The following is a 72,089-nucleotide window of genomic DNA, read 5'->3' as shown; positions in this document are numbered from 1 at the left end:
AAAAATCAAGGCAACCGTCAACGAGAGACCCATGATAGTCTCAACTCAGCCAAAGAACAAATTATCCTGATTTCCAATGTTCACTTCCTCATGTGTGCAAAAGAATATCAATAAAGTGAAGGGGAGGGAAGATAGAGAACAAGAGATTGAAAAGAAGGAGAATGAAGGAAGAGGAACTGGTTGAGGGGTAGAAGAGAGAGCAGAGGGACAGGAGGATTGCAAAATCAGCTGAGGAGAGAGGTGAGAAAAAGGAGAGAAGGTGTGAGCAGTGAAATGAAAAGTGATTAGAAATAAGGAATGAGTGGGATAACGGAAGACAAACAGGGACAGATAGAAATCAAAATTTGCCTCGGACAACAGCTGAGATTTATCCGAATGACGAATTTTCGGCTGGGGGAAGAGATTTAATCTAAAGGCGAGAGGTTGGGGGGGTCTGAGTTGGTCTTCAGTGAGAGGCGTTTTGTCCAGATGAAGCTCTGGGCCTGAATTCTCCAATCTCACCCGTGTCTGGGATTCTCCAGTCCCGCTGCTGTGAATGGAGATTTGGCCAAGCACCAAATTCTCCATTCTCATTGACAGTGGTGAAGTGTATGATCTTGAAAAATTTTGACTTTTGATTGCTTTCTTAATATTGACAAAGGATCTCTGTAGAATGCTGCAATTAACTTGGATGTATCTTTGGTCCCAGTGGGGTGAATTAAAATGATTTATCCTGTTGTGGTGTTTCGTGGGTTTCAGCCTGATTGAGGTGTATTTGCTTTTTGTTTTCTGTCAGTGGTGATTCCGACTCAAAGCTTTCCTTGGCTGCTGCCAGACCTCCAATGTGCAAATCCAGTAATCCAGTCTGCACTTGTGAACATATCTACATGTTTTCAAACCAAATGAATAAATCAGCCCAATCGGCTCGAGAGATGGATGCGTTCAGGGTGATCATTTGGGCCCTGGGAGATTGGCTGAGGCCAAGATGCTCAAATCCTGACAATATTGTTTCAGTCTTCTCTTACCTCATTCCAATTTGAATTAGATTCATCCTTCACATCAGGTAAAGCTCAATAAAGCTGATTTGTCTTCGCTTGTTTTCTATTTATCAGTTCCATCCAGTAGCAACCAGGAACAGAAATCTTAAATAACTTGTTGAAACTGCATTCAGATAAAGCCTGAACTTTCTCTTGAAACAAGTAAGAAAGTTGAGAACCATTTTCAGAACTCACCATCCATGAATATCCACTGACAGCAGCTGACTCTTCATTTGATATGACTCCTTCATAAGGTCCAAAGTGAACTCCTTTGGGAATAATCTTTCCTTCATTCCATACACCAAGACCCGCTTTTCGAATTTTTGAAGTTGCGATGCTCAGACCCTCTGGAAGGGTTAAGCGTGCTCTGTCTGGTTGGCTGAATTCAACAACCATGTCCTTGATGAATATTGGAGGACCATGCACAGGACATTCTTCAATGAAGAATGTCTCACAATCTTCACAAACTATCAGAAAACAAATTAATTAAAGATCAATCAGGATTTAAGTTCATTATTCAGGGTTTATAAATGTGATGGGGCTTTTTCTGAGAAGGGGAAGATGACCTATCATCGGTCTTTATTGTATAATTGCAATTCAGTTTGCAAATAGAAGCAGGATCTTTCTGTGATTGATCAGATGGTGAAAGTGGCTGGGTACCTTCCCTTACTGAAAATAACATCCAGTGCCAGTCAGATCTTCCCCATTCTGTTGTACAAAGGGGTTTGTTGTGGGAAAGGTGTTCAGTCCTTCACTCCAAGAGGCAACACTGATATCGGGAACAATAACAATGCAAACTCTGGCAAAAGTATCTCCAACTAAGCTCCGCCTGAAAAGATGTGCATGGACAGCACTGGAACTTTGAAAGTGGAGACTGAATTTCAAGGAAGGCTGAATATCATGCGTGCAATAACAAGCTACAATTACAGAGACAATTACAAATTGTCACTACCCACATACCATCCCATACTGAGGGACTCCAAACTTGATTCTTAAAGTATATTGAATAAATGTAATGAAATGTATTGCCGAAAATAGACAAAGGCTGTTATTCCTGTAACCAGAGGATTTGAGTTTACAAAAGCAAGAAGTCATATTCTATTTTATTGCACAATTTCAGAATTATAACCAGCAGTTTGGGATTATTTTTGTGATTATATTAAGTTAGTGAAGAAGAATTAGTGCCAGGCAAACACAGGCCTTCACTCCTCCCCTGCCACTACGCTGTGCTGTATTGCTGTCGCAATGCCCTGGCTTACCAAGGCCTTATGTCATCAGACTAACCCTCCCAATAAATTCTTCCTGATACAAAGATTGGATACTTTGTACATACACAAGTAGTCATCATCACAAAGTTCTCTTTCTTCGGTGTAAACTTTTCCCTCTCTATTTCTTAAATTGTATCTTCTACTTTCAATCTCTTTGGTCGCCTGTTGATTTGAAGATCCCACACTATTTCCAGCACAAGCAACTGCGGAATAAATCAAAAACATCATGGACAGAACTTGAACAAATCAACTGTAATTCTTCGTACACAAAACGTTGTCTGTTTGAACAGCAGACATTGAAGATATTTACATAGTACAGATGGACAGGCAGTTGGTACAACTTCAATCACTCCTGCACTGGTCACATTAACACAAGAACATAAGAACTAGGAGCAGGAGTAGGTCACCTGGCCCCTCAAGCCTGCTCCGCCATTCAATAAGATCATGGCTGATTTTTTTGTGGACTCAGCTCCACTTACCCGCCCACTCACCATAACCCTTAATTCCTTTACTGTTCAAAAATGTATCTATCCTTGCCTTCAAAACATTCAATGAGGTAGCCTGAACTACTTCACTGGGCAGGGAATTCCACAGATTCACAACCCTTTCTCTGAAGAAGTTCCTCCTCAACTCAGTCCTAAATCTGCTCCCCCTTATTTTGAGCCTATGCCCCCCTAGTTCTAGATTCACCTGCCAGTGGAAACAACTTCCCTGCTTCTATCTTATGTATTCTCTTCATAATCTTATATGTTTCTATCAGATCTCCCCTCATTCTTCTGAATTCCAAAGAGTACAGCCCCGGTCCACTCAGTCTCTCCTCATAGGCCCACCCCCTCAACTTCGAAATCAACCTCGTGAATCAACTCTGCACCCCCTCCAGTGCCAGTGTATCACTTCTCAAGTAAGGAGACCAAAACTGTACACAGCACTCCAGGTGTGGCCTCACCAGCACCTTATACAGGTGCAACATAACCTCGCTGTTTTTAAACTCCAGCCCTCTCGTAATGCGTGACAAAATTCCATTTGCCTTCTTAATTACCTACTGCACCTGCAAACCATATGATACATGCACAAGGACACCCAGGTCCCTCTGCACAGCAGCATGCTGCAATTTCATACCATTTAAAAATTGGTCCATTTTGCTGTTACTCCTACCAAAATGGATGACCTCACATTTACCAACATTGCACTCCATTTGCCAGACCCTTGCCCACTCACTTAGACTATCTATATCCCTTTGCAGACAATCAACATCCTCTGCACACTTTGCTCTGCCACTCATCTTAGCGTCATCTGCAAATTTGGACACATTACACTTGGTCACCAACTCCAAATCGTAAACAATTGCAGTCTCAACACTGATCCTTGAGGTACACCATTCGTCACTGGTCGCCAAGCAGAAAAACACCCATTTACCCCCACTCTTTGCTTTCTGTTAGTGAACCAATCCTCTATCCATGCATTCCCCGCAACACCTGCACGTTTATCTAATGCAGGCACCTTGTCGAATGTCTTCTGGAAATCCAGATACACCACATTCACAGGTTCCCCATTGTCCACTGCGCATGTAAAGTTCTCAAAGAATTCCACCAAATTAGTCAAACATGACCTGACCTTCATGAACCCACACTGCTTCTTTCCAATGAGACAATTTATATCCAGATGTCTCGCTATTTTTTCCTTGATGATAGATTCAAGCATTTTCCCTACTACATATTCGACATAGAGAAATTCATCCTTGAAATTTCCCCAAGTATTTAAAATCAGTCTACATTACTGAAATCCTTTATTCCAGGACAAAAACCTATATTGGATTCACTACGAGCATCACTTTCCCAAACTAATGTACCTGTTTCTTTGTTGATATTTTTAACGGAAACTGTCTCTTCCATAGCTGAGACAGTGTCATTCGGGAAGCCCCCAAAGCCATCATTTTTATCCTCTTCTGAAGGGGATGCAATCGATGATGGATCTTTTTGGTTCTAAATGGAGAAAATGTGGATTTTTCATTTTTTGTATTTGTATTTATCGATAATCCACTCCGTTATTTATGATATATTTCCTAATCAAAGGTGTCCCACAACCCATCTGAGAAAACCAGTCGCTCACCAGTGTAGCATCAAGCTTAACATTTCAGAAAGTTCCCAGGTTTGATACAATCCTCCTGTGTTCTGTTCGCTGATATCAGCAATTGGAGCAAACTCATGCACAATCGCTGGAAGAGAAGTAGTTTTGTCCAACAAACAACATAGAATTCTACCTGAGGTACACAAGCAACTGGAAATTTCTCACACATGGCACTATCTATTTGAATTTAAGCACATCCACATGTCTACAAGGCAATTACAGAAAGAAAATCCACAATTGAGGAATTATCTGTGTGAGTAAATAATAATCAGATACTATACTCGGTTTTCTTTCATTCGCTCAGCTTTTCTGACGAAATTAAAGTATGCTCTATCGGTGTTAATTATTATCCATTCTCTTGTTCAAATCACTACACAGCAAATATTAACAAGAAAATCAAGACTCAGAGATCATGAAATGAGAGCTTGATCATGATGCCTTCCAACACCACACACAAACTGATTTTTCCAGTGGAGCTCAAGACGTCAAAACTGCAGTGACCCTGATTCAGCCCAGCTGTAGCTTTCAGTGACTTATCAGTGATCACTGAGGTTTATCTTTGTGAACCATACTCTGGAGCCTCATGGTTACAAATAAAGTTAATGTCCACCATCTAAGAAATTTGGAACAATTTATTCATCAACAACATTACGAAAAGTTAATTTTCCGAATCCCCAAGTCATGAAATTCAAACAGGACAAACTGCAGTTACAGAATGTAAGTACAAGTACAATTAAGTTACCAGGGACACTGAGCAGGCATGTCACATTGATAAAAGGAAACATTAAGTGTTGGAAAAGGGTGGGTTAAAATCCTGGAACTCTATCATACAAACCATAGAAATCATAGAAACCCTACAGTACAGAAAGAGGCCATTCGGCCCATCGACACTGCACCGACCACAATCCCACCCAGGTCCTACCCCCATATCCCTACATATTTTACCCGCTAATCCCTCGAATCTACGCATCCCAGGACACAAAGGGGCAATTTTAGCATGGCCAATCAACCTAACCCGCACATCTTTGGACTGTGGGAGGAAACCGGAGCACCCGGAGGAAACCCACGCAGGCATGAGGAGAATGTGCAAACTCCACACAGACAGTGACCCAAGCCGGGAATCGATCCCTACAAGCACTGAGGGTGTACCTACACCATGTGGATGGCAGCAGCTCAAGAAGGTACCTCATCACCACCATCTCAAGGGCAATTAGGGATGGACTAGCTGGTCACGCCCAATGAGCTGATATTAAATAAATGAAGACAGAAAATGCTGAAAGTGTGGAGAGGTCAATTTCAGTCTGAAGGCGAACAGCTGGTTAAAGTTAGAGATGGGATCCTGCAGCTCGATATCTTTCCGATGCTGACAGGCCTGCAGTGAATATCGAACAGCTTGTTTCCATCTGGATATAATTGTCTCGATAGAATTTCTGTCCATTGAATTACCTTTCTGATGGAAACATTCTCAGTCTTCTTGCTATCTTCATTCTTGAAAGGAAGCTTCAAGCTTCTCACCTCTTTGAAAGAATAATAATGATAGTTTAGATTTCTGTTTTCACATGTTTCTGCTTTTTATGTTAGCAGAGCGGCAATTCCAGAAATATGTAACATTCTGTATCTAAAGTCAGATCAAAACATAAATAAACTTAAAAATTAGACAAAGAAAGCTTACATTAATTTCCTATGTCCATATACAGGTACACGCAAAATGTTTCCAGTTCTCAGAGACTGGTGGAAGCCTCTGGGGCTGGGCTGAATCATCACCCAAGGAAATTATATTTCTGTTCAGTTAGTTCAATTTCCTTTGAATTTTTGGCTCAGTTACATTGTCCCATCACAGACTGTCATCCATTTAATGATTTTTAGTTCATTTTGTCTTATCAAATGAATATACACAAAAGTTAGCATCACACATTTAATCTGATTGGTCCTCGGGTTCCAGTCCCACTCTGGCAAAAGATGTTCAACTCCTTTGAAAACACAGAAGGCGAACAATTTACGCTGAATTCTGCTCCCTCAATGAAAGTGAGAGTTATACACAAAACTAAAGAAAAATGTCATTCAATTTATTTTATCTTCCGGCTGTCTAAAACTCACAGTAAAGTAACTGTCCTTGACGAGCTCAAGGCAAGACTGATTATAATCAGGGTGAACAAAAAGTGCTTTGAATATTTTCATGAAGAAAACATTTTCAATTTACGTGGTGGGTTTTTCACAAGACGTTGAGGTGTCCAATCTTCATCTGAATTACTAGATTCATACACAGGAGGTTGACGCCCCCTGCCATGTCTTGACATGAATGCTGGCTTTGGTGCATTCAATCCTGCAAAAATTAAAATATTCCAATTACCTGCAGTATTTAATTTGACTTCGCTTACTGACATTAGGTACATGCTGAATTAATCCAACCATTTTAGAATATCAGGAAAGGGTAGTACAGAGAGTTTCTTTCCACCTTTGGCAACTGAATTTAAATTCTGCCCAACCTCCTCAGATGAAAAGGGGATTTCATCTCATGCTAGAGTGCTGGAAACATAGCACTCAGACCCATGACATCGAAGAGTCTTCTCAAAGTTGTTATTTCTGGTACCTCACTGATCCCTATTCCACCAATTGCAGAGTTGAAAGAAAGGAGCTTTACATTTGTGACAGCTGATGATCACTCTCTGATCCTGAGGAGTAAATAAACCTGTTGGACTTTAACCTGGTGTTGTGAGACTTCTTACTGCTCGGAAAGGCAGGGCAATAATTACATCTGAGATGCACCGTTAGCCTCCATTATACCTGTGCTAGAATCTATATAGAGAAGGAGTGAGGGAGGAAACTTCAATTTTTCACCCAGTTCCATTCATTTCTCCATCAAGTGAAACAGAATAGTACTCTTCACTTTACTTTTTTTTTCATGAGATTTGGGCATCACTGGTTGGGCCAACATTTATTGCCCATCCCTAATTGAACTGAGTGGCTTGCTCGGTCATTTCAGAGGGCAGTTAAGAATGAACCACAATGCTGTAGGGTTGGAGTCACATGTAGGCAGATGAGAGATTTCCCTCCCTAAAGGATTAGTGAACCAGATGGGAGAGTTTTACAACAATGGTTTCATGGTCATCGTTAAATTGTTATTTCCAGATTTTATCGAATTCAAATTGCACCCTCTGCCATGGAGGGATAAAACTCGGATCCCCAGAGCATTGCCCTGGATTACGAGTCCAGTGACAATACCACTGCACACCGCCTCTCCACTGCTTTCAAACAGTCTCTGTCTTCTTCCGAACTGCAATATTCCTCCTTATATCAACCAGGGTAATCTTTACCTTTATGAATGTGGATATTGAGTTGTTCGCTCATTTACCGTTCATGGTAATTTCTACACAAATCTGTGGTTACAAACCAATCATGACAAGAGGTCACAATTTTACCTTTCTGTGAAGGCCATTAGCTCTCTGATATAAATCATTATATTTCATTATGGTGTAAAATGGCCAATATCGATTGGAAATCAATTGTTGGAGACACTGGTGCATCATCGGTTTGGAAGCTGTCCTCTCAAGGAAGGGAGGATGTGAGGGAAAAGTGTACATACCCTCACGCATCTTTCAAAACTGCAATGACAGGTGCTGAGGAAGGCTGCTACCAAACACACTTTCAGCTACATTCAGTAGTTTGCTTGATAGAGATTAGTGGGGCTGGAAAGAATCTCATAACATGAAAGCTGTCAGCTTCTTAAAGTCGATTATTTGTGAAAATGTTCTGCACAATAATAGTTTAGAACATAGAACAGTACAGCACAGCACAGGCCCTTCAGCCCTCTATGTTATGCCGAGCTTTGTCCGAAACCAAGATCAAGCTATCCCACTCCCTATCATTCTGGTGTGCTCCATGTGCCTATCTAATAACCGCTTGAAAGTTCCAAAAGTGTCTGACTCCACTATCACAGCAGGCAGTCCATTCCATCCCCAACCACTCTCTGAGTAAAGCACCTACCTCGGACATCCCTCCTATATAAACGCTAACACACTATAGGCCTTCTGCACGGCTCTATCCACTTGAGTGCAACCTTCAGAGATCTGTGGATATGAACCCCAAGATCTCTCTGTTCCTCCACATTCCTCAGAGTCCTGCCGTTGACCCTGTAATCCGCATTCAAATTTGTCCTACCAAATGAATCACCTCGCACTTCTCACGGTTAAACTCCATCTGCCATTTTTCGGCCCAGCTCTGCATCCTATCAATGTCTGAATTTGTTTTAAATTCACAAAGATCACAAACTCCGACATGCAATGTGGGTTGGGCAGTTCGCTCATTTCCAGCACAGTGACATAGCATTGGGAGTAATGATCTGACTTTAGCTTGGGAAGGAGTAAAAATATCGATCGAGAGATTAACATTTCTTGACAATACAGTTTTCCTGCTGGAAAGTACACATGAGCTGGTCCGGTGAGCAAGGATCAGCTTTCCCATCTCCCACATCACATTGCCGCTAACACTCAGACAGGATTTTTCACTGCAGCATTCCTGATGCACAGAAGAAAGAACATTTGGAAATTCAGCTGGTTATTTCACAGCCGTTAGTTTAATATTCAGAGGCTCACAGCCTGATGCTGGGGAATTTCTCAATATTCATTCCTGAAGTCTCAGCACTGATGAAATGGAAATTCCCAGACAAAATGTCTGTCCTCTTCAGAGATTGTCCACTTGTGTGTAACATCGGAAGAATGCTGTGCCTGTGTGTGTCAAAGTTTTCAGAAGGGGGAGTGAGAAATGTAGAAAGGAAAACATCACTGATTTTGTACAGACCTATAGCGAGCATGGCCTCATAGTTCCGCTTCACATTCTTATACCGGACCTTTTCCCATTCACTTAGCTCTGCCCATTCATCTTTGGAAAAGTGAGCGGAAATGTCTTTAAACTGGTCTGTAATCTGGAAATGCAAAACAATTGTGATTCCTCACTCATCACTGAATCAGTAATATTCACCAACATAAGCTCTATAAATGTAGGGTTAGCCTCCCTGTCAGCTCTGCCATCCTGTATAAGAGTGACATCCACTAGAAAGCAAGGCCTCCATAATCACCGGTAGAAAACTGACATAAAGAACAGTTTCTCGACAAAACAATTCAATGAAGTGATGGTGAGATTGTTATTCATGTGATCTTGGGGTTGTGACTCATTAAAAACAGAACTGGACAAGGCCAAGAGGCACCACCTCGATCAGATCACCCCTCATATCCAGGGAAGTTCACTCCATATTTGATGGGAGCTAAGATGGAATGGAATGAAAAAGGCAAATTCAAAAACATGCTTTCAATTAAATTGGAACAACAGGACTGGGATCAACCTGGAAAAAGAAAGCTCAGAATTAATGTCACAGGGAAAATTATCAAGAACTGAAAGTCACCAGGTCAGATAGCAGGAAAAAAATAATTTAAACTTATATTTTGAGAAGGACTTTGTATATTTCCACAGGAAGGATCAATTAGATGGACTGAATTGTCTCTGATCAATATTGATATTTTTAATCCCATTGACACACTGGGGAACTCCCTCACTCCCGACTGACAGTATTAATGTGACTGACCAGCTGAATCTACCCCATCACAAGCTGCAATAAATATCTAACTGACCAGCTGAATTTTATTTATTTATTCGTCACAAATAAGTACATTAACACTGCAATGAAGTTACTGTGAAATTCACCGAGTCACCTCAGTCCGTCGCCTGGTCAGGTCAATGCACCCTAACCAGCACGTCTTTCAAACTGTGGGAGGAAACCGGAGCACCCGGAGGAAACCCACGCAGACACGGGGAGAATGTGCAAATGCCACACAGACGGTGACCCAAGCACGGGAATTGAACCCGGATGCATGGAGCTGTGCGGCAGCAGTGCTCACCACTGTGCTCCATCTCAATCTGCAATAAATACCCAGACCCAGCATTTTCTATCTGGTTTCCATTTCAAGTCTCCCAGGATCTTACCTCGGATTTCCTCTGCTCAGACAGGGTCTTTCCCTCTCCACTATCAGCTCTGTCACTCTTACTTTTACCCATCGCCTTCCTGAGAACTGGGCACCTGATTCACTCGACTTTTCCCGAGAATGTTTTCTGTGCTAATCTACCCCACAGGCCTTTGAATAGTTATGTCCCAGGTCTGTTATTTCTTCCTTTTCTTGTTCCCTCACAATCTGAAATGAAGTCCAATCTCAGTTAAATACTTTCCCATCAGCAGCAGTGTCGAATGTTTATGGTACTAATGTCTGAAGCTGTCTTTTTTACTGACTTTCCCTCAGCCTAACACCACCACAATCTCTCTCTCACTAAAATTAAACACACCAGCTCCTGTCTCCCCTCAGGAAATTCAAATATTATCTAAAAAGCATCTGAAATATTAAATACAATTTATAAATTGAATTTGCCGAATAATAATCTAAATGCAAATAAATCCTTACAATACAAAACTATTCCAAACTAATTTTCCTATTTCATAAACTGGGAATAAAATTTCTAAACTGAATTATTATTTTTCTCACCAATTTATCAAATATAAAATTCAAATCAAAATAATGAAATTTAAATTTAAATTCTTTCAGGAAAAGATTCCTTGAATTTAGATCTAATGATTTGATGAAATAATCTGCAGTAATTTAATCTCTGCTCTTGTTTCTCTCTCAGGCAGTTTAAATAATTTCTCTGAATGATTGAAGTTTAAATTGTAGCTGTCGCTCTCCTCAGTTATTTCTTTCAGCTCCAGTCCCTCAGTGTGTGAAAGGGTGAAATGAATTGAGAATGATTTGCTCCCTCTGCCACACTCTGTTGACTATCTCCGTCCGCCCAGCCTCACTCCTCCCTCTCCCTCCTTCAGCCTCCCGCAAACTCAGCACCGTGCGGCCCCGCCGCCTCTATTTATATCCCCGACCCCTCCCTGAAGGACGACTTCAGCCTCGAGCTTCTCCTGCTCCTTGCCGCCTTTTTTCGAAGCCCTCGCGCTCCGTCTCCCCGGGCCGGCACGTGCTGGCGCGCAGGCGCACTCTCTTCGCACCGCCAGAGCTCGCGCCGCCGCCCAACCGGGAAAGATTCTGCTCCAATTGTGACCTCTGCAGTGATCATTGCAGTCAGATTAATGCAATGTGCCTCACAAAATCACCTCAATAGCTTCACCTGCCACTGAAACAAGAACGAACCTTTCAATGAATAAAACTCATTATTCTGATTTACTCCACCTTTGCTTTCACTGGAAAGAATTTGGGATCAGCAAATTGAAGAAAGGAACAAAAAGTCTGAAAGTTTGAAATACAGTTTTGTAAAACAGAGAAATGTTTCGACTGAGGAAAGGGAACTTTGCAAAGATGATTCGTTGTGTGTGTGCAAAGTAACCAATCCATTTCGTTAGGGCAGGAAGAATTAATTAGGAGGGTTGGGTTGGTGAGGTGACACAATGCCTGGGTAGAGCAGGGCATTTACAGAGCAATACAGCGTGTGACAGGAGAGGAATCCAGACCTGTGTTTACACACAACCTGGTGCTGATCGTGCTCCATGAATAAAAACACACACTCTCCCCCAAACATTTGATCATTTTGAAATTGTGTAATAAAATAGATCGCTGCTTTCAGTAATTGTAAGCAAATGATCCCCATTATGGAGAATAACATTGCCTTGTTTATTTAAGACAATCCTTTCAATTGCGGTCATTCGATTCCTGAAAGCCAGTGGTTCTTCTCATGGGCGACTCGCACGATTACTGGACGGTGTATTTATCTGTTTTCATCCTGAAAATAATATCCAACAGATGGTAGAACTGTTCACTGAGAAACTATAAGATATCGCAGTGAGAGGTTTGGGATATTTAGTCTTCCCGTGTGGATGACAGAGGTTTCACCAAAGCTGATTCATGCTCCAGAAGCATCTGAGTTTTGTGACAGGCAGTCAGGACTCTAAATGAAGCCCAAGGGTATTTACCAAACAGAATTTCATTCAGATGTGGCTCCTTTTACTGAAGGGGTCAAACAGGGACATCACAGAGCAAGCCTCACCCTCACAATGAGTCTCACCGTCAGATCAAACATCACAACAGGTTGATAACTGAGTATATTGGAGGCATGAGGCTAAACAATCAGTTTCAGTGAAGGAAATGCAGTTGGACAGAGTGCATTTTCGGACGTGGGAATCTGTTTCTACTTTCCAGATCATTCTGTCATTGTGAACTGAATGAAAGCCCCGGGAGTGTTTGATCAACTCTTTCATCAAGGTGAAGTCCACCTTAGCTGGTTCAGTGAAACCGTGAGATCACAGAGCAAGTCCCATCCTCACTCTGAGCATCACAATGAGTTCAGACATCACAATAGCTTCAAAAACACAACAACTTTGAGTGAAAGAAATGGAACTGCACAGATTGGTACTAACTGCCCATCTATCTCGAAGTCAAGGGGGGTCGCCTGGAAGATCTGGACAAATTTACTTTGTGAACTGAGTGTGAGGAACAGCAACACCATCAAGCGATAGATTAGAGAGAAGGCTGAGGACATTGATAGCTTGTCTTTATATTATTATTCTTTCACGGGAGGTGGGCATTGCTGGCAAGACCAGAATTTGTTGCCCTTGAATAAAGTGTTTTGCTCGGCCGTTTACAAGCCAGTTAAGAATCAACATGCGTACTGTGTAGCTTCTGACCATCATGATGAGCAATATAATCAGTATAACAGACCCAGTGATACTGAAGCGCAATCGGGTGGATTAATTGAAGTTGTTGTTGCGGGTTACTCTTCGATATTGTTATTCATGGGAAATCTGTGTCATGGATGCTCGCACTGATGGTTACACAAACCCCACTGTCAAATAATTCCTTATTGTCCCTCACCAACCGACTACAACCTGTTCTTGAATTTGTTTCTCACTCTTCTGTATCTCAACAAAACAGAATCTGCTTCTTGTCAATTCAGCTCAGCTTTGTGAAGTTTGAATCGAATGAAATTCAGAAATATTGAAAATAAACGCTATGATCAATTTTGCTCGAGTGATGTTACTAATTGTAAATATTTGAGCGCTGTGATTTGAGTCAATTAATGATGTTGATGTCAGATACAGTGCCTCTAATTTTAGTCCATAGCTAAATGATTAGTTTTGAATATAAGTGATGTAAAATGACAGCTAAATGATTGCTTTGGAGGGAAATTGATATTGAGTGCAAATGAAAGCCGTTGAACATAAATAAGGTCAAACTTTTCAGGTCGGGTCTGATGCCTCTTGTATTCCAGTATGCTGAAAGCTCATAGAAAGGTACCAATGTGGTGGATGGATTACTGAGCTTGAACATTGGAAGTTTGTTGGCAGCCAAGGAACTACTTGAGGTGGAATAATCAACAACGGGAAGAAAGAAAGATGCAGTTGCCTCAGGGTTAAAAATGAGAATAAAAGTTCATTTGAACTTAGCAGGGCTGGATTGAACCCCACCAGCTTCTAATATATAATGAGATGTCAAGTTTGTCTTTCTCTTTCCCATTGAGCCCTCATGTTGTCCCCTCCCCCCATGGGTGGCTGAAGTGGGTTTTGGCGCCTTTTTTCAAGGCCCTCGCGCTCCGGCTCGCTGGGCACGTGAGGCGCGCGCTAACCTCACGCCGGGGCAACGCGCTGATTGGCGGAGTTCGAATCACGTGTCACCTGTCCCAACGGTCCAGGGGGGGGGTCGCTGCTATAAATAGAGGGGGCGTCGAGGATCGAGCGGGAGAAAACTGGAGGCTGAGCTGGAGGAGGAGGGAGTGAGGCTGGGCAGGAGGGAGTGAGGCTGGGCAGGAGAGAGTGAGGGTGGGCAGGAGGAGGGAGTGAGGCTGGGTAAGAAGGAGTGAGGGTGGGCAGGAGAGAGTGAGGCTGGGCAGGAGGGAGAGGCTGGGCAGGAGCCTCCTCTATTTATAACCTCGACCCCTCCCTGAAAGACGCCGACAGCCTCGAGCGTTTCCTGCTCCTTGCCGCCTTTTTTCCGAAGCCCTCGCGCTCCGCCACCACGGGCCGGCACGTGCTGGCGCGCACGCGCACTCCTTTCGCATCGCCGGCGCTCGCGCCACCGCCCGTCAGAGGCAGCTGGAGGGCGGATCACGTGTCTCCATTCCAGGCGCCGGCCACAGGGAGGTCCGAGGCTATCAATAGAGGCGGTGCCGCTGTGCGGTGGGCGGGGCTGCAGGAGGGGGCGGGGCTGCAGGAGGGGGCGGGGCACTGAGCTGCCTGTGTTTCGTCTTTCGACAAAGTTAATTCAGGAGTGTTCTCATCATAAACCTCAGCAAGAGTCTTTATTGATTCAACCCTGGTTAACAGTTCAACTTACACATGGGAATAATTTAAATACAATACAGAATAGTACAAATCACGGTTTATTTCAGTGTATCCAACTTGTGTCAAATAAATTACAACAAATACAATTTTCAAATTCAAATTCTGCTTCAAATTTTTTCAACTATTTCTTCAACTTTCAAAACAAAAACAAGAGAATTTTATTCATCATCCTCTGATTAAACAGTGAGAAGTTCATGTGGGAGGAGGTGTTTGAACAAAGTAACTGGAGCACTGAGCCCACAGCACAGAACAGTTTCCAACAATCACAACAATAAAAGTCATTAAAATTATAAATTATTTACCATTCTCTTCATTAGGTTTCAAAACATTTCCTGATGTGAATTTTGAAAGTTGCTGAATCTTTGAAGACTTCCCCACAATGAGGGCAGGTTTGAAAACAAGTGTGAGCTTTCAACTGACAGTTATAAACAAAGCTCTCTCCACAGTCTATACATTTATAGGGTCTCTCTCCCGTGTGGATCCGCTGGTGACGATGGAGGCTCCCTGATTCTGTGAAACTCCTCCCACAGTCTGTACATTTATAGGGTCTCTCTCCCATGTGGATCCGCTGGTGACGATGGAGGCTGCCTAATCGTGTGAAACTCCTCCCACAGTCTGTACATTTATAGGGTCTCTCTCCCGTGTGGATCCACTGGTGACGATGGAGGTGACCTGAGTCTGTGAAACTCCTCCCACAGTCTGTACATTTATAGGGTCTCTCTCCCGTGTGGATCCACTGGTGACGATGGAGGTGACCTGAGTCTGTGAAACTCCTCCCACAGTCTGTACATTTATAGGGTCTCTCTCCCGTGTGGATTCGCTGGTGAACATGGAGGCTTCTGGTTCGTGTGAATTTCTTCCTGAATTCGGGACATTCAAACACCTTCTCTGCTGTGTGGATCCGTGGCTGGTGAAGATGTTCTGACTTTATGAATTTGTTCCCCTGTGCAGATTTTGTAGATGATCCCTCCTCTGCTTGATGCTGCAAAAGCCCATTGCTGGAAGGAGAGTTTTGTCTTTTTAAAATCTGCCCACTGGATTCAGGATGCCTTTGCATGTGCTTGACAAGAAAATCCACAGTGGAGAATGTAACTCTGCAATAACGGAAAGGATGACACTCATCTTGTTCCCCTGCTGGAGAAGAAAGATGGAAAATTGTCAGTGTGATCAAACATCTTGAAGATTCTTTTGGAGATACAATTCAGGATTGTGTGGGGATGGGGCTGCAGGATCAGGAGTGAGCATTCTCACATCCAAATCCTACCTTGGATGTGGATCTACCTCGCATTAAGCTGATCTTTCTCTGCACCCTAAGCTGTGACCGTAGCACTACATTCTCTACTTCTCCTTTCATTTTCTATGAACAGTATGCTTTGTCTGCAAAGCACGCAAGAAACAATACTTTACACTCTATACTAATACATGTGACAAAAATAAATTCAATCGTCAGAGTTTGTGGGTTCATGTCCCATTGAAGAGATTTTTTTTAATGTATCCAATTCAATCCAAAGTCCAACTCAAAGTCTCAGCAAGTGAGATATTCCAGATCCAAGTTGACAAGACAGGCTCACCACTTCCTGTTTTGGGCTTGATCTACATGGTCCAAGCTGATTGGAGTAGGCATTGCACCTTCTCCAAGGCTTGATCTCATTTGCATCTTTGCCAAAAGGCTCAGATGCCGCTTTAAAAAATTGCTTCAAATGAAGCCTCAGTGTAACCTCATGACTTCAACCAAGTGCAGGATGCCAAACCTACACTTGATCTTAGCCAAAAGTCCGAGAAGCAGCCCATTGAAGAGATTTTTTTTATTTCAAAAATATACTTTATTCATAAATATTCTGAAATAAACCATTGCAGAAACGACATTTCCAATAATTACAAAGTGTCAAAAACAGCCATATTTACAATACTTCACAGTGCTCAGTTCCGAGACATTACATTCATTACAGGTCAGTTCTTCATCAAAATCTATAGACATTCATCACATTTCACTGTGTGCTGTTGTTTTTACAGGGCTGCACACAGTTCTGCAGTCCGAGGGTTTTTTTACAGTTATTGGTCCCTCGGTCTGTCTTGGTTGAAAGGCTTTAAATGGGGGCCTTTCCCCACTGTGACTTTGGAGCGGCTGCCCCAAGCTTGAGAGCATCCCTCAGCATTGGAATGTGCCAATCTGCAACACTCAGTCAAGGACAAATCTTTGCATTGGACGATCAGCAAGTTTCGGGCGGACCAAAGTGCGTCCTTCACCGAGGTGATGACCCTTCAGCAGCAGTTGATATTTGTCTCGGTGTGCGTCCCTGGAAACAGCCCGTAGAGCACAGAGTCCTGCATCACCGAGCTGCTCGGGATGAACCTCGACAAATACCACTGCACCTCACTCCAGACCTTCTTTGCAAGGCCACATTCCACAAGGAAGTGTGCGACCGTCTCATCACCCCTGCAGCCGCTTCGAGGGCAGCGTGCGGTGGTGTTGAGACCTCGAGGGTGCATGAAGGATCTGACGGGAAGTGCCCTTCTCACCACCAGCCAAGCCAGTATCTTGGTGCTTGTTTGAAAGTTCTGGTGATGAGGCATTCTGCCAGATGATACTGACAGTTGGCTCAGGGAACTATCCGACAGGATCCACCATCTCCTTTTCTCTCAGGGCATTAAGGACATTACGCGCTGACCACTGCTTGATCGCCATGTGGTCAAAGCTGTGTTTCTGGAAAGATTTCTCCACGAAGAACAGATGCTGCGGTACGGTCCAACTACTTGGAGCGTTCCATGGCAGTGTGGCCAGACCCATCCTCCGCAACACTCGGGGTAGCTCGAACCTCAAAAAGTAGTGGCACTTGGTGTTAGCGTACCAAGGATCTACACACAGCTTGATGCAGCCGCACACAAAGGTGGCCATCAGAATAAGGGTGGCGTTGGGAATATTTTTCCCTCCATTCTCCAGAGATTTATGCATCGCTTCCCTCCCGACACGAACCATCTTAGATTTCCAGATAAATTTGAAGATGGCCTGGGTGACTGATGCTGCGCAGGATTTGGGGATAGGCCAGACCTGCTCTATGTACAATAAAATGGACAGTACCTCACACCGGATGACCAGGGTCTTGCCGGTGATAGAGAGGGAGCGTTGCTTCCACAAGCCCAATTTCTGCCTTACTTTGGCGATGCACTCTTCCCAGTTTTTGGCACATGCCCCCGCAGCTCCAATCCACATCCCCAGCACCTTAAGGAAGTCTGCCCTGACGGTGAAGGGGACAAAGGATCTGTCAGCCCAGTTCCCAAATAACAAAGCTTCATCTTGCCCCAGTTCACTTTGGCTCCCGAGGCCAGCTCGAACTGCTCACAAACTTGGAGGAGCCTGCGAACAGACGACAGGTCCAAGCAGAAGACAGCCACGTCTTCAATGTACAGGGAAGCTTTGACTTGCATGCTTCCACTGCCTGGCACGGTAACCCCTTTAATGCCTGAGTCCTTTCTGATGAACTCAGCAAAGAGTTCAGTGCAACACACAAAAAGGACGGAGGAGAGAGGGCAGCCCTGCCTGACTCCAGACCTGATCTGAAAGTTATCTGATTCCCACCCGTTGATTGAGACTGCGCTACTGATGTCTGTTTGGAGCAGTTCCCTCCCCAAAGCCCATTTTGGAGAGCACCTTCATCACGTGGGTGTGCAATATTCTGTCAAACGCCTTCTCCTGGACTAGGCTGATGAGGCAGGTGTCCATCTGCCTGGCCTGCACAATCGTATCCCTGAGTAGCGCAAGGTTATCAGAGGTCTTCCTGCCGGGTACAGCACAGGTTGGATCAGGATGGATCACCGACCCCAGAGCAGACTTGACCCGGTTCGCGATGACCTTGGCCAGTATTTGGTAATCCACAGTCAACAGTGAAATGGGTCGCCAATTTCTAATTTCTTCCCTTTCCCCCTTCTGCTTGTAGATGAGGGTAATGATGCCTTTCCTCATGGATTCTGGCATTGCCTTCCAGAAGCATACTCTTGTATACTTCCAGCAGGTCCAGCCACGTCAACTCCCACAACGCCGAGTAAAACTTAGCCGGTAAGCCGTCGCTTCCAGGAGTTTTATCCATCTGAAAGGACTCAACGGCCTTTGTCAGCTCATCCAGGGAGAACGGTTTGTCCAGGCTCTCCTGCTCACTGTTGTCTAAGACCTCCGTGACAGACGACAGGAAAGACTGGGAGGCCGTGCTGTCTGTTGGCTTCAAGTCACACAGTCCGGCATAGAAGGATTTGCAGATCCTCAGAATGTCAGACTGCGATGACTTTACAGAGCCATCTTCTTCCTTCAAGCTGCTGATCACAGAGGTTTCTCTGTGCACCTTTTGGAAGAAGAAACGCTGGCACGTTTCATCCTGCTCCTTGGAGCCGACCCTCGATCAGAAGATGACTTGGAGGCTTCCGAGGCAAAGAGCGAGGCTTGCTGGCTCTTCACCTCCCAGACATCCTCCTCGGCATCAACCCCCATCAACTGCAGTTGGAGTAGATTCTGCGCGCTTTTCTGGTCTCGGGACATTTCCCCCGTCTCTCCCTGGCTTCTGAACCCCTTTACGGATGAAGAACCTTTTGATGTTATCCTTGGTTGTTTCCCACCAGAGCGATGGAGACTCAAAAGAGGGTTTCACGGTTCTCCAACCCTGGTAAACCCTTTTGAGTTCCTCGAGGTTCTCTGGGGTCAACAGTTATACGTTTTGCTTCCAGGATTTCCTGCCCACTTTCTGGTTTTCCTCTAGATGACAGTCGGCCAGTAGGAGGCAGTGGTCAGAGAAGAACACCGGTTTGACATCGGTGGACCTGACCGTGAGTGTGCGCGACACAAACAGGAAATCAATTCTGGAGCGGACAGACCCATCTGGCTGTGACCACATGTATCTATGCTGAGCTTCGTCTGCAGCGTTGCTGAAGACAGCGTGCAGCTTGGCATCTTTGACTGTTCCCAACAGGAGTCTGGACATGGCGTCCAGTTCATTTTCGGCCCTGCTGGATCGCACGGCCATGTCGACGATACAGTTCAAGTTCCCACCCGGAATGATTGGCCGGGAGGTCGTGAGCAGCAGTGGCAGCTGTTGAAAGACTGCCAGCCGTTCACTCTGAATGGGAAGGGGATGCACTTATCACCCCGAGAGGGCAGTTCTTGTAAGTGACATCTGCTACGAGGAGGTATCCACCCACCACGTCCTTAACTTCGGAGATGGTGAAGTAGCGTCCTTGCAGCAGAATGCCGAGGCCAGACGAACGGCAGTCATTCCCACCTGACCAGATGGACGGTCCGTGCGACCACACAACTCGATCAGCGCCTGTAACTGCTGAGGTAATGTATCCCACACTCCTGCAGGAACAGCAGGTTGGCCTTGACATTGGCCAGGTAGGTTAGGTTGGCCGCACATCGCAAAGTGTCTTTAATACTTTGCACATGAATGGGTGCAAACTTCAAAGACATTTTTAAAGCTTAAAAGATTTGACAGTTCTTACATTGTCCAGAGTCTTTCAATCAGCTCCAGTTGCTGCATGCCTGTGGTGCTGACTCTGCAGGGATACAGGGCTGAGGTAGCAGTCCGACACTGCCTCAGGTCCCCGACCGTGACTGGGTGACATCGACGGTGTTCTGTAGCCCCCGGTTGGTGCCAGGGTTGCAGGCCGGTCTCCGCCTTGGATGTTGCTGCTGCTGTTGGTGTCCTCGTTTGTGTTTCCTGGGGTCAGGAGAGTCTCCGCTGCACTGTTGCTTCCGATGGCTGGATGTTCCCCGGTGTTTTGTTGTTCGTGGTCTGCTGCTGCTGTGGTTCCTGTGCCGCTTTCGTGCTGAGCCTCTTGTTGTTCCATCGGTTGCCAGCTTGTTTTCCCTCGTCTGAGGAGGCGTAGCCAATGAAGGTTCCAGCTGCGGGGGATTTCCTTTCGTGGTCCTTTTTTCAGGAGTTTGGGTCCCACCAGGGCTCCTCGAGATCTCCACCCTCCTGCTGCATGGGCTGTACCGCCTTCTGCTGGGGGGTGTGGGGGTGTCATCCTGCTGTGCTGGGGCATCCACCTTTGCTTCGGAAGCTTTCTCTGAGCCAGTTTCTTTTGCGGTGGGTTCTTGTTCTCGGAGGAGGCAGGAGTTTCCTTTGCTTTGGCCTTTCTCGCTCCGCCACTGGTGATCTGGACATACGTAACCGGGTTCCGCTGCAACATAATGGTGAACAGAGGCTCCGCTGTCAGTATAGGGAGGGGCCCCTCTTTGCCTTTTTCCTTCAACGCTATCAGGCTTTTGAAGCTGACATCGACAAGTGGCTGGTTGTCATACTGCGCCACACCGTAGAAGTCTGCTGCTTGGAATCCACAGCACTCAAACAACGTGGCCCATTGAAGAGATTTGTGCATGTAATCCAGACCGACAGCACGATGCTGCAGTGAAGGAGTGCTGGACTGTCAGAGGTCCTGTCTTTCAAAGCGTGCGAGACTCCACATTGTCTACAGGCCTGGTTTTACCATCAAATAAAATTTGGTAAAGTCGGGCGTGAGGCGAGTAGCACGATCCATGTCCGCCTCTGCGTTGGTTCCCCTTTTACCAAGGCATGAAAATGGCTGCGATCGGGACCGCGCCTGAAACGGGCGTGACAGCCATTTAAATGTATTTAAATTGACAATGGGCTGCACGCCCAACGTTATCGGCACTTCCCCCTTTACCACCGTGTTCACCCATCCAGAATCGGCACAAAACAGACATGTTCCACAAACGTCCGATTCGGGTGCTCCGGTGAGTGAGAAGGTAAGTGCCAAGCGTCTGACGGCTGGGTGGGTGGTGGGAGGGGAGGCGGGAGCTGTTCTGACAGCTCTCTGCTTGAGATCAGTGGGTCTAAAAGTGAGATCTGAAACACTCCCAGTTGTGTGTGTGTGTGTGTGTGTGTGTATGTGTGTGTGTGTGTGTGTGTGTGAGAGGGAGTCCAGTGTGTGTTAAGGGGGGGTGAGTGTATCTCAGAGAGAGAGACTGAGTATGAGAGACGGGTGTGAGTTTGTGAGAGAGAGCAAGTGAGTGTTTACAAGAGAGGGAGGTAGTCTGTGAGTGTGAGGGGGGTGAGAGTATGAGAGAGGGAGTTTCTGAATGTGAGGGAGTTAGAGTGTGTGAGAATTGGAGTGTGTGTGTGTGAGGGTGAGTGAGTGTGTGCGTGCGACGGAGTGAGTGTGAGGGGAAGAGCAGAGTGTGCGTGAGAGACGGTGAAGAGCGTGTGTGAGGGAGGGCATTGAGTATGAATGAGGAGGAGTTGAGTGTGTGTGAGAGGGAGTGAGTGTACTTGAGTGAGAGAGTAGGGTGTGTGAGACAGGGCGGTAGGGTGTGTGTGAGAGAGGGGAAGTCAGTGTTTGGGAGGGTGAGTGTGTACGTGTCCAATACAGGCATCAGCTTTCCAGCATCATTCCTCCCATTAAAGGTGAGAAAATGTAAGCATTAAATATGTTTTAAAATGAGACTTTCTAGATTCCCGCCTCTGAAACTGGGTATTACTTCCAGGGACAATGTTGGAGCGTGGGAGGGTGTTTTGGTCCAGGGTAAATGTGAGGGGGTCATGTCGCTGGTGAATGTATTTGTGACCATGTTCCTCTTCATAAATCCGTACAAGTGCACAGATATAGTCAGAAAAGACTTGTTTACATTTGGTTATTGTGTTTGAAACTTTTTCGTGACAAAAAGGGGCGTTGTTATTAAGAGAAGTCTTGTGGCTCCCTGGTGCACTGGGGAGGTCACTAAGATTCTGCAGCACGAGAAGTTTGGGAAGCCCGGATTGATTTTCTGCCTACTGTACAACTGCACCATTAGCACCGCAGATTTCACTTTGTAAACAAGTCTATAATGTGGCACTTTGTCACAATGACATTATCACAGAAAACAAAAGAATCTTTCACCTAAGTTCCCAATTTTGGTCAGAATTCTTACATTTCGATTGCTGTTTTGAATTCCACATTGTCATCCATTTGATGCCCAGTTCCTTTGCATATTCATCCCCATACCAGACCAGCAGCTCACAGCGAGGAGGAACAGGCTTGCAGGTCCTGTAGTAAATTTTGCCTTGGTGCTGAAAGGCCACAAGGTTCTGCTCCTCCTCCTTCCTGGCATAGTTAACAAATCTGGAACATAAGTGAATACTCAACTGCTGAAAGCTCAGTTCACATTGTTGCATCAAAACACAATGAGAAACACGTTAGTGTCGTGTGTGAGAATGACAGGGCATATCTCCACCCATTGCCAAATTTCACCTTCAAGCACACTGTCAGAAGGGGACACTCACTGGAGACCAATCACTTCAGTGTAGGTATCGAAAACAGTCACCTCAACATTTCTGGGAAGATGGATGGGGGGAGGGGGTGGATTTTCGGGGAGGTGGTAGACGTGTCCAGAAATATGCATTTGCTGGTTTCAGAGTCTTCCTGCTGCACGTTCTCTTCTAGAATAAGCCGAGTATTTTGCAGCAAGCTATTTGTCAGGCACCATGTCACATATTAAACACATGTCAAGGGACAAGGATACCCTGCTGGGATCTTTACTCGGAAACCATCTCACTGCCCAACTCCCTTCATCTCCTCAAAACTCACTCCAAACTCAGCACATGTTTAAAATCAAAGGCCCTGGACCTTCAGTTGTGTAAAATTAGTTATTTGCAATTCTGCACAAAGGTAGATCCAGGCTGTTTCTTTGCTGTGTTTGAATGTTGCCACAGCCACCCAGACTGAGAGGCTGTGGAGCAGAAACTCCTGCGGCATCATGCTGCAGCTGAGGATTGTAGAGCAAAGAGGAAAACACTGTGAGTCAGAGGGAGGAAAGAGGAAATCAGTCCAATCAGCTGGAGAGACAGGGATGGGTTCAAGGTGATCATTCAGCCTCGGGAAGATTGGCTGGGGCCAAGGTGCTCAAATTCTGACAATATTGTATCAGTTTTCCCTTACCTCATCCAATTTGAATTAGATTCATCCTTCGCGTCAATATATTCAAAATCCTGCTTGCCTTTACTGATCTGCAGAAAGGTATTTTCATAAAAGATTATTCAAAGTTTAGAAAATCAATTTGATCTTTATTTTCACAAGTGATCAAGCTGATTACAAATGGCAAGGAGTTGGTCGTGGCCTCTCACTTCTTGCAATAAAACTTAACCAAACCCTTATCTGATTTCTGTGATTATTCCATTGAATTAGAAAGCCCAGAGCTGCATACAAGCTACAAACACAGAGGTGGTGAACAGTTTCACGGAGCTTCGCAAAGTCAGTCTTCGAGCCATAGAGGTTTACAGCATGGAAACAGGCCGTTCGACCCAACTTGTCCATGCTGTCTTTCTTTCAATCACTAAGCTAGTCCCATTTGCCCGCATTTGGGAACAGATATTGACTATCTCGCTGATCTATGCCCCTCATTATTTTATCAACCTCTATAACATCCTAATAAGCCTCCTGCACTCCAAGGAAAAAAGTCCCAGTCTATCCAGCCTCTCCTTATAACTCAAACCATCAAGTTCTGGGAGCATCCAAGTAAATCTTTACTGCACTCTTTCTAGTTTAATATACTTTCTATAATAGGGTGACCAGAACTTTCTATAATAGGATGCACAGTATTCCAATTGTGGCCTTACCAATGTCTTGAACAACTTCAACAAGATGTCCCAACTCCTGTATTCAATGTTCTGACCGATGAAACCAAGCATGCCGAATGCCTTCATCGCCACACTGTTCACCTGTGACTCCACTTTCAAGGAGCTATGAACCTGTACCCCAAGATCTCTTTGTTCTATAACTCTAACCATCGCCCTACCATTAACTGAGTAAGTCCTGCCCTGGTTCAACCTGACAAAATGCATCACCTCGCATTTATCTAAATTAAACTCCATCTGCCATTTGTCAGCCCACTGGCCCAATTGATCAAGATACCGTTGCAATCCGAGATAATCTTCTTCACTGTCCACTGTGCCACCAATCTTAGTGTCATCTGCAAACTTACTAACCATGCCTCCGAGGTTCTCATCCAAATCATTAATATAAATGACAAATAACAATGGACCCAGCACTGATCCTTGAGGCACACCGCTGGTCACAGGCCTCCAGTTTGAAAAACAACCCTCTACAACCACCCGCTGTCTTCTGTCATCAAGCCAATATTGTACATAGGAATATAAGTACTCGGAGCAGGAGAAGGCCATCTGGCCCCTTGAGCCTGTTCCGCCATTCAAAACAAGATCATGGCTGATCTTTTTGTGGACTCAGCTCCACTTACCCACCCGCGCACCACAACCCTTAATTCCTTTACTGTTCAAAAATTTATCTATCCTTGCCTTAAAAGCATTCAGTGAGGTAGCCTCAACTGCTTCACTGGGCAGGGAATTCCACAGATTCACAACCCTTTGTGTGAAGAAGTTCCTCCTCAACACAGTCCTAAATCTGTTCCTGCTTATTTTGAGACTGTGCCCCTTAGTTCTAGTTTCACCAGCCAGTGGAAACAACTTCTCTGCTTCTGTCTTATCTATTCCTTTCATAATCTTATAAGATCTCCCCTCATTCTTCTGAATTCCAATGACTATCGCCCCAGTCTACTCCGTCTCTCCTCATAAGCCAATCCTCTCAACTCCAGAATCAACCTAGTGAATCTCCTCTGCACCCCTCCAGTGCCAGTAGATCCTTTCTCAAGAATCTCCTTGGCTACCTCACCCTGGATCCCATGAGAGTTAACCTTGTGCAACAACCTACCATGCGGTACCTTGTCAAAGGCCTTGCTAAAGTCCATGTAGACAACATCAACTGCACTGCCCTCATCGACCTTCTTGGTCACCCCTTCAAAAAACTCCATCAAATTTGTGAGACATGATTTTCCACTCACAAAGCCATGCTGACTGTCCATAATCAGTCCTTGCATCTCTAAATGACTGTAGAGCCTGTCTCTCAGAATACCTTCTGACAACATCCCCACTACAGATGTGAGGCTCACCGGCTTGTAGTTCCCAGGCTTTTCCCTGCAGCCCTTTTATAACAAAGGCACAACATTTGCCACCCTCCAATCTTCAGGCACCTCACCTGTGGCTGTTGATGATTCAAATATCTCTGCTAGGGGACCTGCAATTTCCTCCCTAGCCTCCCACAATGTCCTGGGATACACTTCATTAGGTCCCCAGGGATTTATCTACCTTGATGAGCTTTAAGACTTCCAGCACCTCCTTCTCTGTTAGATGTACACTCCTCAAGACATCACTATTTATTTTCCCAAGTTCCCCAACATCTATTCTTTTCTCAACAGTAAATACTGATGAGAAATATTACTTTAAGATCTCATCCATCTCTTGTGGATCCGCACATAGATGACCTTGTTGATCCTTAAGACCCCCTACTTTCTCCCTTGTTAATCTTTTGCCCTTTATGAATTTGTAGAAGCTCTTTGGATTCTCCTTTGCCTTATCTGCCAAAGCAATCTCGTGTCCTCTTTTTGCACTCCTGATTTCTCTCTCAACTCTACTCCTACACCCTCCCTACTCTTCAAGGGATCCACTTGATCCTCGCTGCCTATGCAGGTCATATGCCTCCTTCTTCTTGACCAGGGCCTCAATATCCCGAGTCATCCATGGTTCCCTACATCTCCCATTCACTCGAAGAGGAATGTGCTTGCCCTGAACCATGATTAACACACTTTTGAGGAATAATCCCTGAACTAAGTGAAGATATCAATGCTCTCTGTCATGCTGCCATCTCTTCCACAACTTCCTCCTAACCTTAGCCTACTCCGTGCTGACCATTTCCCACTCAGATACCTCAAAGACTAACTCATCGCTCCCTAATGGCACCACTTTCCCAACATTGGGAAATCGTGTTAGTTTTGTAAAAAATCAAGGCATCCGTCAACGAGAGACCCATGATAGTCTCAACTCAGCCAAAGAACAAATTATCCTGATTTCCAATGTTCACTTCCTCATGTGTGCAAAAGGATATCAATAAAGTGAAGGGGAGGGAAGATAGAGAACAAGAGATTGAAAAGAAGGAGACTGAAGGAAGAGGAACTGGTTGAGGGGTAGAAGAGAGAGCAGAGGGACAGGAGGATCGCAAAATCAGCTGAGGAGAGAGGTGAGAAAAAGGAGAAGGTGTGAGCAGTGAAATGAAAAGTGATTAGAAATAAGGAATGAGTGGGATAATGGAAGACAAACAGGGACAGATCGAAATCAAAATTTGCCTCGGCCAACAGCTGAGATTTATCCGAATGACGAATTTTGGGCTGGGGGTAGAGATTTAATCTAAAAGCGAGAGGTTGGGGAGTTTGGGTTGGTCTTCAGAGAGCGGAGTTTTGTCCAGATGAAGATCTGGACCTGAATTCTCCAATCTCACCCGTGTCTGGGATTCTCCAGTCCCGCTGCTGTGAATGGAGATTTGGCCAAGCACCAAATTCTCCATTCTCATTGACAGTGGTGAAGTGTATGACATTGAAAAATTTTGACTTTTGATTTCTTTCTTAATATTGACAAAGGATCTCTGTAGAAAGCTGCAATTAACTTGGATGTATCTTTGGTCCCAAGGGGCTGAATTAAAATGATTTATCCTGTTGTGGTGTTTCGTGGGTTTCAGCCTGTTTGAGGTGTATTTGCTTTTTGCTTTCTGTCAGTGGTGATTCCGACTCAAAGCGTTCCTTGGCTGCTGCCAGACCTCCAATGTGCAAATCCAGTAATCCAGTCTTCACTTGTGAACATATCTACATGTTTTCAAACCAAATGAATAAATCAGCCCAATCGGCTAGAGAGACGGATGGGTTCAGGGTGATCATTTGGGCCCTGGGAGATTGGCTGAGGCCAAGGTGCTCAAATCCTGACAATATTGTTTCAGTCTTCTCTTACCTCATTCCAATTTGAATTAGATTCATCCTTCACATCAGGTAAAGCTCAATAAAGCTGATTTGTCTTCGCTTGTTTTCTATTTATCAGTTCCATCCAGTAGCAACCAGGAACAGAAATCTTAAATAACTTGGTGAAACTGCATTCAGATAAAGCCTGAACTTTCTCTTGAAACAAGTAAGAAAGTTGAGAACCATTTTCAGAACTCACCATCCATGAATATCCACTGACAGCAGCTGACTCTTCATTTGATATGACTCCTTCATAAGGTCCAAAGTGAACTCCTTTGGGAATAATCTTTCCTTCATTTCATACACCAAGACCCGCTTTTCGAATTTTTGAAGTTGCGATGCTCAGACCCTCTGGAAGGGATAAGCGTGCTCTGTCTGGTTGGCTGAATTCAACAACCATGTCCTTGATGAATACTGGAGGACCATGCACAGGACATTCTTCAATGAAGAATGTCTCACAACCTTCACAAACTATCAGAAAACAAATTAATTAAAGATCAATCAGGATTTAAGTTCATTATTCAGGGTTTATAAAGGTGAAGGGGCTTTTTCTGAGAAGGGGAAGATGACCTATCATCGGTCTTTATTGTATAATTGCAATTCAGTTTGCAAATAGAAGCAGGATCTTTCTGTGATTTATCAGATGGTGAAAATGGCTGGGTACCTTCCCTTACTGAAAATTACATCCAGTGCCAGTCAGATCTTCCCCACTCTGTTGTACAAAAGGGTCTGTTGTGGGCAAGGTGTTCAGTCCTTCACTCCAAGAGGCAACACTGATATCGGGAACAATAACAATGCAAACTCTGGCAAAAGTATCTCCAAGCTAAGCTCCGCCTGAGAAGATGTGCATGGACAGCACTGGAACTTTGAAAGTGGAGACTGAATTTCAAGGAAGGCTGAATATCATGCGTGCAATAACAAGCTACAATTACAGAGACAATTACAAATTGTCACTACCCACATACCATCCCATACTGAGGGACTCCAAACTTGATTCTTAAAGTATATTGAATAAATGTAATGAAATGTATTGCCGAAAATAGACAAAGGCTGTTATTCCTATAACCAGAGGATTTGAGTTTACAAAAGCAAGAAGTCATATTCTATTTTATTGCACAATTTCAGAATTATAACCAACAGTTTGGGATTATTTTTGTGATTATATTAAGTTAATGAAGAAGAATTAGTGCCAGGCAAACACAGGCCTTCACTCCTCCCCTGCCACTACGCCGTGCTGTATTGCTGTCGCAATGCCCTGGCTTACCAAGGCCTTATGTCATCAGACTAACCCTCCCAATAAATTCTTCCTGATACAAAGATTGGATACTTTGAACATACACAAGTAGTCATCATCACAAAGTTATCTTTCTTCGGTGTAAACCTTTACCTCTCTATTTCTTAAATTGTATCTTCTACTTTCAATCTCTTGGGTCGCCTGTTGATTTGAAGATCCCACACTATTTCCAGCACAAACAACTGTGGAATAAATCAAAAACATCATGGACAGAACTTGAACAAATCAACTGTAATTCTTCGTACACAAAACGTTGTCTGTTTGAACAGCAGACAAAGAACAAAGAACAAAGAACAATACAGCACAGGAACAGGCCCTTCGGCCCTCCAAGCCCGCGCCGCTCCCCGGTCCAGGATTGAATCCTGAATCCAGGATCCCCGCCCAATTTTCCAGCCTATCTACATCCTAATATCCTATCCACCGAGCTGTCCCTCACAGCTACGATGCTTTGTTCATCACAACCTATTAACTCACTCCCACCCCCCCATTCCAGACCATGTGATCTCCAGGGAGAGGCGAAAACCCAGAGTGAAAACCCCAGGGCCAATATGGGGAAAAGAAATCTGGGAAATTCCTCTCCGACCCCCTGAGGCGATCGAAACGAGTCCAGGAGATCACACTGGCCCAGATCAGAAAATGCTTCCCAACCCTATTCATTTCCCCTTCTGCTTTACGAACACCATCTGAATTCCCTGCCCCCGAGACAGGTTCCCAACTATCCGCAGTTTCGCTCTGTACTGGCACCAGCAAGATGATCATAGAATGAAGCCTTGAAACGAGAAACAAAGAACAATTAGCCCGCGCCGCTCCCTGGTCCAAACTAGACCACTCTTTTGTATCCCTCCATTCCCACTCCGTTCATATAGCTGTCTAGATAAGTCTTAAACGTTCCCAGTGTGTCCGCCTCCACCACCTTGCCCGGCAACACATTCCAGGTCCCCACGACCCTCTGTGTAAAATATGTCCTTCTGATATCTGTGTTAAACCTCCCCACCTTCACCTTGAACCTATGACCCCTCGTGAACGTCACCACCGACCCGGGGAAAAGCTTCCCACCGTTCACCCTATCTATGCCTTTCATAATTTTATACACCTCTATTAAGTCTCCCCTCATCCTCTTTCTTTCCAAGGAGAACAACCCCAGTTTCCCCAATCTCTCCTCATAACCAAGCCCCTCCATACCAGGCAACATCCTGGTAAACCTCCTCTGTACTCTCTCCAAAGCCTCCACGTCCTTCTGGTAGTGTGGCGACCAGAACTGGACGCAGTATTCCAAATGCGGCCGAACCAACGTTCTATACATCTGCAACATCAGACCCCAACTTTTATACTCTATGCCCCATCCTATAAAGGCAAGCATGCCATATGCCTTCTTCACCACCTTCTCCACCTGTGACGTCACCTTCAAAGATCTGTGGACTTGCACACCCAGGTCCCTCTGCGTCTCTACACCCTTTATGGTTCTTCCATTTATCGTGTAGCTCCTCCCTACATTATTCCCACCAAAATGCATCACTTCGCTTTTATCAGGATTGAACTCCATCTGCCATTTCTTTGCCCAAATTTCCAGCCTATCTATATCCTTCTGTAGCCTCTGACAATGTTCCTCACTATCTGCAAGTCCTGCCAGTTTTGTGTCGTCCGCAAACTTACTGATCACCCCAGTTACTCCTTCTTCCAGATCATTTATATAAATCACAAACAGCAGAGGTCCCAATACAGAGCCCTGCGGTACACCACTAGTCACAGGCCTCCAGCCGGAAAAAGACCCTTCCACTACCACCCTCTGTCTTCTATGACCAAGCCAGTTCTCCACCCATCTAGCCACCTCCCCCTTTATCCCATGAGATCCAACCTTTTTCACTAGCCTACCATGAGGGACTTTGTCAAACGCTTTACTAAAGTCCATATAGACAACATCCACGGCCCTTCCTTCGTCAACCATTTTGGTCACTTCTTCAAAAAACACCACCAGGTTAGTGAGGCATGACCTCCCTCTCACAAAACCATGCTGACTATCGTTAATGAGTTTATTCCTTCTAAATACGCATACATCCTATCTCTAAGAATCTTCTCCAACAACTTCCCCACCACGGACGTCAAGCTCACCGGCCTATAATTACCCGGGTTATCCTTCCTACCCTTCTTAAATAACGGGACCACATTGGCTATCCTCCAATCCTCTGGGACCTCACCTGTGTCCAGTGACGAGACAAAGATTTGCGTCAGAGGCCCAACGATTTCACCTCTCGTCTCCCTGAGCAGCCTTGGATAGATTCCATCAGGCCCTGGGGATTTGTCAGTCTTTATATTCTCTAACAAACCTAACACTTCCTCCTTTGTAATGGAGATTTTCTCCAACGGTTCAACACTCCCCTCCGAGACACTCCCAGTCAACACATCCCTCTCCTTTGTGAATACCGACGCAAAGTATTCATTTAGGATCTCCCCTACTTCTTTGGGCTCCAAGCATAAGTCCCCACTTTTGTCCCTGAGAGGTCCGATTTTTTCCCTAACAACCCTTTTGTTCCTAACGTATGAATAAAATGCCTTGGGATTCTCCTTAATCCTGTCTGCCAAGAACATTTCGTGACCCCTTTTTGCTCTTCTAATTCCCCGTTTGAGTACTTTCCTACTTTCTTTGTACTCCTCCAGAGCTCCCTCCGTTTTTAGCTGCTTGGACCTAACATACGCCTCTCTTTTCTTTTTGACCAGTCCCTCAATTTCCCTGGTTATCCACGGTTCTCTAATCCTACCCTTCCTATCCTTCTTTTTTACAGGCACATGCTTGTCCTGTAGCCCTAACAACCGTTCCTTAAAAGATTGCCACATACCAGATGTGGATTTACTCTCAAACAGCCTCTCCCAATCAAGAGCTGCCAATTTCTGCCTGATCCCAGTAAAGTTAGCCTTCCCCCAATCCAACACCTTACCCTTGGGACACCACTCATGCTTTTCCATCACTATCCTAAAGCTAACAGAATTGTGGTCACTATTTGCCACATGTTCCCCTACCGAAACTTTGAAGACCTGACCGGGCTCATTCCCCAGTACCAGGTCCAGTATAGCCCCTTCTCTAGTCGGGCTGTCTACATATTGTTCCAACGAACCCTCCTGTACACATTTTACAAATTCCTCCCCATCCAGAGACCCTGCCCTCAGCGATTTCCAGTCTATACCAAGGAAATTGAAGTCTCCCACTACAACAACCCTATTTTTCCTGCACCTATCCAGTATCTCCTGACATATCCATTCTTCCACTTCCCTTGGGCTGTTGGGGGGCCTGTAATACACCCCCAACATAGTGACTGCGCCTTTCCTGTTTCTAAGCTCCACCCAGAGTGACTCGTTACACGACCCCTCTGAATTGTCCTCCCTCTGCACCGCTGTAATATGCTCTCCAACTAATACCGCTACTCCCCCACCTCTTTTGGCCCCTCCTCTGTCTCGCCTAAAACACTTGTACCCTGGAATATTCAGCTGCCAGTCCTGTCCCTCTTTCAACCAAGTCTCTGTCACCGCAACCACATCCAAATTCCTCGTGCGCATTAGGGCCCCAAGTTCGTCTGTCTTACCTTGCATTGAAGTATAAGCACTCCAGACCTCCAGGCTCAGTGAGGTCGTCCTCCCCCAGAGTGCTCTTCTTCTTTGCCAGCCTTGTCCCAGCCCCAAGCTCGTCCCCAGCCTCCACACTTGTAGACCTAATATTTTGATCCCCACCCCCCTGCCATACTAGTTTAAACCCCCCCGAACTGTACTAGCAAAGCTCCCAGCCAGGATATTTGTGCCCTTCCAACTTAGTTGTGACCCCTCCCAGTGACCCAGACATTGAAGATATTTACATAGTACAGATGGACAGGCAGTTGGTACAACTTCAATCACTCCTGCACTGGTCACATTAACACAAGAACATAAGAACTAGGAGCAGGAGTAGGCCATCAGGCCCCTCAAGCCTGCTCCGGCATTCAATAAGATCATGGCTGATTTTTTTTTGGACTCAGCTCCACTTACCCGTCCACTCACCAGAGCCCTTAATTCCTTTACTGTTCAAAAATGTATCTATCCTTGCCTTCAAAACATTCAATGAGGTAGCCTGAACTGCTTCACTGGGCAGGGAATTCCACAGATTCACAACCCTTTCTCTGAAGAAGTTACTCCTCAACTCAGTCCTAAATCTGCTCCCCCTTATTTTGAGGCTATGCCCCCTAGTTCTAGTTTCACCTGCCAGTGGAAACAACTTCCCTGCTTCTATCTTATGTATTCTCTTCATAATCTTATATGTTTCTATCAGATCTCCCCTCATTCTTCTAAATTCCAAAGAATACAGCCCCGGTCCACTCAGTCTCTCCTCATAAGCCCACCCCCTCAACTTCGAAATCAACCTCGTGAATCAACTCTGCACCCCCTCCAGTGCCAGTGTATCCCTTCTCAAGTAAGTAGACCAAAACTGTACACAGCACTCCAGGTGTGGCCTCACCAGCACCTTATACAGGTGCAACATAACCTCGCTGTTTTTAAACTCCAGCCCTCTCGTAATGCGTGACAAAATTCCATTTGCCTTCTTAATTACCTACTGCACCTGCAAACCATATGATACATGCACAAGGACACCCAGGTCCCTCTGCACAGCAGCATGCTGCAATTTCATACCATTTAAAAATTGGTCCATTTTGCTGTTACTCCTACCAAAATGGATGACCTCACATTTACCAACATTGCACTCCATTTGCCAGACCCTTGCCCACTCACTTAGACTATCTATATCCCTTTGCAGACAATCAACATTCTCTGCACACTTTGCTCTGCCACTCATCTTAGCGTCATCTGCAAATTTGGACACATTACACTTGGTCCCCAACTCCAAATCGTAAACAATTGCAGTCTCAACACTGATCCCTGAGGCACACCACACATCACTGGTCGCCAAGCAGAAAAACACCCATTAACCCCCACTCTTTGCTTTCTGTTAGTTAACCAATCCTCGATCCATGCATTCCCCGCAACACCTGCACGTTTATCTTATGCAGGCACCTTGTCGAATGCCTTCTGGAAATCCAGATACACCACATTCACAGGTTCCCCATTGTCCACTGCGCATGTAAAGTTCTCAAAGAATTCCACCAAATTAGTCAAACATGACCTGACCTTCATGAACCCACACTGCGTCTTTCCAATGGGACAATTTATATCCAGATGACTCGCTATTTTTTCCTTGATGATAGATTCAAGCATTTTCCCTACTACATATTCGACATAGAGAAATTCATCCTTGAAATTTCCCCAAGTATTTAAAATCAGTGTACATTTCTGAAATCCTTTATTCCAGGACAAAAACCTATATTGGATTCACTACGAGCATCACTTTCCCAAACTAATGTACCTGTTTCTTTGTTGATATTTTTAACGGAAACTGTCTCTTCCATAGCTGAGACAGTGTCATTCGGGAAGCCCCCAAAGCCATCATTTTTATCCTCTTCTGAAGGGGATGCAATCGATGACGGATCCTTTTGGTTCTAAATGGAGAACATGTGGATTTTTTGATTTTTTGTATTTGTATTTGTTGATATTCCACTCCGTTATTTATGATATATTTAATAAATAATAATCAGATACTATACTCGGTTTTCTTTCATTCTCTCAGCTTTTCTGACGAAATTAAAGTATGCTCTATCGGTGTTAATTATTATCCATTCTCTTGTTCAAATCACTACACAGCAAATATTAACAGGAAAATCAAGACTCAGAGATCATGAAATGAGAGCTTGATCATGATGCCTTCCAACACCACACACAAACTGATTTTTCCAGTGGAGCTCAAGACGTCAAAACTGCAGTGACCCTGATTCAGCCCAGCTGTAGCTTTCAGTGACTTATCAGTGATCACTGAGGTTTATCTTTGTGAACCACACTCTGGAGCCTCATGGTTACAAATAAAGTTAATGTCCACCATCTAAGAAATTTGGAACAATTTATTCATCAACAACATTACGAAAAGTTAATTTTCCGAATCCCCAAGTCATGAAATTCAAACAGGACAAACTGCAGTTATGGAATGTAAGTACAAGTATAACTAAGTTACCAGGGACACTGAGCAGGCATGTCACATTGACAAAAGGAAACATTAAATGCTGGAAAAGGGTGGGTTAAAATCCTGGAACTCTATCATACAAACCATAGAAATCATAGAAACCCTACAGTACAGAAAGAGGCCATTCGACCCATCGACACTGCACCAACCACAATCCCACCCAGGTCCTACCCCCATATCCCTACATATTTTACCCGCTAATCCCTCTAATCTACGCATCCCAGGACACGAAGGGGCAATTTTAGCATGGCCAATCAACCTAACCCGCACATCTTTGGACTGTGGGAGGAAACCGGAGCACCCGGAGGAAACCCACGCAGGCATGAGGAGAATGTGCAAACTCCACACAGACAGTGACCCAAGCCGGGAATCGATCCCTACAAGCACTGAGGGTGTACCTACACCATGTGGATGGCAGCAGCTCAAGAAGGTACCTCAGCACCACCTTCTCAAGGGCAATTAGGGATGGACTAGCTGGTCACGCCCAATGAGCTGATATTAAATAAATGAAGACAGAAAATGCTGAAAGTGTGGAGAGGTCAATTTCAGTCTGAAGGAGAACAGCTGGTTAAAGTTAGAGTTGGGATCCTGCAGCTCGATATCTTTCAGATGCTGACAGGCCTGCAGTGAATATCGAACAGCTTGTTTCCATCTGGATATAATTGTCTCGATAGAATTTCTGTCCATTGAATTACCTTTCTGATGGAAACTTTCTTAGTCTTCTTGCTATCTTCATTCTTGAAAGGAAGCTTCAGGCTTCTCACCTCTTTAAAAGAATAATAATGATAGTTTAGATTGCTGTTTTCACATGTTTCTGCTTTTTATGTTAGCAGTGCGGCAATTCCAGAAATATGTAACATTCTGTATCTAAAGTCAGATCAAAACATAAATAAACTTAAAAATTAGACAAAGAAAGCTTACATTAATTTCCTATGTCCATATACAGGTACACGCAAAATGTTTCCAGTTCTCAGAGACTGGTGGAAGCCTCTGGGGCTGGGCTGAATCATCACCCAAGGAAATTATATTTCTGATCAGTTAGTTCAATTTCCTTTGAATTTTTGGCTCAGTTACGTTGTCCCATCACAGACTGTCATCCATTTCATGATTTTTAGTTCATTTTGTCTCATCAAATGAATATACACAAAAGTTAGCATCACACATTTAATCTGATTGGTCCTGGGGTTCCAGTCCCACTCTGGCAAAAGATGTTCAACTCCTTTGAAAACACAGAAGGCGAACAATTTACGCTGAATTCTGCTCCCTCAACGAAAGTGAGAGTTGTGCACAAAACTAAAGAAAAATATCATTCAATTTATTTATCTTCCGGCTGTCTAAAACTCAAAGTAAAGTAACTGTCTTTGACGAGCTCAAGGCAAGGCTGATTATAATCAGGGTGAACAAAAAGTGCTTTGAATATTTTAATGAAGAAAACATTTTCAATTTACGTGGTGGGTTTTTCACAAGACGTTTAGGTGTCCAATCTTCATCTGAATCACTAGATTCATACACAGGAGGTTGACGCCCCCGGCCATGTCTTGACATGAATGCTGGCTTTGGTACATTCAATCCTGCAAAAATTAAAATATTCCAATTACCTGCAGTATTTAATTTGACTTCGCTTGCTGACATTAGGTACATGCTGAATTAATCCAACCATTTTAGAATATCAGGAAAGGGTAGTACAGAGAGTTTCTTTCCACCTTTGGCAACTGAACTTAAATTCTGCCCAACCTCCTCAGATGAAAAGGGGATTTCATCTCACGCTAGAGTGCTGGAAACATAGCATCAGACCCATGACATCGAAGAGTCTTCTCACAGTTGTTGTTTCTGGTACCTCGCTGATCCCTATTCCACCAATTGCAGAGTTGAAAGAAAGGAGCTTTACATTTGTGACAGCTGATGGTCACTCTCTGATCCTGAGGAGTAAATAAACCTGTTGGACTTGAACCTGGTGTTGTGAGACTTCTTACTGCCCGGAAAGGCAGGGCAATAATGACATCTGAGATGCAGTTTGCCTCCATTATACCTGTGCTAGAATCTATATAGAGAAGGAGTGAGGGAGGAAAACTTCAATTTTTCACCCAGTTCCATTCATTTCTCCATCAAGTGAAACAGAATAGTACTCTTCACTTTACTTTTTTTTTCATGAGATTTGGGCATCACTGGTTGGGCCAACATTTATTGCCCATCCCTAATTGAACTGAGTGGCTTGCTCGGTCATTTCAGAGGGCAGTTCAGAATGAACCACAATGCTGTAGGGTTGGAGTCACATGTAGGCAGATGAGAGATTTCCCTCCCTAAAGGATTAGTGAACCAGATGGGAGAGTTTTACAACAATGGTTTCATGGTCATCGTTAAATTGTTATTTCCAGATTTTATCGAATTCAAATTGCACCCTCTGCCATGGAGGGATAAAACTCGGATCCCCAGAGCATTGCCCTGGATTACTAGTCCAGTGACAATATCACTGCACACCGCCTCTCCACTGCTTTCAAACAGTCTCTGTCTTCTTCCTAACTGCAATATTCCTCCTTATATCAACCAGGGTAATCTTTACCTTTATGAATGTGGATATTGATTTGTTCGCTCATTTACCGTTCATGGTAATTTCTACACAAACCTGTGGTTACAAACCAATCATGACAAGAGGTCACAATTTTACCTTTCTGTGAAGGCCATTAGCTCTCTGATATAAATCATTATATTTGATTATGGTGTAAAATGGCCAATATCGATTGGAAATCAGTTGATGGAGACACTGGTGCATCATCGGTTTGGAAGTTGTCCTCTCAGGAAAGGGAGGATGTGAGGGAAAAGTGTACATACCCTCACACATCTTTCAAAACTGCAATGACAGGTGCTGAGGAAGGCTGCTATCAAACACACTTTCAGCTACATTCAGTAGTTTGCTTGATAGAGATTAGTGGGGCTGGAAAGAATCTCATAACATGAAAGCTGTCAGCTTCTCAAAGTCGATTACTTGTGAAAATGTTCTGCATAATAATGGTTTAGAACATAGAACAGTACAGCACAGCACAGGTCCTTCAGCCCTCTGTGTTGTGCCGAGCTTTGTCCGAAACCAAGATCAAGCTATCCCACTCCCTATCATCCTGGTGTGCTCCATGTGCCTATCCAATAACTGCTTGAAAGTTCCTAAAGTGTCTGACTCCACTATCACAGCAGGCAGTCCATTCCACACCCCAACCACTCTCTGAGTAAAGCACCTACCTCGGACATCCCTCCTATATAAAAGCTAACACACTATAGGCCTTCTGCACGGCTCTATCCACTTGAGTGGCAACCTTCAGAGATCTGTGGTTATGAACCCCAAGATCTCTCTGTTCCTCCACATTCCTCAGAATCCTGCCGTTGACCCTGTCATCCACATTCAAATTTGTCCTACCAAAATGAATCACCTCGCACTTATCAGGGTTAAACTCCATCTGCCATTTTTCGGCCCAGCTCTGCATCCTATCAATGTCTAAATTTGTTTTAAATTCACAAAGATCACAAACTCCCACATGCAATGAGGGTTGGGCAGTTCGCTCATTTCCAGCACAGTGACATAGCATTGGGAGTAATGATCTGACTTTAGCTTGGGAAGGAGTAAAAATATCGATCGAGAGTTTAACATTTCTTGACAATAGTTTTCCTGCTGAAAAGTACACATGAGCTGGTCAGGTGAGCAAGGATCAGCTTCCCCATCTCCCACATCACATTGCCGCTAACACTCAGACAGGATTTTTCACTGCAGCATTCCTGATGCACAGAAGGAAAGAACATTTGGAAATTCAGCTGGTTATTTCACAGCCCTTAGTTTAATATTCAGAGGCTCACAGCCCGATTCAGTCCTGAAGTCTCAGCAGTGATGAAATGGAAATTCCCAGACAAAATGTCTGTCCTCTTCAGAGATTGACCACTTGTGTGTAACATCGGAAGAGTGCTGTGCCTGTGTGTGGCAAAGTTTTCAGAAGGGGGAGTGAGAAATGTAGAAAGGAAAACATCACTGATTTTGTACAGACCTATAGCGAGCATGGCTTCATAGTTCCGCTTCACATTCTTATACCGGACCTTTTCCCATTCACTTAGCTCTGCCCATTCATCTTTGGAAAAGTGAACGGAAATGTCTTTAAACTGGTCTGTAATCTGGAAATGCAAAACAACTGTGATTCCTCACTCATCACTAAATCAGTAATATTCACCAACACAAACTCTATAAATGTAGTATTAGCCTCCCTGTCAGCTCTGCCATCCTGTATAAGAGTGACATCCACTAGAAAGCATGGCCTCCATAATCACCGGTAGAAAATTGACATAAAGAATCGTCTCTCCACAAAACAATTCAATGAAGTGATGGTGAGATTGTTATTCATGTGACCTTGGGGTTGTGACTCATTGAAAACAGAACTGGACAAGGCCAAGAGGCACCACCTCGATCAGATCACCCCTCATATCCAGAGAAGTTCACTCCGTTTTTGATCAGAGCTAAGATGGAATGGAATGAAAAAGGCAAATTCAAAAACATGCTTTCAATTAAATTGGAACAACAGGACTGGGATAAACCTGGAAAAAGAAAGCTCAGAATTAATGTCACAGGGAGAATTATCAGGAACTGAAAGTCACCTGGTCAGATAGCAGGAAAAAAATAATTTAAACTTATATTTTGAGAAGGACTTTGTATATTTCCACAGGAAGGATCAATTAGATGGACTGAATTGTCTCTGATCAATATTGATACTTTTAATCCCATTGACACACTGGGGAACTCCCTCACTCCCGACTGACAGTATTAATGTGACTGACCAGCTGAATCTACCCCATCACAAGCTGCAATAAATATCTAACTGACCAGCTGCATTTTATTTATTCGTCACAAATAAGTACATTAACACTGCAATGAAGTTACTGTGAAATTCACCTAGTCACCTCAGTCCGGCACCTGGTCAGGTCAATGCACCCTAACCAGCACGTCTTTCAAACTGTGGGAGGAAACCGGAGCACCGGGAGGAAACCCACACAGACACGAGGAGAATGTGCAAACGCCACACAGACAGTGACCCAAGCCGGGAATTGTACCTGGGTGCATGGAGCTGTGCGGCAGCAGTGCTCACCACTTTGCTGAATCTTCCCCATCTCAATCTGCAAGAAATACCCAGACCCAGCATTTTCTATCTGGTTTCCATTTCAAGTCTCCCAGGATCTTACCTCGGATTTCCTCTGCTCAGACAGGGTCTTTCCCTCTCCACTGTCTGTCCTGTCACTCTTACATTTACCCATTACCTTCCTGAGGTCAGGCACCTGATTCACTCGACTTTTCCCTCTAATTTTTTCTGTGCTAATCTACCTCACAGTCCTTTGAATAGTTATGTCCGGGGTCTAATATTTCTTCCTTTTCTTGTTCCCTCATAATCTGAAATGAAGTCCAATCTCAGTTAAATACTTTCCGATCAGCAGCAGTGTCGAATGTTTATGGTACTAATGTCTGAAGCTGTCTTTCTTACTGACTTTCCCTCAGCCTAACACCACCTCAGTCTCTTTCTCACGAAAAGTAAACACACCGGCTCCTGTCTCCCCTCAGGAAATTCAAATATTATCTAAAAAGCGTCTGAAATATTAAATACAATTTATAAATTGAATTTACCGAATAATAATCTAAATGCAATCTAAAGGGATGCGTGTAAAAACGGAACGGCAATAATCATGGGGGACTTCAACATGCACATTGATTGGCAGACTCAAGTCGGTAAGGGTGGAATGGAGGAAGAGTTCTTAGAATGCTGTCGGGATAGTTTCCTTGAACAGCATGTTACGGAACCGACGAGGGAACGAGCTATTTTGGATCTGGTATTGTGTAACGAGGTAGGTAGAATTAAGGATCTTATTGTGAAGGACCCTCTTGGGTCTAGTGACCACAATATGGTCGAATTTCTGATTCAGATGGAAGAGGAGAAAGTTTGGTCCCAAACCAGTGTCCTCTGTTTGAACAGAGGGAAATATGATAGGATGAGGGATGAATTGGCTAAGGTAGACTGGGAGAGCAGGCTGGCAGGTAGGATAGCTGAGGAACAGTGGAGGATTTTTAAGGAGATCCTTTTCAGTTCTCAGCAAAAATATATTCCAGCAAAAAACAAGGATTGTAAGAAAAGGGAGAACCAGCCGTGGATAACGAAGGAAATAAAGGAGAGTATTAAAATAAAAACAGCTGCGTACAGAGTGGCCAAAAATAGTGGAGAAACAAGTGATTGGGAAAAATTTAAGAAACAACAAAGAGAGACTAAGAAAGCGATAAAGAAAGGAAGGATAGACTATGAAGCTAGCCTAGCAATTCATATAAAAAATGATAGTAAAAGTTTTTATAAATATATAAAAAGGAATAGAGTGGCTGGAGTGAATGTTGGACCCTTGGAGAGGGGGGAGTTAATAGTGGGAAATGAGGATATGGCTGAGTCTTTAAATAAGTTTTTTGTGTCGGTCTTCACGGTGGAGGACACAAATAGTTTGCCAAATATTAACGATAGAGGGTTGGCAGCAGGAGAAATACTTAATACAATTAATGTTACCAGAGAGGCAGTGCTGGGTAGACTAATGGGACTGAAGGTGGACAAGTCCCCGGGTCCGGATGGAATGCATCCCAGGGTATTGAAAGAAATGTCAGAGGTAATAGTGGATGCGTTAGTGATTATTTATCAAAACTCGTTGCATTCTGGGGTAGTGCCGGTTGATTGGAAAACGGCTAATGTTACGCCGCTGTTTAAAAAAGGAAGGAGACAAAAGGCGGGTAACTATAGGCCGGTCAGCTTAACGTCTGTAGTAGGGAAAATGCTGGAATCCATTATTAAAGAGGAGATAGCAGGGCATCTGGATAGAAATGGTTCGATCAATCAGACGCAGCATGGATTCATGAGGGGAAAGTCGTGCCTGACGAACATGTTGGATTTTTATGAAGATGTGACTAGGGCGGTTGATGGAGGAGAACCGGTGGATGCGGTGTTTTTGGATTTCCAAAAGGCGTTTGATAAGGTGCCCCATAAAAGGCTGCTGAAGAAGATTACGGCACACGGAGTTGGGGGTAGTGTGTTAAAGTGGATTGGGGACTGGCTATCTGACAGGAAGCAAAGAGTCGGAATAAATGGGTGTTTTCCCGGTTGGAGGAAGGTAACTAGTGGCGTGCCGCAGGGATCGGTACTCGGGCCGCAACTATTTGGGGCGGCACGGTAGCACAGTGGTTAGCACTGCTGCTTCACAGCTCCAGGGTCCCGGGTTCGATTCCCGGCTTGGGTCACTGTCTGTGTGGAGTTTGCACATTCTCCTCGTGTCTGCGTGGGTTTCCTCCGGGTGCTCTGGTTTCCTCCCACAGTCCAAAGATGTGCGGGTTAGGTTGATTGGCCAGGTTAAAAATTGCCCGAGATGCGTAGGTTAGAGGGATTAGCGGGTAAATATGTGGGGGTAGAGCCTGGGTGGGATTGTGGTCGGTGCAGACTCGATGGGCCGAATGGCCTCCTTCTGCACTGTAGGGTTTCTATGATTTCTATGATTTACCATTTATATAGATGATCTGGAGGAGGGGACGGAGTGTAGGGTAACGAAGTTTGCAGACGACACAAAGATAAGTGGAAAAGTGAATCGTGTGGAGGGCGGAGAAGATCTGCAGAGAGATTTGGACAGGCTGAGTGAGTGGGCGAGGATATGGCAAATGGAGTATAACGTTGATAAATGCGAGGTTATACACTTTGGAGGAAATAATAACAAATGGGATTACTATCTCAATGGAAACAAATTAAAACATGCTACCGTGCAAAGGGACCTGGGGGTCCTTGTGCATGAGACGCAAAAGCCCAGTCTGCAGGTACAACAGGTGATCAAGAAGGCAAATGGGATGTTGGCCTATATCGCGAGAGGGATAGAATATAAAAGCAGGGATGTCTTGATGCACCTGTACAGGGCATTGGTGAGGCCGCAGCTGGAATACTGTGTGCAGTATTGGTCCCCTTATATGAGGAAGGATATATTGGCATTGGAGGGAGTGCAGAGAAGGTTCACCAGGTTGATACCGGAGATGAGGGGTATGGATTATGAGGAGAGGCTGAGGAGATTGGGTTTGTACCCGTTGGAGTTTAGAAGGATATGGGGGGATCTTATGGAGACTTATAAGATAATGCGGGGGCTGGATAGGGTGGAGGCGGAGAGATTCTTTCCACTTAGTAAGGAAGTTAAAACTAGAGGACACAGACTCAAAATAAAGGGGGGTCGGTTTAAGACAGAGTTGAGGAGGAACTTCTTCTCCCAGAGGGTGGTGAATCTCTGGAATTCTCTGCCCACTGAGGTGGTGGAGGCTACCTCGCTGAATATGTTTAAAGCGCGGATGGATGGATTCCTGATCGGTAAGGGAATTAAGGGTTATGGGGATCAGGCGGGTAAGTGGTACTGATCCACGTCAGATCAGCCATGATCTTATTGAATGGCGGGGCAGGCTCGAGGGGCTAGATGGCCTACTCCTGCTCCTATTTCTTATGTTCTTATGTAAATCCTTACAACACAAAAATATTCCTAACTAATTTTCCTATTTCATAAACTGGGAATAACATTTCTAAACTGAATTATTATTTTTCTCACCAATTTATCAAATATAAAATTCAAATCAAAATAATGAAATTTAAATTTAAATTATTTCAGGAAAAAATTCCTTGAATTTAAATCTAATAATTTGATGAAATAATCTGCAGTAATTTAATCTCTGCTCTTGTTTCTCTCTCAGGCAGTTTAAATAATTTCTCTGAATGATTGAAGTTTAAATTGTAGCTGTCGCTCTCCTCAGTTATTTCTTTCAGCTCCAGTCCCTCAGTGTGTGAAAGGTTGAAATGAATTGAGAATGATTTGCTCCCTCTGCCACCCTCTGTTGACTCTCTCCGTCCGCCCAGCCTCACTCCTCCCTCTCCCTCCTTCAGCCTCCCGCAAACTCAGCACCGTCCGGCCCCGCCGCCTCTATTTATATCCCCGACCCCTCCCTGAAGGACGACTTCAGCCTCGAGCTTCTCCTGCTCCTTGCCGCCTTTTTTCGAAGCCCTCGCGCTCCGCCTCCCTGGGCACGTGAGGCGCGCGATCACCTCACGCCGGGGCAACGCGCTGATTGGCGGAGTTCGAATCACGTGTCACCTGTCCCAACGGTCCTGCAGCAGTCGCTGCTATAAATAGAGGCGGCGTCGAGGATCGAGCTGGAGAAAACTGGAGGCTGAGCTGGAGGAGATGGGAGTGAGGCTGGGCAGGAGGAGGGAGTGAGGCTGGGCAGGAGGAGGATGTGAGGCTGGGAAGGAGGAGGGAGTGAGGCTGGGTAAGAGGGAGTGAGGGTGGGCAGGAGGGTGAGGGTGGGCAGGAGGGTGAGCAGGAGGGTGAGGGTGGGCAGGAGGGTGAGGGTGGGCAGGAGGGTGAGGGTGGGCAGGAGGGAGAGGCTGGGCAGGAGCCGCCTCTATTTATAGCCCCGACCCCTCCCTGAAGGACGCCGACAGCCTCGAGCTTCTCCTGCTCCTTGCCGCCTTTTTTCCGAAGCCCTCGCGCTCTGTATCCCCGGGTCGGCACGTGCTGGCGCGCACGCGCTCTTTTCGCACCGCCGGCGCTCGCGCCACCGCCCAACCGTCAGAGGCAGGTGGAGCGCGGGTCACGTGTATCCCTTCCAGCGGCCGGCCGCAGGGAGGTCCGAGTCTATCAATAGAGGCGGTGTCGCTGTGCGGGGCTGTAGGAGGGGGCGGGGCACTGAGCTGCCTGTGTTTCGTCTTTCGACAAAGTTAATTCAGGAATGTTCTCATCATAAACCTCAGCAAGAGTCTTTATTGATTCAACCCTGGTTAACAGTTCAACTTACACATGGGAATAATTTAAATACAATACAGAATAGTACAAATCACAGTTTATTTCAGTGTATCCAACTTGTGTCAAATAAATTACAACAAATACAATTTTCAAATTCAAATTCTGCTTCAAATTTTATCAACAATTTCTTCAACTTTCAAAACAAAAACAAGAGAATTTTATTGATCATCTTATGATTAAACAGTGAGAAGTTCATGTGGGAGGAGGTGTTTGAACAAAGTAACTGGAGCACTGAGCCCACAGCACAGAACAGTTTCCAACAATCACAACAATAAAAGTCATTAAAATTATAAACTATTTACCATTCTCTTCATTAGGTTTCAAAACATTTCCTGATGTGAATTTTGAAAGTTGCTGAATCTTTGAAGACTTCCCCACAATGAGGGCAGGTTTGAAAACAAGTGTGAGCTTTCAACCGACAGTTATAAACAAAGCTCTCTCCACAGTCTGTACATTTATAGGGTCTCTCTCCTGTGTGGATCCGCTGGTGACGATGGAGGTGACCTGATTCTGTGAAACTCCTCCCACAGTCTGTACATTTATAGGGTCTCTCTCCTGTGTGGATCCGCTGGTGAACATGGAGGTTTCCTAATCGTGTGAAACTCCTCCCACAGTCTGTACATTTATAGGGTCTCTCTCCCGTGTGGATCCGCTGGTGACGATGGAGGCTGCCTAATCGTGTGAAACTCCTCCCACAGTCTGTACATTTATAGGGTCTCTCTCCCGTGTGGATCCGCTGGTGAACATGGAGGTTTCCTAATCGTGTGAAACTCCTCCCACAGTCTGTACATTTATAGGGTCTCTCTCCCGTGTGGATCCGCTGGTGAACATGGAGGTTTCCTAATCGTGTGAAACTCCTCCCACAGTCTGTACATTTATAGGGTCGCTCTCCCGTGTGGATCCGCTGGTGAACATGGAGGTGTCCTAATCGTGTGAAACTCCTCCCACAGTCTGTACATTTAAAGGGTCTCTCTCCCGTGTGGATCCGCTGGTGACGATGGAGGTCACCTGATTCTGTGAAACTCCTCCCACAGTCTGTACATTTATAGGGTCTCTCTCCCGTGTGGATCCGCTGGTGACGATGGAGGTCACCTGATTCTGTGAAACTCCTCCCACAGTCTGTACATTTATAGGGTCTCTCTCCCGTGTGGATCCGCTGGTGAACATGGAGGCTTCCTAATCGTGTGAAACTCCTCCCACAGTCTGTACATTTATAGGGTCTCTCTCCTGTGTGGATTCGCTGGTGACGATGGAGGCTCCCTGAGTCTGTGAAACTCCTCCCACAGTCTGTACATTTATAGGGTCTCTCTCCTGTGTGGATTCGCTGGTGAACATGGAGGTGTGGTGCCCGTGTGAAACTCCTCCCACAGTCTGTACATTTATAGGGTCTCTCTCCTGTGTGGATTCGCTGGTGAACATGGAGGTGTGGTGCCCGTGTGAAACTCCTCCCACAGTCTGTACATTTATAGGGTCTCTCTCCCGTGTGGATCCGCTGGTGAACATGGAGGTTTCCGGCCTGTGTGAATTTCTTCCTGCATTCGGGACATTCAAACACCTTCTCTGCTGTGTGGATCCGTGGCTGGTGAAGATGTTCTGATTTTATGAATTTGTTCCCCTGTGCAGATTTTGTAGATGATCCCTCCTCTGCTTGATGCTGCAAAAGCCCATTGCTGGAAGGAGAGTTTTGTCGTTTTAAAATCTGCCCACTGGATTCAGGATGCTTTTGCATGTGCTTGACAAGAAAATCCACAGTGGAGAATGTAACTCTGCAGTAACGGCAAGGATGACACTCATCTAGTTCCCCTGCTGGAGAAGAAAGATGGACAATTGTCAGTGTGATCAAACATCTTGAAGATTCTTTTGGAGATACAATTCAGGATTGTGTGGGGATGGGGCTGCAGGATCAGGAGTTAGCATTCTCACATCCAAATCCTACCTTGGATGTGGATCTACCTCGCATTAGGCTGATCTTTCTCTGCACCCTAAGCTGTGACTGTAGCACTACATTCTCTACTTCTCCTTTCATTTTCTATGAATAGTATGCTTTGTCTGCATAGCACGCAAGAAACAATACTTTACACTTTATACTAATACATGTGACAATAATAAATTCAATCGTCAGAGTTTGTGGGTTCATGTCCCATTGAAGAGATATTTTTTATATATCCAATTCAATCCAAAGTCCAATTCAAAGTCTCAGCAAGTGAGTCATTCCAGATCCAAGCTGACAAGACAGGCTCACCACTTCCTGTTTTGGGCTTGATCTACATGACCAAGCTGATTGGAGCAGGCATTGCACCTTCTCCAAGCTTGATCTCATTTGCATCTTTGCCAAAAGGCCCAGATGCCGCTTTAAGAAATTGCTTCAAATGAAGCCTCAGTGTAACCTCATGACTTCAACCAAGTGCAGGATGCCAAACCTACACTTGATCTTAGCCAGAAGTCCGAGAAGCAACCAATTGAAGAGATTTTTTTTAATTTCAAAAATATACTTTCTTTATAAATATTCTGAAATAAACCATTGCAGAAATGACATTTCCAATAATTACAAAGTGTCAAAAACAGCCATATTTACAATACTTCACAGTGCTCAGTTCCCAGACATTACATTCATTACAGGTCAGTTCTTCATCAAAAACTATAGATATTCATCACAATTCACTGTGTGCTGTTGTTTTTACAGGGCTGCACACAGTTCCGCAGTCCGAGGGTTTTTTACAGTTATTGGTCCCTCGGTCTGTCTTGGTTGAAAGGCTTTAAATGGGGGCCTTTCCCCACTGTGCCTTTGGAGTGGCTGCCCCAAGCTTGAGAGTGTCCCTCAGCATTGGAATGTGCCAATCTGCAGCACTCAGTCAAGGACAAATCTTTGCATTGGACGATCAGCAAGTTTCGGGCGGACCAAAGTGCGTCCTTCACCGAGTTGATGACCCTTCAGCAGCAGTTGATATTTGTCTCGGTGTGCGTCCCTGGAAACAGCCTGTAGAGCACAGAGTCCTGCATCACCGAGCTGCTCGGGATGAACCTCGACAAATACCACTGCATCTCACTCCAGACCTTCTTTGCAAGGCCACATTCCACAAGGAAGTGTGCGACGGTCTCATCACCCCTGCAGCTGCTTCAAGGGCAGCGTGCGGTGGTGTTGAGACCTCGAGGGTGCATGAAGGATCTGACGGGAAGTGCCCTTCTCACCACCAGCCAAGCCAGTATCTTGGTGCTTGTTTGAAAGTTCTGGTGATGAGGCATTCTGCCAGATGATACTGACAGTTGGCTCAGGGAACTATCCGACAGGATCCACCATCTCCTTTTCTCTCAGGACATTAAGGACATTACGTGCTGACCACTGCTTGATCGCCATGTGGTCAAAGCTGTGTTTCTGGAAAAATTTCTCCACGAAGAACAGATGCTGCGGTACAGTCCAACTACTTGGAGCGTTCCATGGCAATGTGGCCAGACCCATCCTCCGCAACATTTGGGGTAGCTCGAACCTCATAAAGTAGTGGCACTTGGTGTTAGCGTACCAAGGATCTACACACAGCTTGATGCAGCCGCACACAAAGGTGGCCATCAGAATGAGGGTGGCGTTGGGAACATTTTTCCCTCCATTCTCCAGAGATTTATGCATCGCTTCCCTCCGGACACGATCCATCTTAGATTTCCAGATAAATTTGAAGATGGCCTGGGTGACTGATGCTGTGCATGATTTGGGGATAGGCCAGACCTGCTCTACGTACAATAAAATGGACAGTACCTCACACCGGATGACCAGGGTCTTGCCGGTGATAGAGAGGGAGCGTTGCTCCCACAAGCCCAATTTCTGCCTTACTTTGGCGAAGCGCTCTTCCCAGTTTTTGGCACATGCCCCCGCAGCTCCAATCCACATCCCCAGCACCTTAAGGAAGTCTGCCCTGACGGTGAAGGGGACAAAGGATCTGTCAGCCCAGTTCCCAAATAACAAAGCTTCATCTTGCCCCAGTTCACTTTGGCTCCCGAGGCCAGCTCGAACTGCTCACAAACTTGGAGGAGCCTGCGAACAGACGACAGGTCCAAGCAGAAGACAGCCACATCATCAATGTACAGGGAAGCTTTGACTTGCATGCTTCCACTGCCTGGCACGGTAACCCCTTTAATGCCTGAGTCCTTTCTGATGAACTCAGCAAAGAGTTCAGTGCAACACACAAAAAGGATGGAGGAGAGAAGGCAGCCCTGACTGACTCCAGACCTGATCTGAAAGTTATCTGATTCCCACCCATTGATTGAGACTGCGCTACTGATGTCTCTGCAGACTTGTTGGATCCAATTGCGGATTCCCTCCCCAAAGCCCATTTTGGAGAGCACCTTCATCACGTAGATGTGCAATATTCTGTCAAACGCCTTCTCCTGGTCTAGGCTGATGAGGCAGGTGTCCATCTGCCTGGCCTGCACGTAGGCAATTGTATCCCTGAGTAGCGCAAGGTTATCAGAGGTCTTCCTGCCGGGTACAGCACAGGTTGGATCAGGATGGATCACCGACCCCAGAGCAGACTTGACCCGGTTCGCGATGACCTTGGCCAGTATTTGGTAATCCACAGTCAACAGTGAAATGGGTCGCCAATTTCTAATTTCTTCCCTTTCCCCCTTCTGCTTGTAGATGAGGGTAATGATGCCTTTCCTCATGGATTCTGACATTGCCTTCCAGAAGCATACTCTTGTATACTTCCAGCAGGTCCGACCACGTCAACTCCCACAACGCCGAGTAAAACTCAGCCGGTAAACCGTCGCTTCCAGGAGTTTTATCCATCTGAAAGGACTCAACGGCCTTTGTCAGCTCATCCAGAGAGAACGGTTTGTCCAGGCTCTCCTGCTCACTGTTGTCTAAGACCTCCGTGATAGACGACAGGAAAGACTGGGAGGCCGTGCTGTCTGTTGGCTTCAAGTCACACAGTCCGGCGTAGAAGGATTTGCAGATCTTCAGAATGTCAGACTGCGATGATTTTACAGAGCCATCTTCTTCCTTCAAGCTGCTGATCACAGAGGTCTCTCTGTGCACCTTTTGGAAGAAGAAACGCTGGCACGTTTCATCCTGCTCCTTGGAGCGGACCCTCGATCGGAAGATGACTTGGAGGCCGCCGAGGCAAAGAGCGAGGCTTGCTGGCTCTTTCACCTCCCGGACATCCTCCTTTGCATCAACCCCCATCAACTGCAGTTGGAGTAGATTCTGCGCGCTTTTCTGGTCTCGGGACATTTTCCCCCGTCTCTCCCTGGCTTCTGAATCCCTTTTCAGATGAAGAACCTTTTGATGTTATCCTTGGTTGTTTCCCACCAGAGCGATGGAGACTCAGAAAAGCGTTTCACGGTTCTCCAACACTGGTAAACCCTTTTGAGTTCCTCGAGGTTCTCTGGGGTCAGCAGTTCTACGTTTTGCTTCCAGGATCCCCTGCCCATTTTCTGCTTTTCCTCTAGATGACATTCAGCCAGTAGGAGGCAGTGGTCAGAGAAGAACACCGGTTTGACATCGGTGGACCTGACCGTGAGCGCGCGGGACACAAACAGGAAATCAATTCTGGAGCGGACAGACCCGTCTGGCTGTGACCACATGTATCTATGCTGAGCTTCGTCTGCAGGGTTGCTGAAGACAGCGTGCAGCTTGGCATCTTTGACTGTTCCCAACAGGAGTCTGGGCAGAGCGTCCAATTCATTTTCGGCCCTGCTGGATCGCACGGCTGTGTCAACGATACAGTTCAAGTTCCCACCCGGAATGATTGGCCGGGAGGTCGTGATCAGCAGTGGCAGCTGTTGAAAGACTGCCAGCCGTTCACTCTGAATGGGAAGGGGATGCACTTATCACCCCGAGAGGGCAGTTCTTGTACGTGACATCTGCTACGAGGAGGTATCCACCCACCACCTCCTTAACTTCGGAGATGGTGAAGTTGCGTCCTTGCAGCAGAATGCCGAGGCCAGACGAACGGCAGTCATTCCCACCTGACCAGATGGACGGTCCGTGCGACCACACAACTCGATCAGCGCCTGTCACTGCTGAGGTGAGGTATTCCACACTCCTGCAGGAACAGGAGGTTGGCCTTGATATTGGCCAGGTAGGTTAGGTTGGCCGCACATCGCAAAGTGTCTTTAATACTTTGCACATGAATGGGTGCAAACTTCAAAGACATTTTTAAAGCTTAAAAGATTTGACAGTTCTTACATGTCCAGAGTCTTTCAATCAGCTCCAGTTGCTGCATGCCTGTGGTGCTGACTCTGCAGGGATACAGGGCTGAGGTAGCAGTCCGACACTGCCTCAGGTCCCCGACCGTGACTGGGTGACATCGACGGTGTTCTGTAGCCCTCGGTTGGTGCCGGGGTTGCAGGCCGGTCTCCGCCTTGGATGTTGCTGCTGCTGTTGGTGTCCTCGTTTGTGTTTCCCGGGGTCAGGAGAGTCTCCGCTGCACTGTTGCTTCCGATGGCTGGATGTTCCCCGGCTGTTTCGTTGTTCGTGGTCTGCTGCTGCTGTGGTTCCTGTGCCGCTTTCGTGCTGAGCCTCTTGTTGTTCCATCGGTTGCCAGCTTGTTTTCCCTCGTCTGAGGAGGCGTAGCCAATGAAGGTTCCAGCTGCGGGGGATTTCCTTTCGTGGTCCTTTTTTCAGGAGATTGGGTCCCACCAGGGCTCCTTGAGATCTCCACCCTCCTGCTGCATGGGTTGTACCGCCTTCTGCTGGGGGATGTGGGTGTCATCGTGCTGTGCTGGGGCATCCACCTTTGCTTCAGAAGCTTTCTCTGTGCCAGCTTCTTTTGCGGTGGAGTTCTTGTTCTCGGAGGAGGCAGGAGTTTCCTTTGCTTTGGCCTTTCTCGCTCCGCCACTGGTGATCTGGACATACATTAGCTTTCGTTTGGGGCAGATCTTGTAGACATGGCCAGCCCCCACACAGGTTGCAGCATTTGCTTTCTTTGCAGTCATTTGTTGAGTGTCCCTCCTGCAAGCAGTTTCTGCAGAAGGTGGTGCTGCAACTTGCAGCAAAATGGCCGGTTTTCCCACAGATGCGGCACACTCATGGCTGCCCCGTGTAATAGAGGAAGCCTCAATTCCCTCCAAAGGCAAAATTGGAGGGGGTGCAGAAAGCCTCCCTTGGGGTCGGTCTTCAGGGTGACTTTCACCTGTCTTTTACATGTCCAGACCCATACTTGTCCATCACATCCACGCTCTCTCCCTTCACCTCCACATACCTGGAGAGGAATGTCAACATGTCCGCCGCAGGGACGAAGGGGTTATACATTTGGAAGGTGATAACCCGGTTCCGCTGCAACATAATGGTGAACAGAGGCTCCGCTGTCAGTATAGGGAGGGGCCCCTCTTTGCCTTTTTCCTTCAACGCTGTCAGGCTTTTGAAGCTGACATCAACAAATGGCTGCTTGTTGTACTGCGCCACACCGTAGAAGTCTGCTGCTTGGAATCCACAGCACTCGAACAACACCTTCTTCATGAGGTTATCTCGATCCACAGGCGAGCCTCCTCCTGAAGTCTTCACCCGGATCGTATTTGGCAGCCCTTCACCTGTTGCTGTCGGAGCAGCTGCAATTATAGCTCTAAAACATTGAGTCTAAACTGTTCTGGCGTTAGGTCCAAGCCAGGAGCTTGAAACCGGCATAAAGATCCACCAGTAGCAGCAGAACTCAAGTGGCCCATTAAAGAGATTTGTGCATGTCATCCAGACCGACAGCACGATGCTGCAGTGAAGGAGTGCTGGACTGTCAGAGGTCCTGTATTTCAAAGCGTGCGAGACTGCACATTGTCTCCAGGCCACGTTTTACTATCAAGTAAAATTGGGTAAAGTCGGGTGTGAGGGGAGTAGCACGATCCGCGTCCGCCTCTGCGCCGGTTCCCCCTTTACCAAAGCCTGAAAATGGCTGTGATCGGGACTGCGCCTGAAACTGGTGTGACAATTGACAATGGGCTGCACGCCCAACATTATCGGCACTTCCCCCTTTACCACCGTGTTCACCCATCCAGAATTGGCACAAAACGGACATGTTCCACAAACGTCCGATTCGGGTGCTCCGGTTAGTGAGAAGGTAAGTGCCAAGCGTCCGACGGCTCTCTGCCTGAGATCGGTGGGTGGTGGGTGGGGAGGGGCCAGGTGTTCCAACAGCTCTCTGCTTGAGATCAGTGGAGGGGAATGGGGGGGTCCGCTGCCATTCTGCCTGTGATCAGTGAAGAGGAAGAGAGATCCGCTGCCACTCTGCCTGTGATCAGTGAAGGGGAAGGGAGACCCACTGCCACTCTGCCTCTGATCAGTGAAGGGGTAGGGGGGCCTGCTGCCACTCTGCCTGAGATTGGTGAAGGGAAAGGGGCAGGAGGGGCCCACGATCGGTCTGGGTGGCGGAGGGGGTGGGGAGATAAGGGGGTCAGTTATGTTGGGGCAATGTCTTTGGGGACCAGGGGGAGGCATTATCCGGCCTGGGAGCGTTGTGTCAGGGGAGCCACATTCTAACATTTATTTTTACTGCACATGCACAGTTCAAGGTGCCGATCGGAGCAGCAGGAATTTGGGTGCGTTAAGCCCTGCCCACAGACTTCTGAAGCACGAATAGGAATTGCTGATATTTCTGCAGGCAGAATGTGTATGGGGGTGCCTGAGAACGGGTCTAAAAGTCGGATCTGAAACACTCCCAGTTGTGTGAGAGAGGGTGAGTGTGTGTGTGTGTGTGTGTGAGAGGGAGTGTGCGTGGATGCGATAAGGGAATGAGTATCTGTGTGTGTGTGAGAGAGGGAGTTCAGTGTGCGTTAAGAGGGGTGAGTGTATCACAGAGAGAGAGGATGAGTATGAGAGACGGGTGAGTTTGTGAGAGAGAGCGAGTGAGTGTTTACGAGAGAGGAAGGTCATGTGTGAGTGTGCGGGGGGGTGAGTGTATGAGAGAGGGAGTTAGTGATTGTGAGGGAGTTAGAGTGTGTGGGAAATGGAGTGTGTGTATGTGAGAGGGTGAGTGAGTGTGTGCGTGCGACGGAGTGAGTGTGAGGGGAAGAGAAGAGTGTGCGTGAGAGACGGTGAAGAGCGTGTGTGAGGGAGGGCATTGAGTATGAATGAGGAGGAGTTGAGTGTGTGTGAGAGGGAGTGAGTGCACTTGAGTGAGAGAGTAGAGTGTGTGAGACAGGGCGGTAGGGTGTGTGTGAGAGAGGGGAAGTCAGTGTTTGGGAGGGTGAGTGTGTATGTGTCCAATACGGGCATCAGCTTTCCAGCATCATTCCTCCCATTAAAGGTGAGAAAATGTAAGAATTAAATATGTTTTAAAATGAGACTTTCTAGATTACCGCCTCTGAAACTGGGTATTACTTCCAGGGACAATGTTGGAGCGTGGGAGGGTGTTTTGGTCAGGGGTAAATGTGAGAGGGTCATGTAGCTGGTGAATGTATTTGTGACCATGTTCCTCTTCATAAATCCGTACAAGTGCACAGATGTAGTCAGAAAAGACTTGTTTACATTTGGTTCCTATGTTTGAACCTATTTCATGACAAAAAGGGGCGTCGATATTAAGAGAAGTCTTGTGGCTCCCTGGTGCACTGGGGAGGTCACTAAGATTCTGCAGCACGAGAAGTTTGGGAAGCCCGGATTGATTTTCTACCGACTGTACAACTGCACCATTAACACCGCAGATTTCACTTTGTAAACAAGTCTATAATGTGGCACTTTGTCACAATGACATTATCACAGAAAACAAAAGAATCTTTCACCTAAGTTCCCAATTTTGGTCAGAATTCTTACATTTCGATTGCTGTTTTGAATTCCACATTGTCATCCATTTGATGCCCAGTTCCTTTGCATATTCATCCCCATACCAGACCAGCAGCTCACAGCGAGGAGGAACAGGCTTGCAGGTCCTGTAGTAAATTTTGCCTTGGTGCTGAAAGGCCACAAGGTTCTGCTCCTCCTCCTTCCTGGCACAGTTAACAAATCTGGAACATAAGTGAATACTCAACTGGTGAAAGCTCAGTTCACAATGTTGCATCAATACACAATGAGAAACATGTTTGTGTCGTGTGTGACAATAACAGGGGATATCTCCACCCATTGCCAAATTTCACCTTCAAGCACACTGTCAGAAGGAGACCAGTGGTCTCAGTGGAGACCAATCACTTCAGTGTAGGTGTCAAAAACAGTCACCTCAACATTTCTGGGAAGATGGATGGGGGGAGGGGGTGGATTTTCGGGGAGGTGGTAGACGTGTCCAGAAATATGCATTTGCTGGTTTCAGAGTCTTCCTGCTGCACTTCCTCTTCTAGAATAAGCCGAGTATTTTGCAGCAAGCCATTTGTCAGGCACCATGTCACATATTAAACACATGTCAAGGGACAAGGATACCCTGCTGGGATCTTTACTCGGAAACCATCTCACTGCCCAACTCCCTTCATCTCCTGAATACTCACTCGGAACTATGCACATGTTTAAATTCAAAGGCTCTGGACCCTCAGTTTGTGTAAAATTAGTTATTTGCAAATCTGCACAAAGGTAGATCCAGGCTGTTCATTGCTGTGTTTGAATGTTGCCACAGCCACCCAGACTGAGAGGCTGTCTGGCTGTGGAGCAGAAACTCCTGCGGCATCATGCTGCAGCTGAGGATTGTAGAGCAAAGAGGAAAACACTGTGAGTCAGAGGGAGGAATGAGAAAATCAGTCCAATCAGCTGGACAGACAGGGATGGCTTCAGGGTGATCATTCAGCCTCGGGAAGATTGGCTGGGGCCAAGGTGCTCAAATCAGGACAATATTGTATCAGTTTTCCCTTACCTCATCCAATTTGAATTAGATTCATCCTTCGCGTCAATATATTCAAAATCCTGCTTGCCTTTACTGATCTGCAGAAAGGTATTTTCATAAAAGATTATTCAAAGTTTAGAAAATCAATTTGATCTTGATCAAAGTCATCAAGCTGAATACAACTGGCAAAGAGTTGGTCATGGCCTCTCACTTCTTGCAATAAAACTTAACCAAACCCTTATCTGATTTCTGTGATTATTCCATTGAATTAGAAAGCCCAGAGCTGCATACAAGCTACAAACACAGAGGTGGTGAACAGTTTCACGGAGCTTCACAAAGTCAGTCTTCGAGCCATAGAGGTTTACAGCATGGAAACAGGTCGTTCAACCCAACTTGTCCATGCTGCCTTTCTTTCAACCACTAAGCTAGTCCCATTTGCCCGCATTTGGTAACAGATATTGACTATCTCGCTGATCTACGCCCCTCATTATTTTATCAACCTCTATAACATCCTAATAAGCCTCCTGCACTCCAAGGAAAAAAGTCCCAGTCTATCCAGCCTCTCCTTATAACTCAAACCATCAAGTTCCGGGAGCATCCGAGTAAATCTTTACTGCACTCTTTCTAGTTTAATAATATACTTTCTATAATAGGGTGACCAGAACTTTCTATAATAGGGTGCACAATATTCCAATTGTGGCCTTACCAATGTCTTGAACAACTTCAACAAGATGTCCCAACTCCTGTATTCAATGTTCTGACCGATGAAACCAAACATGCCGAATGCCTTCATCGCCACACTGTTCACCTGTGACTCCACTTTCAAGGAGCTATGAACCTGTACCTACCCCTCGATCTCTTTGTTCTATAACTCTACCCATCGCCCTACCATTAACTGAGTAAGCCCTGCCCTGGTTCGATCTGCCAAAATGCATCACCTCGCATTTATCTAAATTAAACTCCATCTGCCATTTGTCAGCCCACTGGCCCAATTGAACAAGATACCGTTGCAATCCGAGATAATCTTCTTCACTGTCCACTATGCCACCACCCTTGGTGTCATCTGCAAACTTACTAACCATGCCTCCTAGGTTCTCATCCAAATCATTAATATAAATGACAAATAACAATGGACCCAGCACTGATCCTTGAGGCGCACCGCTGGTCACAGGCCTCCAGTTTGAAAAACAACCCTCTACAACCACCCTCTGTCTTCTGTCATCAAGCCAATATTGTACATAGGAATATAAGAACTAGGAGCCAGAGTAGGCCATCTGGCCCCTCGAGCCTGTTCTGCCATTCAAAACAAGATCATGGCTGATCTTTTTGTGGACTCAGCTCCACTTACCCACCCGCGCACCACAACCCTTAATTCCTTTACTGTTCAAAAATTTATCTATCTTTGCCTTAAAAGCATTCAGTGAGGTAGCCTCAACTGCTTCACTGGGCAAGGAATTCCACAGATTCACAACCCTTTGTGTGAAGAAGTTCCTCCTCAACACAGTCCTAAATCTGTTCCCGCTTATTTTGAAACTATGCCCCTTAGTTCTAGTTTCACCAGCCAGTGGAAACAACTTCTCTGCTTCTGTCTTATCTGTTCCCTTCATAAGCTTACAAGATCTCCCCTCATTCTTCTGAATTCCAATGAGTATAGCCCCTGTCTACTCAGTCACTCCTCATAAGCCAACCCTTTCAACTCCGGAATCAACCGAGTAAATCTCCTCTGCACACATTCCAGTGCCAGTATATCCTTTCTCAAGTATCTCTTTGGCTACCTCACCCTGGATCCCATGAGAGTTAACCTTATGCAACAACCTACCATGCGGTACCTTGTCAAAGGCCTTGCTAAAGTCCATGTAGACAACATCAACTGCACTGCCCTCATCGACCTTCTTGGTCACCCCTTCAAAAAACTCCATCAAATTTGTGAGACATGATTTTCCACTCACAAAGCCATGCTGACTGTCCCTAATCAGTCCTTGCATCTCTCAATGCCTGTAGAGCCTGTCTCTCAGAATACCTTCTGACAACGTACCCACGACAGATGTGAGGCTCACCGGCTTGTACCTCCCAGGCTTTTCCCTGCAGCCCTTTTAAAACAAAGGCACAACATTTGCCACCCTCCAATCTTCAGGCACCTCACCTGTGGCTGTTGGTGATTCAAATACGTCTGCTAGGGGACCTGCAATTTCCTCCTTAGCCTCCCACAATGTCCTGGGATACACTTCATTAGGTCCCCAGGGATTTATCTACCTTGATGAGCTTTAAAACTTCCAGCACCTACTTCTCTGTTAAATGTACACTCCTCAAGACATCACTATTTATTTTCCCGAGTTCCCTCACATCCATGCTTTTCTCAACAGTAAATACTGATGAGAAATATTAATTTAAGATCTCATCCATCTCTTGTGGATCCACACATAGATGACCTTGTTGATCCTTAAGACCCCCTACTCTCTCCCTTGTTAATCTTTTGCCCTTTATGAATTTGTAGAAGCTCTTTAGATTCTCCTTTGCCTTATCTGCCAAAGCAATCTCGTGTCCTCTTTTTGCACTCCTGATTTCTCTCTTAAGACTACTCCTACACCCTCCCCACTCTTCAAGGGATCCACTTGATCCTCGCTGCCTATGCAGGTCATATGCCTCCTTCTTCTTGACCAGGGCCTCAATATCCCGAGTCATCCATGGTTCCCTACATCTCCCATTCACTCGAAGAGGAATGTGCTTGCCCTGAACCATGATTAACACTTTTGAGGAATAATCCCTGAACTAAGTGAAGATATCAATGCTCTCTGTCATGTTGCCATCTCTTCCACAACTTCCTCCTAACCTTAGCCTACTCCGTGCTGACCATTTCCCACTCAGATATCTCAAAGACTAACTCATCGCTCCCTCATGGCACCACTTCCCCAACATTGGGAAATCGTGTTAGTTTTGTAAAAAATCAAGGCAACCGTCAACGAGAGACCCATGATAGTCTCAACTCAGCCAAAGAACAAATTATCCTGATTTCCAATGTTCACTTCCTCATGTGTGCAAAAGAATATCAATAAAGTGAAGGGGAGGGAAGATAGAGAACAAGAGATTGAAAAGAAGGAGAATGAAGGAAGAGGAACTGGTTGAGGGGTAGAAGAGAGAGCAGAGGGACAGGAGGATTGCAAAATCAGCTGAGGAGAGAGGTGAGAAAAAGGAGAGAAGGTGTGAGCAGTGAAATGAAAAGTGATTAGAAATAAGGAATGAGTGGGATAACGGAAGACAAACAGGGACAGATCGAAATCAAAATTTGCCTCGGACAACAGCTGAGATTTATCCGAATGACGAATTTTCGGCAGGGGGAAGAGATTTAATCTAAAGGCGAGAGGTTGGGGGGGTCTGAGTTGGTCTTCAGTGAGAGGCGTTTTGTCCAGATGAAGCTCTGGGCCTGAATTCTCCAATCTCACCCGTGTCTGGGATTCTCCAGTCCCGCTGCTGTGAATGGAGATTTGGCCAAGCACCAAATTCTCCATTCTCATTGACAGTGGTGAAGTGTATGATCTTGAAAAATTTTGACTTTTGATTTCTTTCTTAATATTGACAAAGGATCTCTGTAGAATGCTGCAATTAACTTGGATGTATCTTTGGTCCCAGTGGGGTGAATTAAAATGATTTATCCTGTTGTGGTGTTTCGTGGGTTTCAGCCTGATTGAGGTGTATTTGCTTTTTGTTTTCTGTCAGTGGTGATTCCGACTCAAAGCTTTCCTTGGCTGCTGCCAGACCTCCAATGTGCAAATCCAGTAATCCAGTCTGCACTTGTGAACATATCTACATGTTTTCAAACCAAATGAATAAATCAGCCCAATCGGCTCGAGAGATGGATGCGTTCAGGGTGATCATTTGGGCCCTGGGAGATTGGCTGAGGCCAAGGTGCTCAAATCCTGACAATATTGTTTCAGTCTTCTCTTACCTCATTCCAATTTGAATTAGATTCATCCTTCACATCAGGTAAAGCTCAATAAAGCTGATTTGTCTTCGCTTGTTTTCTATTTATCAGTTCCATCCAGTAGCAACCAGGAACAGAAATCTTAAATAACTTGTTGAAACTGCATTCAGATAAAGCCTGAACTTTCTCTTGAAACAAGTAAGAAAGTTGAGAACCATTTTCAGAACTCACCATCCATGAATATCCACTGACAGCAGCTGACTCTTCATTTGATATGACTCCTTCATAAGGTCCAAAGTGAATTCCTTTGGGAATAATCTTTCCTTCATTCCATACACCAAGACCCGCTTTTCGAATTTTTGAAGTTGCGATGCTCAGACCCTCTGGAAGGGTGAAGCGTGCTCTGTCTGGTTGGCTGAATTCAACAACCATGTCCTTGATGAATATTGGAGGACCATGCACAGGACATTCTTCAATGAAGAATGTCTCACAATCTTCACAAACTATCAGAAAACAAATTAATTAAAGATCAATCAGGATTTAAGTTCATTATTCAGGGTTTATAAATGTGATGGGGCTTTTTCTGAGAAGGGGAAGATGACCTATCATCGGTCTTTATTGTATAATTGCAATTCAGTTTGCAAATAGAAGCAGGATCTTTCTGTGATTGATCAGATGGTGAAAGTGGCTGGGTACCTTCCCTTACTGAAAATAACATCCAGTGCCAGTCAGATCTTCCCCATTCTGTTGTATAAAGGGGTTTGTTGTGGGAAAGGTGTTCAGTCCTTCACTCCAAGAGGCAACACTGATATCGGGAACAATAACAATGCAAACTCTGGCAAAAGTATCTCCAACTAAGCTCCGCCTGAAAAGATGTGCATGGACAGCACTGGAACTTTGAAAGTGGAGACTGAATTTCAAGGAAGGCTGAATATCATGCGTGCAATAACAAGCTCCAATTACAGAGACAATTACAAATTGTCACTACCCACATACCATCCCATACTGAGGGACTCCAAACTTGATTCTTAAAGTATATTGAATAAATGTAATGAAATGTATTGCCGAAAATAGACAAAGGCTGTTATTCCTATAACCAGAGGGTTTGAGTTTACAAAAGCAAGAAGTCATATTCTATTTTATTGCACAATTTCAGAATTATAACCAACAGTTTGGGATTATTTTTGTGATTATATTAAGTTAGTGAAGAAGAATTAGTGCCAGGCAAACACAGGCCTTCACTCCTCCCCTGCCACTACGCTGTGCTGTATTGCTGTCGCAATGCCCTGGCTTACCAAGGCCTTATGTCATCAGACTAACCCTCCCAATAAATTCTTCCTGATACAAAGATTGGATACTTTGTACATACACAAGTAGTCATCATCACAAAGTTCTCTTTCTTCGGTGTAAACTTTTCCCTCTCTATTTCTTAAATTGTATCTTCTACTTTCAATCTCTTTGGTCGTCTGTTGATTTGAAGATCCCACACTATTTCCAGCACAAGCAACTGCGGAATAAATCAAAAACATCATGGACAGAACTTGAACAAATCAACTGTAATTCTTCGTACACAAAACGTTGTCTGTTTGAACAGCAGACATTGAAGATATTTACATAGTACAGATGGACAGGCAGTTGGTACAACTTCAATCACTCCTGCACTGGTCACATTAACACAAGAACATAAGAACTAGGAGCAGGAGTAGGTCACCTGGCCCCTCAAGCCTGCTCCGCCATTCAATAAGATCATGGCTGATTTTTTTGTGGACTCAGCTCCACTTACCCGCCCACTCACCATAACCCTTAATTCCTTTACTGTTCAAAAATGTATCTATCCTTGCCTTCAAAACATTCAATGAGGTAGCCTGCTACCTGAACTACTTCACTGGGCAGGGAATTCCACAGATTCACAACCCTTTCTCTGAAGAAGTTCCTCCTCAACTCAGTCCTAAATCTGCTCCCCCTTATTTTGAGCCTATGCCCCCCTAGTTCTAGATTCACCTGCCAGTGGAAACAACTTCCCTGCTTCTATCTTATGTATTCTCTTCATAATCTTATATGTTTCTATCAGATCTCCCCTCATTCTTCTGAATTCCAAAGAGTACAGCCCCGGTCCACTCAGTCTCTCCTCATAAGCCCACCCCCTCAACTTCGAAATCAATCTCGTGAATCAACTCTGCACCCCCTCCAGTGCCAGTGTATCCCTTCTCAAGTAAGGAGACCAAAACTGTACACAGCACTCCAGGTGTGGCCTCACCAGCACCTTATACAGGTGCAACATAACCTCGCTGTTTTTAAACTCCAGCCCTCTCGTAATGCGTGACAAAATTCCATTTGCCTTCTTAATTACCTACTGCACCTGCAAACCATATGATACATGCACAAGGACACCCAGGTCCCTCTGCACAGCAGCATGCTGCAATTTCATACCATTTAAAAATTGGTCCATTTTGCTGTTACTCCTACCAAAATGGATGACCTCACATTTACCAACATTGCACTCCATTTGCCAGACCCTTGCCCACTCACTTAGACTATCTATATCCCTTTGCAGACAATCAACATCCTCTGCACACTTTGCTCTGCCACTCATCTTAGCGTCATCTGCAAATTTGGACACATTACACTTGGTCACCAACTCCAAATCGTAAACAATTGCAGTCTCAACACTGATCCTTGAGGTACACCATTCGTCACTGGTCGCCAAGCAGAAAAACACCCATTTACCCCCACTCTTTGCTTTCTGTTAGTGAACCAATCCTCTATCCATGCATTCCCCGCAACACCTGCACGTTTATCTAATGCAGGCACCTTGTCGAATGTCTTCTGGAAATCCAGATACACCACATTCACAGGTTCCCCATTGTCCACTGCGCATGTAAAGTTCTCAAAGAATTCCACCAAATTAGTCAAACATGACCTGACCTTCATGAACCCACACTGCTTCTTTCCAATGGGACAATTTATATCCAGATGTCTCGCTATTTTTTCCTTGATGATAGATTCAAGCATTTTCCCTACTACATATTCGACATAGAGAAATTCATCCTTGAAATTTCCCCAAGTATTTAAAATCAGTCTACATTACTGAAATCCTTTATTCCAGGACAAAAACCTATATTGGATTCACTACGAGCATCACTTTCCCAAACTAATGTACCTGTTTCTTTGTTGATATTTTTAACGGAAACTGTCTCTTCCATAGCTGAGACAGTGTCATTTGGGAAGCCCCCAAAGCCATCATTTTTATCCTCTTCTGAAGGGGATGCAATCGATGATGGATCTTTTTGGTTCTAAATGGAGAAAATGTGGATTTTTCATTTTTTGTATTTGTATTTATCGATAATCCACTCCGTTATTTATGATATATTTCCTAATCAAAGGTGTCCCACAACCCATCTGAGAAAACCAGTCGCTCACCAGTGTAGCATCAAGCTTAACATTTCAGAAAGTTCCCATGTTTGATACAATCCTCCTGTGTTCTGTTCGCTGATATCAGCAATTGGAGCAAACTCATGCACAATCGCTGGAAGAGAAGTAGTTTTGTCCAACAAACAACATAGAATTCTACCTGAGGTACACAAGCAACTGGAAATTTCTCACACATGGCACTATCTATTTGAATTTAAGCACATCCACATGTCTACAAGGCAATTACAGAAAGAAAATCCACAATTGAGGAATTATCTGTGTGAGTAAATAATAATCAGATACTATACTCGGTTTTCTTTCATTCTCTCAGCTTTTCTGACGAAATTAAAGTATGCTCTATCGGTGTTAATTATTATCCATTCTCTTGTTCAAATCACTACACAGCAAATATTAACAAGAAAATCAAGACTCAGAGATCATGAAATGAGAGCTTGATCATGATGCCTTTCAACACCACACACAAACTGATTTTTCCAGTGGAGCTCAAGACGTCAAAACTGCAGTGACCCTGATTCAGCCCAGCTGTAGCTTTCAGTGACTTATCAATGATCACTGAGGTTTATCTTTGTGAACCATACTCTGGAGCCTCATGGTTACAAATAAAGTTCATGTCCACCATCTAAGAAATTTGGAACAATTTATTCATCAACAACATTACGAAAAGTTAATTTTCCGAATCCCCAAGTCATGAAATTCAAACAGGACAAACTGCAGTTACAGAATGTAAGTACAAGTACAATTAAGTTACCAGGGACACTGAGCAGGCATGTCACATTGATAAAAGGAAACATTAAGTGTTGGAAAAGGGTGGGTTAAAATCCTGGAACTCTATCATACAAACCATAGAAATCATAGAAACCCTACAGTACAGAAAGAGGCCATTCGGCCCATCGACACTGCACCGACCACAATCCCACCCAGGTCCTACCCCCATATCCCTATATATTTTACCCGCTAATCCCTCGAATCTACGCATCCCAGGACACAAAGGGGCAATTTTAGCATGGCCAATCAACCTAACCCGCACATCTTTGGACTGTGGGAGGAAACCGGAGCACCCGGAGGAAACCCACACAGGCATGAGGAGAATGTGCAAACTCCACACAGACAGTGACCCAAGCCGGGAATCGATCCCTACAAGCACTGAGGGTGTACCTACACCATGTGGATGGCAGCAGCTCAAGAAGGTACCTCATCACCACCATCTCAAGGGCAATTAGGGATGGACTAGCTGGTCACGCCCAATGAGCTGATATTAAATAAATGAAGACAGAAAATGCTGAAAGTGTGGAGAGGTCAATTTCAGTCTGAAGGCGAACAGCTGGTTAAAGTTAGAGATGGGATCCTGCAGCTCGATATCTTTCCGATGCTGACAGGCCTGCAGTGAATATCGAACAGCTTGTTTCCATCTGGATATAATTGTCTCGATAGAATTTCTGTCCATTGAATTACCTTTCTGATGGAAACATTCTCAGTCTTCTTGCTATCTTCATTCTTGAAAGGAAGCTTCAAGCTTCTCACCTCTTTGAAAGAATAATAATGATAGTTTAGATTTCTGTTTTCACATGTTTCTGCTTTTTATGTTAGCAGAGCGGCAATTCCAGAAATATGGAACATTCTGTATCTAAAGTCAGATCAAAACATAAATAAACTTAAAAATTAGACAAAGAAAGCTTACATTAATTTCCTATGTCCATATACAGGTACACGCAAAATGTTTCCAGTTCTCAGAGACTGGTGGAAGCCTCTGGGGCTGGGCTGAATCATCACCCAAGGAAATTATATTTCTGTTCAGTTGGTTCAATTTCCTTTGAATATTTGGTTCAGTTACATTGTCCCATCACAGACTGTCATCCATTTAATGATTTTTAGTTCATTTTGTCTTATCAAATGAATATACACAAAAGTTAGCATCACACATTTAATCTGATTGGTCCTCGGGTTCCAGTCCCACTCTGGCAAAAGATGTTCAACTCCTTTGAAAACACAGAAGGCGAACAATTTACGCTGAATTCTGCTCCCTCAATGAAAGTGAGAGTTATACACAAAACTAAAGAAAAATGTCATTCAATTTATTTATCTTCCGGCTGTCTAAAACTCACAGTAAAGTAACTGTCCTTGACGAGCTCAAGGCAAGACTGATTATAATCAGGGTGAACAAAAAGTGCTTTGAATATTTTCATGAAGAAAACATTTTCAATTTACGTGGTGGGTTTTTCACAAGACGTTTAGGTGTCCAATCTTCATCTGAATCACTAGATTCATACACAGGAGGTTGACGCCCCCTGCCATGTCTTGACATGAATGCTGGCTTTGGTACATTCAATCCTGCAAAAATTAAAATATTCCAATTACCTGCAGTATTTAATTTGACTTCGCTTGCTGACATTAGGTACATGCTGAATTAATCCAGCCATTTTAGAATATCAGGAAAGGGTAGTACAGAGAGTTTCTTTCCACCTTTGGCAACTGAATTTAAATTCTGCCCAACCTCCTCAGATGAAAAGGGGATTTCATCTCACGCTAGAGTGCTGGAAACATAGCACTCAGACCCATGACATCGAAGAGTCTTCTCACAGTTGTTATTTCTGGTACCTCACTGATCCCTATTCCACCAATTGCAGAGTTGAAAGAAAGGAGCTTTACATTTGTGACAGCTGATGGTCACTCTCTGATCCTGAGGAGTAAATAAACCTGTTGGACTTGAACCTGGTGTTGTGAGACTTCTTACTGCCCGGAAAGGCAGGGCAATAATGACATCTGAGATGCACAGTTTGCCTCCATTATACCTGTGCTAGAATCTATATAGAGAAGGAGTGAGGGAGGAAACTTCAATTTTTCACCCAGTTCCATTCATTTCTCCATCAAGTGAAACAGAATAGTACTCTTCACTTTACTTTTTTTTTCATGAGATTTGGGCATCACTGGTTGGGCCAACATTTATTGCCCATCCCTAATTGAACTGAGTGGCTTGCTCGGTCATTTCAGAGGGCAGTTAAGAATGAACCACAATGCTGTAGGGTTGGAGTCACATGTAGGCAGATGAGAGATTTCCCTCCCTAAAGGATTAGTGAACCAGATGGGAGAGTTTTACAACAATGGTTTCATGGTCATCGTTAAATTGTTATTTCCAGATTTTATCGAATTCAAATTGCACCCTCTGCCATGGAGGGATAAAACTCGGATCCCCAGAGCATTGCCCTGGATTACTAGTCCAGTGACAATACCACTGCACACCACCTCTCCACTGCTTTCAAACAGTCTCTGTCTTCTTCCGAACTGCAATATTCCTCCTTATATCAACCAGGGTAATCTTTACCTTTATGAATGTGGATATTGAGTTGTTCGCTCATTTACCGTTCATGGTAATTTCTACACAAACCTGTGGTTACAAACCAATCATGACAAGAGGTCACAATTTTACCTTTCTGTGAAGGCCATTAGCTCTCTGATATAAATCATTATATTTGATTATGGTGTAAAATGGCCAATATCGATTGGAAATCAATTGTTGGAGACACTGGTGCATCATCGGTTTGGAAGCTGTCCTCTCAAGGAAGGGAGGATGTGAGGGAAAAGTGTACATACCCTCACGCATCTTTCAAAACTGCAATGACAGGTGCTGAGGAAGGCTGCTACCAAACACACTTTCAGCTACATTCAGTAGTTTGCTTGATAGAGATGAGTGGGGCTGGAAAGAATCTCATAACATGAAAGCTGTCAGCTTCTTAAAGTCGATTATTTGTGAAAATGTTCTGCACAATAATAGTTTAGAACATAGAACAGTACAGCACAGCACAGGCCCTTCAGCCCTCTATGTTATGCCGAGCTTTGTCCGAAACCAAGATCAAGCTATCCCACTCCCTATCATTCTGGTGTGCTCCATGTGCCTATCTAATAACCGCTTGAAAGTTCCAAAAGTGTCTGACTCCACTATCACAGCAGGCAGTCCATTCCATCCCCAACCACTCTCTGAGTAAAGCACCTACCTCGGACATCCCTCCTATATAAACGCTAACACACTATAGGCCTTCTGCACGGCTCTATCCACTTGAGTGCAACCTTCAGAGATCTGTGGATATGAACCCCAAGATCTCTCTGTTCCTCCACATTCCTCAGAGTCCTGCCGTTGACCCTGTAATCCGCATTCAAATTTGTCCTACCAAATGAATCACCTCGCACTTCTCACGGTTAAACTCCATCTGCCATTTTTCGGCCCAGCTCTGCATCCTATCAATGTCTGAATTTGTTTTAAATTCACAAAGATCACAAACTCCGACATGCAATGTGGGTTGGGCAGTTCGCTCATTTCCAGCACAGTGACATAGCATTGGGAGAAATGATCTGACTTTAGCTTGGGAAGGAGTAAAAATATCGATCGAGAGATTAACATTTCTTGACAATACAGTTTTCCTGCTGGAAAGTACACATGAGCTGGTCCGGTGAGCAAGGATCAGCTTTCCCATCTCCCACATCACATTGCTGCTAACACTCAGACAGGATTTTTCACTGCAGCATTCCTGATGCACAGAAGAAAGAACATTTGGAAATTCAGCTGGTTATTTCACAGCCGTTAGTTTAATATTCAGAGGCTCACAGCCTGATGCTGGGGAATTTCTCAATATTCATTCCTGAAGTCTCAGCACTGATGAAATGGAAATTCCCAGACAAAATGTCTGTCCTCTTCAGAGATTGTCCACTTGTGTGTAACATCGGAAGAATGCTGTGCCTGTGTGTGTCAAAGTTTTCAGAAGGGGGAGTGAGAAATGTAGAAAGGAAAACATCACTGATTTTGTACAGACCTATAGCGAGCATGGCCTCATAGTTCCGCTTCACATTCTTATACCGGACCTTTTCCCATTCACTTAGCTCTGCCCATTCATCTTTGGAAAAGTGAGCGGAAATGTCTTTAAACTGGTCTGTAATCTGGAAATGCAAAACAATTGTGATTCCTCACTCATCACTGAATCAGTAATATTCACCAACATAAGCTCTATAAATGTAGGGTTAGCCTCCCTGTCAGCTCTGCCATCCTGTATAAGAGTGACATCCACTCGAAAGCAAGGCCTCCATAATCACCGGTAGAAAACTGACATAAAGAACAGTTTCTCGACAAAACAATTCAATGAAGTGATGGTGAAATTGTTATTCATGTGATCTTGGGGTTGTGACTCATTAAAAACAGAACTGGACAAGGCCAAGAGGCACCACCTCGATCAGATCACCCCTCATATCCAGGGAAGTTCACTCCATATTTGATGGGAGCTAAGATGGAATGGAATGAAAAAGGCAAATTCAAAAACATGCTTTCAATTAAATTGGAACACCAGGACTGGGATCAACCTGGGAAAAGAAAGCTCAGAATTAATGTCACAGGGAAAATTATCAAGAACTGAAAGTCACCAGGTCAGATAGCAGGAAAAAAATAATTTAAACTTATATTTTGAGAAGGACTTTGTATATTTCCACAGGAAGGATCAATTAGATGGACTGAATTGTCTCTGATCAATATTGATATTTTTAATCCCATTGACACACTGGGGAACTCACTCACTCCCGACTGACAGTATTAATGTGACTGACCAGCTGAATCTACCCCATCACAAGCTGCAATAAATATCTAACTGACCAGCTGAATTTTATTTATTTATTCGTCACAAATAAGTACATTAACACTGCAATGAAGTTACTGTGAAATTCACCGAGTCACCTCAGTCCGTCGCCTGGTCAGGTCAATGCACCCTAACCAGCACGTCTTTCAAACTGTGGGAGGAAACCGGAGCACCCGGAGGAAACCCACGCAGACACGGGGAGAATGTGCAAATGCCACACAGACGGTGACCCAAGCACGGGAATTGAACCCGGATGCATGGAGCTGTGCGGCAGCAGTGCTCACCACTGTGCTCCATCTCAATCTGCAATAAATACCCAGACCCAGCATTTTCTATCTGGTTTCCATTTCAAGTCTCCCAGGATCTTACCTCGGATTTCCTCTGCTCAGACAGGGTCTTTCCCTCTCCACTATCAGCTCTGTCACTCTTACTTTTACCCATCGCCTTCCTGAGAACTGGGCACCTGATTCACTCGACTTTTCCCGAGAATGTTTTCTGTGCTAATCTACCCCACAGGCCTTTGAATAGTTATGTCCCAGGTCTATTATTTCTTCCTTTTCTTGTTCCCTCACAATCTGAAATGAAGTCCAATCTCAGTTAAATACTTTCCCATCAGCAGCAGTGTCTAATGTTTATGGTACTAATGTCTGAAGCTGTCTTTTTTACTGACTTTCCCTCAGCCTAACACCACCACAATCTCTTTCTCGCTAAAATTAAACACACCAGCTCCTGTCTCCCCTCAGGAAATTCAAATATTATCTAAAAAGCATCTGAAATATTAAATACAATTTATAAATTGAATTTGCCGAATAATAATCTAAATGCAAATAAATCCTTACAATACAAAACTATTCCAAACTAATTTTCCTATTTCATAAACTGGGAATAAAATTTCTAAACTGAATTATTATTTTTCTCACCAATTTATCAAATATAAAATTCAAATCAAAATAATGAAATTTAAATTTAAATTCTTTCAGGAAAAGATTCCTTGAATTTAGATCTAATGATTTGATGAAATAATCTGCAGTAATTTAATCTCTGCTCTTGTTTCTCTCTCAGGCAGTTTAAATAATTTCTCTGAATGATTGAAGTTTAAATTGTAGCTGTCGCTCTCCTCAGTTATTTCTTTCAGCTCCAGTCCCTCAGTGTGTGAAAGGTTGAAATGAATTGAGAATGATTTGCTCCCTCTGCCACACTCTGTTGACTATCTCCGTCAGCCCAGCCTCACTCCTCCCTCTCCCTCCTTCAGCCTCCCGCAAACTCAGCACCGTGCGGCCCCGCCGCCTCTATTTATATCCCCGACCCCTCCCTGAAGGACGACTTCAGCCTCGAGCTTCTCCTGCTCCTTGCCGCCTTTTTTCGAAGCCCTCGCGCTCCGTCTCCCCGGGCCGGCACGTGCTGGCGCGCAGGCGCACTCTCTTCGCACCGCCAGAGCTCGCGCCGCCGCCCAACCGGGAAAGATTCTGCTCCAATTGTGACCTCTGCCGTGATCATTGCAGTCAGATTAATGCAATGTGCCTCACAAAATCACCTCAATAGCTTCACCTGCCACTGAAACAAGAACGAACCTTTCAATGAATAAAACTCATTATTCTGATTTACTCCACCTTTGCTTTCACTGGAAAGAATTTGGGATCAGCAAATTGAAGAAAGGGACAAAAAGTCTGAAAGTTTGAAATACAGTTTTGTAAAACAGAGAAATGTTTCGACTGAGGAAAGGGAACTTTGCAAAGATGATTAGTTGTGTGTGTGCAAAGTAACCAATCCATTTCGTTAGGGCAGGAAGAATTAATTAGGAGGGTTGGGTTGGTGAGGTGACACAATGCCTGGGTAGAGCAGGGCATTTACAGAGCAATACAGCGTGTGACAGGAGAGGAATCCAGACCTGTGTTTACACACAAACTGGTGCTGATCGTGCTCCATGAATAAAAACACACACTCTCCCCCAAACATTTGATCATTTTGAAATTGTGTAATAAAATAGATCGCTGCTTTCAGTAATTGTAAGCAAATGATCCCGATTATGGAGAATAACATTGCCTTGTTTATTTAAGACAATCCTTTCAATTGCGGTCATTCGATTCCTGAAAGCCAGTGGTTCTTCTTATGGGCGACTCGCACGATTACTGGACGGTGTATTTATCTGTTTTCATCCTGAAAATAATATCCAACAGATGGTAGAACTGTTCACTGAGAAACTATAAGATATCGCAGTGAGAGGTTTGGGATATTTAGTCTTCCCGTGTGGATGACAGAGGTTTCACCAAATCTAATTCATGCTCCAGAAGCATCTGAGTTTTGTGACAGGCAGTCAGGACTCTAAATGAAGCCCAAGGGTATTTACCAAACAGAATTTCATTCAGATGTGGCTCCTTTTACTGAAGGGGTCAAACAGGGACATCACAGAGCAAGCCTCACCCTCACAATGAGTCTCACCGTCAGATCAAACATCACAACAGGTTGATAACTGAGTATATTGGAGGCATGAGGCTAAACAATCAGTTTCAGTGAAGGAAATGCAGTTGGACAGAGTGCATTTTCGGACGTGGGAATCTGTTTCTACTTTCCAGATCATTCTGTCATTGTGAACTGAATGAAAGCCCCGGGAGTGTTTGATCAACTCTTTCATCAAGGTGAAGTCCACCTTAGCTGGTTCAGTGAAACCGTGAGATCACAGAGCAAGTCCCATCCTCACTCTGAGCATCACAATGAGTTCAGACATCACAATAGCTTCAAAAACACAACAACTTTGAGTGAAAGAAATGGAACTGCACAGATTGGTACTAACTGCCCATCTATCTCGAAGTCAAGGGGGGTCGCCTGGAAGATCTGGACAAATTTACTTTGTGAACTGAGTGTGAGGAACAGCAACACCATCAAGCGATAGATTCGAGAGAAGGCTGAGGACATTGATAGCTTGTCTTTATATTATTATTCTTTCACGGGAGGTGGGCATTGCTGGCAAGACCAGAATTTGTTGCCCTTGAATAAAGTGTTTTGCTCGGCCGTTTACAAGCCAGTTAAGAATCAACATGCGTACTGTGTCGCTTCTGAACATCATGATGAGCAATATAATCAGTATAACAGACCCAGTGATACTGAAGCGCAATCGGGTGGATTAATTGAAGTTGTTGTTGCGGGTTACTCTTCGATATTGTTATTCATGGGAAATCTGTGTCATGGATGCTCGCACTGATGGTTACACAAACCCCACTGTCAAATAATTCCTTATTGTCCCTCACCAACCGACTACAACCTGTTCTTGAATTTGTTTCTCACTCTTCTGTATCTCAACAAAACAGAATCTGCTTCTTGTCAATTCAGCTCAGCTTTGTGAAGTTTGAATCGAATGAAATTCAGAAATATTGAAAATAAACGCTATGATCAATTTTGCTCGAGTGATGTTACTAATTGTAAATATTTGAGCGCTGTGATTTGAGTCAATTAATGATGTTGATGTCAGATACAGTGCCTCTAATTTTAGTCCATAGCTAAATGATTAGTTTTGAATATAAGTGATGTAAAATGACAGCTAAATGATTGCTTTGGAGGGAAATTGATATTGAGTGTAAATGAAAGCCGTTGAACA

The 72,089-nt window shown here is 44.8% G+C and overlaps 1 protein-coding gene across 1 annotated transcript; it reads right to left on the bottom strand.

Moving 5' to 3' along the window:
• Positions 1-15,042: 15,042 nt before the first annotated feature.
• On the bottom strand, positions 15,043-68,938 carry LOC144508722 (uncharacterized). The gene is made up of 18 exons (XM_078237030.1): positions 68,867-68,938; positions 67,688-67,811; positions 65,091-65,213; positions 64,338-64,408; positions 62,614-62,746; positions 60,823-60,960; positions 59,685-59,956; positions 55,565-55,632; positions 54,544-54,734; positions 52,010-52,355; positions 51,492-51,759; positions 51,060-51,422; positions 50,371-50,612; positions 49,792-50,068; positions 49,500-49,674; positions 45,247-46,622; positions 37,223-37,249; positions 15,043-15,636 (listed from the first exon to the last, which is right to left on the bottom strand). Exons 1-18 carry the CDS (start codon positions 68,936-68,938, stop codon positions 15,043-15,045), a joined length of 4,860 nt encoding a protein of 1,619 aa, XP_078093156.1.
• Positions 68,939-72,089: the final 3,151 nt, after the last annotated feature.

Source organism: Mustelus asterias, chromosome 20 (assembly GCF_964213995.1).
Source record: "Mustelus asterias chromosome 20, sMusAst1.hap1.1, whole genome shotgun sequence".
NCBI lineage: Eukaryota > Metazoa > Chordata > Chondrichthyes > Carcharhiniformes > Triakidae > Mustelus > Mustelus asterias.
This window is presented reverse-complemented; position numbering and strand designations above follow the sequence as displayed.

What these genes read in the sequence shown, in the direction of transcription:
- LOC144508722 (XM_078237030.1), bottom strand. Translation starts at nt 68,938, where the DNA reads ATGGGTAAAAGTAAGAGTGACAGAGCTGATAGTGGAGAGGGAAAGACC. An exon ending in TTCAAAACAGCAATCGAAAT is followed by an intron (nt 52,356 to 54,543) that starts GTAAGAATTCTG and finishes CTATAATTGCAG; the next exon opens with CTGCTCCGACAGCAACAGGT. An exon ending in CGGACTGCTACCTCAGCCCT is followed by an intron (nt 50,613 to 51,059) that starts GTATCCCTGCAG and finishes CTTCCCATTCAG; the next exon opens with AGTGAACGGCTGGCAGTCTT.